Below are 72,089 nucleotides of genomic sequence, written 5' to 3' on the forward strand. Positions count from 1 at the left end.
TGGGAATCGATAAGAAATCCACCCGCACGTTGTAAAACAAATTTTGTGTTTAAAATTTGTTTGGGGTGGGCAGCAATCGATCTTTCCATCGGGATTGCTCGAACTTTCCATTGGTTTTGTTTAGGCCCATTAGTTCAATTGGGTTGACGTAATCTAAACTTGGATTTCCTTCGTTCGCATAACTTACGTCATACACGCACTTTGAGGCGTCCTTCCACCCTCTTATACGTCACCCATGGTTGGAATTGAGTGTTTTATAGATCATTGGTTTGGAAATTCTCTACTGATCATTTCCATAACTCATTCAAAAAATCGGACCCGAACGGCGGAAATTTAGTTTGAAGTCGCGCTAAAAATCGACAAAAGTCGAAAAATTGAATTGGGCTTGCGCCCAACTCGCGCGCACTTACAGCGCGCCCGCACCTCCCTTTCCACAAACACAATCGCGACTTCATCTTCTCAAACCGCTTTTCACAAATTTAAATTAAACCCTAGCAACCAAAATAAAAAATAAAAAATAAATAGAATATATCAAAATAGAAACACCACCCACGCCCATTGTGTAACACCAACACCAATCTCCCACACAATCTCCAACCGTTTACATCAAGCAAACACCCAACAATTCAAGTCTCCAACCTCCACCATACCCACCACCATCATTTTTTAGGAAGTTTTCATCAAACTCGTCTCCTCCACCTTATACAAACCTAAAAACAGAAACTTCATGGCGCTACGACGTAGAATTTTGCCGGAAAACGCGTTTGCTCCCGACAGTTTCGCGCCATTTTATGACGCGGAGATGTTCAAGAGACATTGGAACGGCCTGTGGTACTCAACTGAGGAGTTCTATCACTATGATTTGGTAGAACAGTTTTATAAAAAGCGAGAATTGGAAGGGGATAGGATTTTCATAAAGTTAGGAGGAACGCGGAGAGAAGTAACGCGCCAATTGTTAGCTGAACTGTTAGGAATTACGGCTTTGAAAGCAACCTAGTAATTACAATTCAGGAACCCCGAAGATCTTGGGTTTCTGCTTTGATGAAGGATACCGTCGTGGAGGGTGAATACAATCCGACATCCCATTCGTCCGCTGGGACCACCATCAGAACCAATCAACCGGGTCAGCTAGCTCGGTGGATTGGTAGGAATGTCCTCGGAAAAAGACAAAGTCAATGATATCGGCCCCGCAATGTCCGATATACGCGACGTTCTCGATATTTGCAAACAAAGAAGTATAATTTCTGTATCCTCGATTTAATGTTTAATGTGATTCGAGGAGGGGGAAGAGTTTAGCGCCTCTTCCCGTATTGATCACTAAGATCATGCTCTCCTTTAGAGTGTCATAAAGATCTACTCCTATTAAGATCAAATTGCATTCTAATGCAAGTATCTATCTGGGATTGCATCCAAGAGACTTGGCCGTTGTCCGAAGAAAAATGGATGAGTCGGAGGATGAAAGGGAAGATATGACATGGATGGATGAAGATGCATTAGAGAAGTGTAATTCTAATGTAGAAACGCATGCAAAGTGTTGCAAACTGCCTTGCGTGCATTTATGGTATTTGTGGAGATATCCGACATAGGCGGATAGTAGTTCAAAAGAAGCAAGGGAACCTTCGAGGAGGATTTGAAATGCTCGAAGGGGTTACGGGCGATATCTTGTCTAACATGGAGACTATCCACCAGCAACAACAAAAACCCAAGATGCGTACTTTCGATGAGATGGAAGCCGGTGCTTGTTCGAATAGAGATGCTTCTGACGCATGCCACCCGTGGAGGACTCTGTTTCAGCCGAGTCCGACCGAGGGCATGAGCGTCGTCGTTAAGAAGACAGATGGTTCAAGCCAATCTCTATCTCGTGGTCCATCATCATCATCAAAACTAGGTGCTCACCCGGTTGGAGTTCGGTTGTTATTTCATAATTTCGTTTTATTAGAAGGATTTTAATTCAAGAGTTAAATTTAAATACTAATGTGTTTATTTAATTGTTGTTTGGATTTATATTTTATTTTATTTTTAATATAATTGGTTATTTTCGAGTCTTTGCTTGTTTTATCATTTATCCCACCTTCCCGACTTGTTTGGGGGTGGAAATATTTAGACCAAGCATAAGTCGTTATATGATCATATATATGTTAAGTTGTCTTGGAGGAAAGATTGATAATTTGGCCGATATCGGCATATCTATGTCTTGTGTGGTGGTAGCATGAAATCTAGGAGAATTTAGAAGTTACTATCCTAAATCCAGTATGAAAGATACCAGGATTTTTAGGAAATCATGAAAATGGCTTGTTTCCGTTTTCGGTTTTGGGAATTTTCCTATTTCCGTCAAACAAATAGGGAACTTCCCGATTCGTTTTGGAAGCTCATAACCTATTTAAACTCCCTTCTTTCTACACTAACAAACCACAATACATTCCACCATCATCCCGCACCATCCACTCCAAGTTTTACTTTCTTTTTCATCTAAACTCCGGTTTCAGCCCTTCAGAGCGCGCCTGCGCCCCGTCAGAGCGCGCCTGCGCCCTTCACATTTTCGGAAAATTTTGTCAGAGCGCGACCGCCCTCATACTTGAAGCGACCATACCTCGAGCCATTGGACCTAGAGCACGACCCGCCCTCATACCAAAGCGACCAGCGCCATAACATCAGAATCGCATTTACACAAAGAGCTGCCGACCGCCAGCCTACACCTAGAAGCAGCATCTCGGTTTAGGGCTTAACGCGGAAATTTCCAATTTTCAGACGGTCATTCCAAGATTTTTGTGAAACTGTTCAAAGAGTTATTGTGATGACATCTCCTATAGTCATACCTGAACAGTCTTTCAAAGATGTGTTGGGCACCGGACCTATGGACATTGGTTCCGGCTAAAGAATCCTGCTTGATTAGGATGGCGTCATCTATCGTAAGTGATGACGATTCATATTCACCACACTTCGCTTATTTCTATGACCACGCCAAATTTTATTGTAATCAGGATGGAGATCAAGAATTCTCCATCGTGATCGATGACACGACACATGAATTCAATAAAAATTTGGTTGCCTTAGTTTTAGGAATACCAATACCTGATCCTATTCACACATGGGCATATATGACTGATAATGCATATCTTTATGATTATACATATTTCCATGATTTTTATGGAGGAGGGGTCTTTCGAGTAATGGACCAAGGGCGATATAGCATTGCCCTTGGTAGCCTTTCCTTAAACGTAGGCACCACCATGTTATTCATCCTAATGAATATTTTGGGGGAATGGCAGTTCACTTCTGCAAACAGTACTGCTGGTGACATTTTCCTCGCTTTAGGCGGACGGGCGTCGCCCGCTATGACATTCCCCGAGTTTTGGTCACTAGCCTTAAGAGAGCCCAAACCATGAGGCGTAAGTATCTTCTTATGCCTGTGTTGGTAAGCCGCATCATGCGTAGTTGTTTACCTGTATTCTGTGCATAATTCACAGATTGGAAAAGGGTTGAAGTCATGAGACCCACCAATAGGGTGGTGGTTATTTCATTCGCGAACAATGACTTGGTTGGGATGGCAGTGCGCCTCATTTGGTCGCCTGCACATCCCATCCCATTACACTAACACTTAACGGGTTAGCATTAGTGGATGATAAATGGCCAAAGCTTGGCAAGTTATAATGGACTGGCAGGATGCGAAGGAACCTCATATCTTTAATGAGGAGGAGGATGCTTAAAAGGGAGATAAGGTAAGTTTTTAGTTTTGTTAGTGTCTGCTTATGTCCCAAGCAATTTAATTCGGTTAACCCCATAATGGGTGGAACTCTTATAGAGTTGCGTCAGTTTTATTTCCTATATTAGTAAGTTCTAACCTTGTTTTACAGATGTTCCTGAATTTCACGCGCTTCAATGGTATTTTTCCTACCCTCTTTATTTAAATGCTTTGAGAACAAAGCATGTTTTTGTTTAGGGCATAGAAACACGTGTAATTAAGGCATCTGTTAGGATATAGATAGATATAATATGCATTTGTTTTCTAGTTAAAATTTTAAAAATTCAAAAATATAAATAAATAAGTTATGTTATACACTTAGGAATATTGGTATTGTTTTCTTTCTCTATGCTCTTAACAATCTAGAAGTCTCAATGAGCTTTTGCATCGAGAATAATTGTTAGAAACTTAGGTTAATATATAGGTAATAATCTTTGCATCTATCTATAAATATATTACATGAGTATCTATGATTGTTAGCGATAAGTTTCTCAATCTAGGCTAGAGTACTTATTCTACAAATCCTGTGAGAATATAGCCTAAAAGCCTTATATGAGAAAACATTTGAGAAATGACACAAGGGAGAAGTACAATCCGGATAGAGAAATCACACGCCCACTTGCTTGATCACTATGCCATATCCTAAAAGCGAGAATTTAGGCCCTCTTTGGATCGATATAGCCAGAATTCAAACCTATGAATTATTTTCCGCTAGTAAGCCCCTCGAGCCTTTCTTTAGCCTTCCATGAACCACAATTCCTTTACCCTGTTACAAAAACAAAACAAAATAAAAAATAAATAAATAAATAAATAAATCAACCTACCCAATTTAGAATAAGTCTGAGAATAGAATGAGGAAGAAAGAAGAAGAGAAAAACCTGTGTAAACAAAAGTTAGTTAATTGCTTCAGAAAATAAAGGAAAGAAGTTTCCATCCAAGGAAAAGAAAAATAAAAATAGAAATAAAATAAAAACTCCAAAAATAGAATAAAAGGGAGTCAAAAGCCAAAGAAAAAAAAAAGGCTAAGGATGGAAACAAAGTGTAGAAGCAGAAGTAAATAACAAGGTTTTCTCTAGTTACATAATATGAAGACTCTATTATCTCAGACTTGTCCTTTTTGAATATCTATTTCCTTCCTTCTTAAACCATCTCCTAATCCCCGAAACACCTAATAAAGACCTCTAGCTCAATTAGGAATATGTTAGTGTGATAGTAAGTGGCAGATGTGTTTGATCGACTCTGACTTCCTTGTGTGTCATTGAGATTGTGAGGTAAAGTGTGCCCACTGCGCACTAGAGTAGCTAAACTTGAGTGGAAAAATCAGAGTGTTGTATCTTGACTATTATTGTGAGAACCTACTTAAGGACGCTTATTCCGAGGGTTCGAAAACGGATCTGCTAGACATTTCATAGTATTACTCATTGTATATATGTTTATTATAGATGATTGAGTATTATGCATATATTAGCTTAGGTTTGTGACTTGGTTATTCTTGTTCATAGCTAGTGAGATGTATAGATAGTTTGGAGCATGAATAAGGAAACAATAGTTTTATTTCTTAGTCGTTGTAGTATAGATGAAGTTTGTGAGTACCTTCACTGGAAAACTCTCACGAGGCTATAACTCGCCCACTAGGGAATTCCTAGTGGTTTAAGGCCTTGTTGCATATGGTCAATGCAATCGCACTCAGCGAAACGAGAGTAGTTAGAACTCTATTTTTTGGTCACTTATTCTAATTCTCATCTTTGCTTGAGGACAAGCAAAATGCTGTTTGGGGGTGGTTTGATAAGAGCCCAAAACTGTAGTTTTAACCCCAGAATGTACATACTTTTAGACCAATTATGTGAGTAATAATTAAGAGTTAGCACCGATTCACGTGTTTTATGCATTTCGGGTTGCAAAGTCCATTATGTGCAGAAATGTGCCACTTTAGCGAGATAAAGGAGCAATGGTTGGTTGCTAAGGAGTTCTATGATTAAAGGCCAAGATTCAAGAAGACAAAGCCTTTCTAAAGCCCGGTCAAAGCTGAAAAGTCAAAGTCAACGCGGGCGAAAACAAAGACTCATAGTCGTGAGAACTTCCGGGCGTATCTTTGGACTCAGACCTCGGAATGGGGCCTACTTTATGTCAAAACGACCGACTCGGAAAAAGATTTCCAATGGTCCAAGCCTTGACCCAATCAGAGGAGCAGAAGTGGACGAAAAGTCTGTGGAAGCCAACTACACAAACAAGAGGCCTTTTGGATTTGAAGAATTGGGTTTTGGGCCTGATTCTCTGGCCCAAAACATGGCTCCAAGCCCATGCACGATTTTTGGATCTGAATGTATAAAAACAAAAGCTTAGCTTTTTGTTAATGGTAGCTAGTTAGACCTAAATTAATATATAGAATTCTAGATCTAGTTTTATTAATTAAATTAAGTTTTAGTTCCATTTTCAATTCTTGTTTTAGATTAAATCTTTGAATCATTGTTCTTGATTGATTTAGATAGATAAAATAGTTATTTTATCAATTTCGAATTGTGTATTTCAATCTATTAGATCTATTTTAATTATTGTTGGTTACCATTTCTTAGTTGTTAATTTGATTTTAATCATTATTGTTTAAGTAAGTAAATTTCAATTTCTTACATTATGTTTAGTTTAGATTCAATGGGAAATGTTAGTTTGATGACTCAAGGCTAAAACCTCCATTAGAGGGGTTGATGAAGCCTTGATGAAAACTTAGTGGTTAGTATAGAATTGGTTGTAGAATCTATTCCACTCTAGAAGGTCGTGTTTCGCCATGAGAATGGGTAGACGACCTCACATGCTAGTTAGTATTCGGTAGAAATGCCACGAATACTAGGGATTAGAACTCAAAATTCTCGCCGTGAGAACGTGAGAATTGAGATACAACATTCTACGCTAGGTTGTTAAGTTAGATTCGAGGCGGATTCAATTCCCCTCTAATTTCTTTATCTAGATTCAAACAATCGTATTTCCATAGCATTCGTAGTTAAATTCAAGTAATCAAATTCAGTAAGTATCGTAGTAATCACCTTCGTAAAGCTCTCATTGACTTAAGACCGACTAATTAGATTAGAAAACAATCCATGCTAGAGCACTAGGAGTGGAACAAATTTGTTACTCCACTCTATTTCGATAGAATTGAGAGTTGAAACTTTGATAAAATAGACACGTAAATAGTTTTAGTTTACTTACGTTTTGAGTTTCATTGTTCATTTCGTAGGTAAATTATTCATTTTACAGTTATCACGTATCAACCATGCATGTATATATGGTGTTCATGTTTTGCATTTGTATTTTCCCGCGATATAAACTAAATATACGGATAGCTTTTGTGTGGAAAATGAGTTTGCGAAATTTGGGTAGCGGGGGATTAATTTCTTGTGTTAAAAGAGCAAAAACTGGTTTTGGGAAAGGCTCTCATCTCTTGTCTCAGTAAGGAGACAGAGAGATGGATTTTGTATTGTGGGTAAGGATTACTCGGTTGTTTGTAAATATGTGTGAGGTTCTGGATTGTTCCATGGATATAATTTGTTGTTATTTACGATGATTCGCCGTTTGGGAATCATCGATTGTCATTTACTATGACTGGCCCGTTTGGGAGTCATAGGTTGCATTTATTCGATTGTTGGAAATCCAGGAACTCACACATACAAAACCAACAGTTTTAAAAGAAAAACTAAATATGTATATAGTATTTGGAAATGACCGGTAATACGAGTATATATATATTTACTATGCTTATCATGAGGGGATTTAGAAAAGGAATTGTGAATTCCTATAAAGAAGGAACTGTTGTCGCATTTTTGAGACGGAGTTAAGCTCTAGGATTCCAACCGGTGGTGTACACCTTCGAGGTGGTGGGCCACCTTTAAAGGGATGCATCACCGGATGTAGTCCGGGAATTCCTTTTCTACTTTTCTAGATAACCATGTTTGTATGCGGTCACGCCCTGTATGGTGATTAGCTTGTGTGAGGTTACATGCTACCTCGATGAGGTTTAGGCGTGAGAGTGAAAGTTTAGTCCACTCGGATGTGTGTCGATCCCGAAAGCGATCTGCGGTCGTCGAACGGTTGACCACCGTAAGTTAGGTGACAGCCGTGTATGGGGTCGTGGTTACAGGGCCCACCTGAGCCATAAAATCTTTGGGGATTTTGTGTGTACGAACACAACAATGGCATTTCAGCTCCCTACCGGTAAAATCAGGAAAACAACGGTGTATGGTTCAAACTGGAAAGTACTGAACCGAGATATGTCTGTGACTGGGGCTGAGTACCAGTCGTACTCTCACCATTCTAATAGGATGCAGCGGCCACAATAGTTGTATGATGATTATGAAAACTATATTTTGAATATTAACGAAGCATGTCGAAATGATTTCTACTAGTTAGTGATGTATTATATAGTCACGATATTTGGATATTATTATGGAAACCCTGCATGTTTTAAATGTTTTCTATAAGTAGACTATTTATTGGTTATGTGCGTTTCTACTGGGCATAGTTGTTTGCTCATGCTACATTAACATTTCAGCCGAGCCAGTTGCGGAGGAGGCATTCCCTAACCCTAGTGATGATGGTTATGGGGATTTGGGCAGATTTCCTTATGCTTGACGAGTGACAGGGTCAAGTATTTTGTGGTATAGGGTGAAATTAGTTCCTTTTGTTGTTTATAGAGAGTATTAGCTCCTTTTGGTTGTATAGAGAGAGCTTCGCTCATTTTGATGTAATACTTGATGTAATTGATTAGTTGTTACACTTAAACATTTGGTGGATGTATATACTGTTGTGTATAAGGTTGGTTGTATATATATGGTTGTTGGAAGGATGAATTATGCGATGTCCAGGTATTATGACAGGTTTTTGGTATACGAAATATCGATTAAAAAAAGGAAACTCTGCCGAAATTTCGTTAGAATTGGGATGGTGTCGGCCTCGAGATTCACTCCTCGTCCTCGGGATGTGTGTTGGGTCTTGGGGCGTGACATGATTTTATCCAAGTCTGCCTCATGTATGGAAAGCCCGAAAACTATTTCTATAATGCTATGAATAATATAAACAGATGCAATATTATACACTTCCAACATTTCATGGTTTATTACAATACCCTCTAGAATCCCCAAACCCTAAGAAGCAAAACTGATTTTCTTATCATGCAATCATCCTCCCCAGATTTAGTCTCATTGGACGTGTGACCCTACCCGTAAACAGAGTAGCAATGGAAAGATTACAGATACTTCGCTTATAGTTTAGACATTTTTGCTAGGTCTGCAAATCAATCTTATATGCGTTCATTTAAGGATGATACGGAGGGATTAAAGCAAAATAAAACAATTAGCCACTCCTCATATTCAAGTGGAACTTAACCGACTGCGAAAATTTCTTAAGTAAATAGTCAACTCAAGCAAAAGGTATCAAGTGAACTTTCCATTACCAATCGTTAACAAAAGAAACAATTTCCCTCTTAAAATACATAAATCAACGAATGAGCGACCACAGGTTGTTCTAAGAAGAGAGGAAGATGAAGAAAAAAGCTTATAAGACTTGAAAATAACCTCCATCTGATTTTATCCAAGTCTGCCTCATGTATGGAAAGCCCGGAAACTATTTCTATAATGCTATGAATAATATAAACAGATGCAATATTATACACTTCCAACATTTCATGGTCTATTACAACACCCTCTAGAATCCCCAGACCATAAGAAGCAAAACTGATTTTCTTAGGAGAATGGTGGACATATCAAAGACAAATATTATTAAACCAAACTCTTGTCTACTTATTAACTACTCCTCCTACACTCCCTTTCATCTCTTCTATATTCTCTTCGTTGTAACTTGTTCGCATGGATTCCGTGCCACTTCTCCCTTCTTTTCATTGTTCTCTAGGTATAGTTACACATGTGCAAGCTATGCTTGAAAAGCCGGGTTTAATCCCTATGTGTAATGCTACCTCAAAGAAGTCTCCATTCGCCCAAGGCGTTGGAGTAGCTGGAAGGCTTTCCTTTTCTCTAGTAACCAGAAAAGGGACTCTTTTACCATGTTTTAAGGCTGCAGAAACAACAACGATGCTTTACTCTCCTGATGTAGCCGCTTTGGATAGCAATTCAAATGGGCCAGTGGCAAAGAAAAGTGTAAATGGTGCAATTTTCCCTAAGGGATTTTAGGAATTAGTCATTGAAGTTTGTGATGAGATAGATGTGGCAGAACTAAAGCTAAAGATCGGAGACTTTGAGATGAATCTGAAACGTAACATTGGAGCAACAAGTACTTCAATACATGTTATTTCACCTTCGCCGACCGCTAGTTCAAAGTAAGCCAAGATGGCGAATCAGCTCCCACATCATCACCACCCTCACCACCAAAAGAGACCGTCAATCCATTTAAATATGTCTCTCCAGAGAATTCATCAAAGTCAGCATCCTTAGAAGCTTCTGGATCAAATGGATATGTCTAGTCTCATCACCAACAATTGGGTCCATTCGAACAGGAAGAACGGTGAAAGGAAAGAAGCAACCTCCCGTATGTAAAGTGGGTGATGTTATTAAAGAAGGGCAGATAATTGGCTATTTGGATCAGTTCGGCACCGAACTTCTTGTGAAGTCGGATGTTCTTTGGAGAAGTCCTAAAGTCCGCTGCTCGTTGATGGGGAAGCAATTGGCTATGGAGACCCTTTTCTTGCTATCTTGCCATCATTTCATGGAATTAAGGACTAGGGATGGAGGTCTAAAGATGATAGTACTCTGAAACTCTGATACTCAACTACTGTTTGTGAGAATAATGGAACTGCGGCTTTTTACTTCATAAAAAAAAAAACTGATTTTCTTATCATGCAACCATCCTCTCCAGATTTAGTCTACTAGAACGTGTGACCCTACCAGAAACAGAGTAGCAATGGAAATATTACAGATACTTCGCTTATAGTTTAGACATTATTCTCACTGAAGCGCATACAGTTACAAAACAAGCATCAACAGCTCTAAGTTATATCCATTCATGGAGCAAAATACAAGGCTAGATCAGAGCTCGTCGACAATTTATGGTAGCCGAGGGCCGGATTAGGCAGAAGAAACTAGAGAACCAATTGAAACTTGAAGCAAAGCTTCGCGAGCTTGAGGTAATGACTTTTATTCATGTCCGTTGGTTAGTTCTTAGAATCTCTATTCACTCGAACTTTGAACGCATCGGTTAAGGGGACCAGTGACGTGGTGTGCATTGTGTGGACTGGTGGTGCAGTGTGTGAACTGGTGGTGTGCAGTGTATGGTGGTTTGCATTGTGTGAACTGGTGGTGCAGTGTGTATGTGGATTGTTGGTGTGCAATGTAGGGTGGTGGACTGGTGATGCAGTGGTGTCAAAACGCAGATTTAGCAGTTTTAGAAATATAAAAAAGCTAAGCATATGGAGTGTTGCCTCCCTCCAACACCCAGACTACAAGATGCATGCATCATTGTGCTCTTGCGGCGATGGCTGTCACAAATCACAATGCCACACCGTTGCGATGATGAATATCATCACCAAAAAGAAAGGAAAATAGAAGAAGACGCTTTGGATTGCAATTGTCAGGATGGTGTCAATGTGTCATTAATGTAATTTTGCAAATACTGACTTAGATCAAATGTAAGGAAAATGACCTTGAACAATAGTAATGGTCCAATTTAGATCCGACAACACACCCAAGAGAGAAAAAGGGAAAGAAAAAAAGAAACCCTCATTTAAAACTTCCAGTCAACATAAAATATGAATTAACCGATAGAATTTTAGCCTATAATGAGTCTAGAAATAATTCCCACGAATCAAACACGCCCTACATATACTTTCAAATATTATCATTTATAGGCTTATACCTAAACCTCTAAACATTGAAACCCCTGTGGTAGTCTACAAATGTGCATGGGAGACAAAATTAGGCCTGAGGCAAAGTCTAAAAATAGGCATTTTGTAGTTTTGTACATTAGTTGCCAGAAAACATTTTATGAGGCCTTTTTGCCGCAGACATCAAAGCATCATAAAGTCGACAGACCTTCAATTGCAGAAGAGGGGAGTATCAGTTGGACCAAAGTTTCTTTGATGCATCCTTTGACAAGACAATTAACAACGGAGCAACTGGAGCAATTCTGAAGGACTCAGAAGGGGGAATTCTAGCAGAAGCATACAAAGAAGTCAGAGCCCAAAGACCTAAAGATGTAGAATACTTGGCAGCAGAGGTTGGGGCAATGCTAGCAACCAGGGAAGGGAGAACTTTTGTCCACCTAGTAGAAGATAACCAAGGAGTCATCACAACACTCAGGAAGCCAGAAGAAGCAAACTAGAGGATGACCAATGTGGTCGTAGCCATTTTGTAGACTCTGGAGAGAAGTAGTGCTAGGATTTGATTTTTGTAGACTCTATTATTCATTTACTTTAACTAAGTAATGAGATTTTGGGTGAAAGGATTGGTAACTAATAACTTTCTTGAACCTCAACTTTACATTATTACAGATTTCAAAGACATGGACAATGCAGACAATTCAGAATACCCTAACTTCTAGAGTTGATCAAGGTGTTGCCAAAATGTTAAGGCACTTTTTGTACTTAATATGGCCGTCTTCTTGGGTGTTACAAGTGACAATGTGACTGGCACATGTAAACTATACCCATATTTTAAAGAAAATAGTACACATGCCTCTTGAGTTTTCATTCTAAGGCTGAAATTGTCGATATGCTTCACAAACACACATACAATGATGAGCTTGATACTTACAATCTTTTGAACTACCTCCTTAATTTGTGGCATCATCAGCATATTCACCACTTTTGTCTTGTCGAGCTAAACACAACAAAAGAGATCTATCATCTTCATCAATAGGTATCCCAACTTCTATCTATTATCAATTACAAATAACCAAACCAACCAAGTAATATTAGATTACCTTCGTTGGTTTTATCTAACAAACTTAAATATAATATCTACTTACCATCTTATCGACAAGGCCATCATAATCTAATTTGCTTAGTCGATGGTTATACTTGTTCAAGTTTCTTCTTTCCAATTGAATCTTGTTTAGTTCCTAACAACCCAAATGAAAATAATATATTAGTTTATCACACCTTAACAAAATTATAAATTTATTAGAAATGAAAATTCAAAGGAAATGACAGATATATACCTGGAACTCTCCCGATAACCTTATTTTTACAAATTTCTCCCAATCTTGCTTCTTAACATCTGGATAGATTTTTGGTGGATTCATTAGATCGGGGTCATCTATGTAAGGTATGACAAAATATTTTGTGCAATAATTCTTAAATTTCCGCCATATATTACCACATTGCTGCAATCTTTTTTTCTTAAACTTAGGATCTGCCTCAAATTTTTCCTACAAATAACCAAGGCAGAGATGAGTCTGCACTTCTAGAAAGACAACAATAATAATTCAAAATCAATATAATAGGCAAAACAACCGCTTACCAACATTGAATCCCACACATCATCTTTTATTTGTTTGTCAACTTTCGTCCAGTTTGGGTACTCAGCTAGTGGAACCATATTTTTAACTAGTGTGCCAACCCAATTACTAAACTCACTTCGAATAAATGCACCTTTGATCTTTCTTTTCGCATTAAACTCCACCACAAGCTTACCTTTAAAATGCTTAGTGAGCTTTTTAGCTTGAGTCCTAACACTTGTAATATTGTCACCTTCCTCGATTGGATGCTTCCTTTTTTTCTGAGATGATTTGGCACTTGTTTTTGGATCCATATCTAACTAAACCTTAAAAAAAAAACTATAGAATAGGAAAATCATTAGAAGATGACATGATCAATAGCAATAAGCATGTCTATGGAAAAAACCTGAAATCATAATTTGAACAGAACCAAAATAATCGTAAGGCCAATACATAAAAGACAAAAGTTGGTCACAATCTCTTATTAACAAACCAAATTTCGATTCCACCACAAAAAGCAATGAAAACTAATAAATCAAGAAGTTTTTTTTATGTTCAACCCAAGTGCCCTCACAATCTTCACGGACGTAAACTGACTGAGATTCGTCATTAACATCCAATGAGTCAACATTTGGCAATTCAACAAAATTGTCATCTCCTACATGAGCATCAACGAGCTCATCATCGTTATCGTCGTCGTATTCATGAAAGCATCTTTGAGGAGATTCTATAACAACTTACCATGTTGGGTCAAGTTGATCAGGTACATAGAAAGCTTGCTCGGCTTGAGAAGCTAGGATGAAGGAATCAGATATATGGCCAACTCTACCAAGATCCACTAAAGTGAAACCCATGTCATCCTTCCTAATTGCATTCTTGCCATCAACCCAGTCACACTTGAACATTGGAATCTTGAAATTTGTATAATCGAGCAACCATATTTCAACAATAACACCGTAGAAAGACATGTTCGAAAAAATCGGGTTTTAATCCTTTGCGCTTGAAACCTATGGTGTTGTTGCCACTGTTTTGATTTACTCATAAAGCGTCTTGCTGTTTCATGGCAAAACGATAACCATTAGTGACATAGGTAGAATATTTGTAAACATGTGCCAAAGGCCCCTTCGATACCCACTTCAAGGTGTTTGACACCTTGTTGTCAGGATTTCCCCTCTCGAGCAAAACCTGTGCATTGTTGTGTAAACATTTTAGTCCTAATCTAAGTTAAATTAACATACAAAAATAACAAAAACAAAAAAATACCAATTTATAATATACCTTGTCTCTAAGCCAATCACTAAATGAGCGATTGTGTTCAGCATGCAACCATGTGGGTTTTTTTTACTTACGAGGTTGTTGTTCCTTCAGATAGTTCATATGTTCTCTATCATGTTAGGCCACAAAATAAAATAGTTAGCTATCGGAATCCGAAACCAATGAACTAAAATAGACTTTTAAAGTGAACAACTAAAGAAACCTTACTCGATGTAAGGCTGAACATCTCTTGTGTTTTGCAACACATTGAAATGTGCCTGGTCCAACGTTTTTCTATCTACTTGACTATGGGTACTTCCTCGGGGAAGATTACCAGATGATATCAAATCTGTGGTAGTGTTATCTTTACGGAGAGGAATCCCAATTGCATCTAAATCAGGTAAGAATTCGCTACAAAATTCAATTGCTTCCTCTGCAATGTAATTCTCAGCAATACAAGCTTCCGGTCGATTTCGATGCGTATAAAGCCCTTTAACACGGTCATGTACCTAAGAGATTGCACAATAGTAATGTTTATAAAGAAAAACGCATTAAGAAATATTAAAGGGTAATATATAATTCATTGTACCTCTCAAATGTATACATCCATCGGTAGAATACAGGACCACAAAGATCAACTTCTCTGACAAGGTGCACTGTTAGATGAATCATAACGTCGAAAAATGATGGCAGAAAATACTTTTCCAATAAACATACCGTGAGCACAATGTCTTCCTGAATTTGAGGCAATTTTTCCTTATCTATTACTTTCAAGCAAATAGCCTTAAAAAAAGAACATAACCTAATAATTGCACATCTCACATTCTTTGGCAAAATTGTTCTTATTGTAACTGGAAGAAGTTGCTACATCAAAACATGACAGTCGTGCGACTTCATATTTTGTAGTTTTAGATCTTGCATCGAGACAAGAGGCCTAAAATTCGAAGAGTATCCACTTGGGACTTTTAACTCATGCAAAGTTTTGAATAGTCTTTTTTTCTCATCTCTAGATAGTGTGTGACAAGTCGGAGGCAAGAACGATCGCTTTTCCCCAATTGTTGGAGCCAATTCTGTCCTTAGACCCATTTATTGGAGGTCAAGACGAGACTTAATGGTATCTTTATTTTTACGTGGAATGTTAAGTAGGGTCCCAACAATACTGTCTCCGTGTGCATAAAATCCACATTATGTCAGAGTTCTAGATATCTCCAGTATGGAAGCTAAAAAAAAACTGATTTCTTCTTAAAACAATTGGTAGCACCCTTAATGGTTCCCTTTGTTCCCCATATGACTTTGATACCTTCAACTTCTTCCAGTACTTTCAAACCAGTTAAGGGTTCAGGTGCCTCCCGCAACTCTGTTTTACCATTGAAGGCTTTTTTTTTGTCTTTGATATGGATGATAGTGCGGAAGAAATCTTCTATTGACTGTGTACACATTCTTCCTAGAGTGTTTAAGCCTGGTTGAGGACGTGCCCTCGCAGCAAATAGGACAAGCAAAATAACCTTTCACAGTGCACCTAGAAAGATTGCTATACGCAGGAAGATCATTAATTGTCCATAACAAAACAGCTTTAAGTATAAATGATTCATGACGGTACACATCATAAGCCTCCACCCCTATCTCCCACAGAACATGTAAGTCGTCAACCAAGGGTGCCAAGTAGACGTCGATATTGTTTCCAGGTTGATTTGGACCTGATATCAACATCGTAAGCATCATATACTTTCTTTTCATGCATAGCCATGGTGGGAGGTTGTATGTGACCAGCATAACATGCCATAAACTGTACTTAGTACTAAGAGTACGGTGTGGATTGACTCCATCGGCTAAAAGTGCTAGACGAAGATTTCTGGATTCTGCTGCAAATTCTGGCCATTTTTCGTCAACCAACTTCCATGCTGGAGAGTTTGCTGGGTGGCGCATCTTACCATCAACCACCCTTTCATCGGCATGCCATGTCATTGACTTTGATGCTTGGGCAAATTGAAACATCTTCTTGAATCTTGGAATTGGTGGAAAATACCACAAAACTTTTGCTAGTACTCCACCTGATTTGTTGGTCGCTCTCTTGTTCTCTTTATATCTTTAGACTCCACAAATAGGGCACATAGTTTCATCTTTGTATTTAACACCCCTAATGAGTATACAATCATTTGGATATGCATGTATTTTCTCGTACTTTATCCCATAAACAGACAATGTCTTCTTGACTCCATTCAAGGATTTCGGCAAGAGATTTGGTTGAGGAAGCATCTGTCCCAGTAGCTTCAACAACTTCGAAAAACTTGTGTCAAACCACCCACTATTTGCTTTCAGATTAAATAAAATAATAACTATTGATAGCTTTGTGAATTTTGAGCAACCTGTAGGAACCGTTATTTCAGAATGACTATTTCTGCAAACCGCGAACACCACGCGTAGCGGAATTAATGGGTGTCCACGATTTGTGATTGGAAAACATACCTTTGAATCCGATTTAGATAACTCTGAGAATCCAAGCTTTATCAAATCCGAAATCAACCCCTTGATCTTCTGTTGTATTCTTTTAGAACATATTGGATGTTATGTGGGCAACGATCTACCAATCCCTTTCTTTCTCACAAAGCTAGATCCAATTTTGGATCTATCTTTCCTTGCCTCTTTTCTAATCCAGTGAATAGTCAATTTCGGCCAGAGATAGATTATTCTATTTATAGGCTACAACAGGGACCATGAGGAGAAATTAGGGTTGGGCCTCCTGACGGGCTTGGGCTTCCCATGTTCACCCCGAACACACGGCCCAAGTCCGTCAACAAATGGCTTATTCCACTAAAGGCCATTGTTGCACTACCACCCTAATCCCAAATTACGTGTCAGCGTTTATGGGCTCCATATTATATGCTCGTTGATCTCCCCGTGTTTAAGATATCGAATGTCCGTTGATTAAGTCAAGTTACTGACAACTACATTAATCAACTTCTTATGTCCTTGAGTAGTACCACTCGACCTCATTGTCATGTCAGAATAAATCCACCTGTAGGGTTTACATGACAATCTTTTTAAGCTCCTCAAGGGAACATCATCAACCCGACTTCTTGCGGGACACGGATTCCTTCTATAATCAACAGCATACCTTACATACAATGTCATTACCCAATCCATCGAGTTTGTTGATTCACAAATGAATCTCACTCATTGATGATTTAAAGCAATGTACAATGCATGTAAGTGCCCGTTATTATATCCGGATTAGGAGGACAAGCATCCATAATAACAGAGGCGTTTGTTCTCTTATATAGTCAGTATAAGAAGAAACAACCTCACTTGGTCCTGTTCAATACACACAAAGTGTACTAGTGTAATCCTATAGTCAAGATAGACTAATACCAAATTATACTACAACCGTACTAATGGTTTGTCCAAATCCATCTAGGTTGTGAATGATTACTTATACTTTATAAGGTACTGATGATATGATCTTCTGTGTGTTCACACCATATCATCTACAACATAAAGTATTAGACACATGCATATAACTAATAGCATATATAATATGCATAACATTTGCCTATATGATTCTCATTCAAAATATAAAGAATTAGAGTTAATAAAAAAGTAATGCTTTTAGTGTATAACCCTATCACCCTATCACCTCGTACAAAGGCGTTTCGGCATCTTCAAGCAATTCCTTAAATTTCTCGGGATCAGTCGTATAATGGTCCTCTACAGCCTTCGCCATTTTTCTCATGTGTTCAACATCTTCAGGAGTCTCAATCTCATCATAATATCCAACATCTTCAGGAGTCTCAATCTCATCATAATGTCCAACATCTTCAGAAGTCTCAACCTCATCATAATGTCCAAAAGTGTCTTGTTCTGTAAAACTAGTCGGGGTCTCAGAAAATAGAGAGCTTTCGCCATGAAACTGCCAAATAGTGTAACCTTGGCTAATACCACGTTCGAAAAGATGATTTCTGACCTCACTCTTAGTTAACTCGTTGATATTTGAACAATCTCTACATGGACAACGTATGAAACTTCCTTCTTCCTTTCCAACACTAATTAACCTTTCAACTCCTTGAATATATTCGCTTGTTAACCCGTCCTTGGACATCCAAGACTTATCAATATCGTAGCAAAATGCAACAAACCGATCTCTTTCCTACAAACCGTAGCAAAATGAGCATGTGTATGTAATCTTGTAATTCATATAATCTTACAAACCATAAAATAGTAATGAAATCAATGGTGTGCAACAAATACAGAGTGATATAATAGCAGTGACAGAAACGAAACGTAAACTTTAATCAAAATCATTCGAGATTAATTTTCCTATATAGACTCAAAAACGAAATGTAAACTTTCGACAACAACAAATAATGAGTTATAATGAGATATAATGAGATATCAACAAATAATGAGATATAATGAGTTATATATAATGTGGAGAACTTGTTCTTTTGTTCTACTGACCCCAGGCATATAAAACTATAAGCGATACATATATTTCCAAAAAACAGGACCACCAGCATTAATGTAAGTGAGGTGAGATTAATATGGTTCATGTGTTCCAGTGAAGCAAACAACATATGCATTACGAGTTTCAGGTTAACTCAGGATTCATGTAGTAGTAATTCTCTTCAACGTATTCAACAACTGCAAGTGTCATATTAATAAGGTTTATACCTATTTATCCTACATTTAGACCTTCTACAAGAAATACACAATTAAAATGAGTTTGTGTGTGGATATCAACCATTCACAAGTTTGTGTGTTTTGAGAACATCCGATAAACAGGCAAATTTGTAGCTGCCTCCTTCCAATGTCTCTCACAGCACAACCTTCCAATTCCCTTTCATGTCTCTCACATGTCTCTCACAGCACAACCTTCCAATTCCCTTTCATTCAATCTCGAATGTTATTGATCAAAGTTTACGTTTCATTTTTTTATCGAAGTTTACGTTTTGTTTCCTGTATAGACTCAAACATTTCGTTTTTTATCAAAGTTTACGTTTTGTTTCCTGTATATACTCAAACATTTGACAGCAACAAATACAGAGTGCTATAATAGACTCAAAAACAAAACTTTGATCGGATTAATTTTCAATAGCATCCAAAACATCAGACAATTAAATAAAAATGAAAAAAAAATATTACCTTTATTTTCTTCTTGCTCGCGAGAGAGAGAGAGAGAGAGAGCTAGAAAGCGAACCGGAGAACGAGTGATGGACAAGAGATGGGTGAGGAGTGCGCGTGGTGCAATAAAACGCCGGTGAGAAGTTGGGAGGAAGAACGGTTGCGAGACAAAGTTTTTCTTTTTTGTTTTTCTTCTTCTGGTTTTTTTCTTTTTTAACCCTAAGTGATGAGTACGAAGTGATTTAAACGACCTTCAGTTTCTATTTCTATTCCCTTTCTATTCCTTTTCCTTTTAGGTTTAGTAAGTTAGTTGTTTTTGGGAGGGAACCTAGAAATATAGCCGCGCGCCCAAATCATGACTTTTAGTTTCATGGCATACGAAGCAATTACTCGTACTCGTGTCGCTTATTTTTTTTTATAGTGAACTCGTGTCGCTTATTTATTTCAATAATTTGTTAATTTTGTTTTCGATATTTTTACACCCAGAAGTGACACAACAAGGCAAACCACTAGTGTCACTTTCAAATAATATGACACAAAAAATAAAATTACTTGTGTCACTTTTCCTAGAAGCAACACATCAGCCCTCGTTCTATAAAAAAGTGACACATCAAAACTCTGTGTGTCACTTTTTTCTAGTAAGTGACACAAGACAAAAAAAATAAGTGACACAAAAAGCCCTTCTTTTAGCGAACCCAACGGTCCTTCCACACTCGACAAGCATATCATTCCACACTCTTATTTTTTAATTTTTCTGGACAATTTCTGGGGTTGTGCTTAGCAATCTTATTACAACTTTTACACATTCTTCCTGAATTCTCTAAGGCTTTCTCCCTGAGGCCTTTCATTCTCTCCGCTTTCTTCTTCCTCCCCTTCATTTGAGAAATGTTAGGATTTAAAACCAAGAGCTAAAAAGAAGATTTAAGAGTTAAAATAAAATAAGATTTTTATCATTGCAAAGATAAACAACAAACTAAATAAATTACCTGTGAGATATCAACTATAGACTCTTCAACTGGAGGTGCTTCATTATTCATTGTATCTGTTTTACTAATAGTTTCCTTGAGTTCCGAAACTGCAATAAACATTTCACTCATCTTCTGAATAAAATATGCATATGTCTCAACACTAGTCGATGCATCATAAGCCAATTGAGTAGCAACCTTGATACAATGGGCAACTCTTAAAGGCTCATGGTCTTCATGACCGGCCACTAGTCCACCATCAAACACCGCTCTATATGTGTTTGTCTTTTGCGTCCACCGTTTCAAAATAAAATGATCTGGAATCTCTTCGATGTTATAACACTGAAAAAGCTTTAAAATGCGAGCACAAAGTAATCCTTCGAACTGAAAATTCTTACATTCACAGTCACCCTCCAAGGTTCCTCTATTAAAAGTCACTTTCCAAATTGAAGTTTGCTTGATGTCTCTTGTCTTCACCGTATAAATTCCAGTTCCATGTATGTCTATCTCTTCTCTAACAATTCTATATTTCATCTTAGCCTTTTCTAAATGTTTCTTGAATTTATTGAAATCACTAATGGTATAAACTTTACTTGCATGCTTGAGGAGGAAAGCATCATTAGCCACAATGCGAGAAGTATGTTCGGTGCGGTAATCAGATTCCCTTTCATTCCTGGCTATCGATTCCAAAGACCTCTCGTTACCATGGACAAATTCCATAAGTGTAGTCGTCAAACTAAAGAATTGATCATAATGAGAATTCATTAATTCACTTCGCCCAGTCGTATGCATACCAGCAAAAAAAATGTCATTGTGATAAGCCGGAACCCAAGACGTACGGTTTTTATATATTTCTGTCAACCAAGTATTTTCAGTCAAGTCATATTTCAACAGTAGTGCATACCACCTTCTTTCAAAATCAGCAATCCTATATGACTTCCAAATAATATATGTAAGCTCTGAACACAATGTATCGAGCTTATGGTAGACAAAGGACAACTTCTTTGAATTTTTTTGTATAATGTGCCAAAGACAAAATCGATGTCGAGTAGTAAGGAAAACTCTTCTAATTGTTGCAGTCATCACTAAATCTTGGTCAGTAAGTATTGAAGTTGGTGGACGACCACCTATGGCTACAAGTCATGTCTGAAACAACCACACAAATGTCTCTTCTGTCTCATCAAGTAGCAGGGCACAACCAAACTGAATAGACTGCATGTGGTGATTGACTCCAGTAAAAAGGGCAAAAGGCATACTGTAAATATTAGTTATATATGTTGTATCAAAAGATACGACATCCCCAAAGTGCTCATATTGGACACGGGACCTTCCATCAACCCAAAAGAAATTTATTGCAACCCCTTTTGTATCTAATTGAACGGCATTGTAGAACTGAGGATTTTCAACACTCTTTTGCCTAAAATAGTGAAGTACGGCAGTAGCATCATTGTCTTTAGGCATTTTTCTCGTCAAACCATAATGGTGGTTCCAACATTGCTTTCTCCTAAACCCAATCTCATCCCCATGGAAAACGTCTGCTACTTTCCCTACAGGTATATCGTTGTCATGAAAAACCTCTGTCAAACACTTCGCAGCTTCAGGCATATTTTTGTTACCTTTCATATATATTACCTTTCATATACTGCCTTTTTGTTACCTTTCATAATGGTTGTTTCCAGCGAAGCTCACATCCTATATATTTTCAATTTTTCTTTTTGTAACTTGCATTATAGCTTGGCAACCACACCTAACAGTCGAAGTATTTCTTGAAACTACACCTTTACTTTCTTCTTTCTTGTTATGGGCCCCTTCACATGAGCAAACCAATAGACAACTAGAATGGAATTCCACACCCGTTTGTTTTTTATCTGTAGTCCGAACACGAATCTCAAATCCCTCCTATTTACCAAACTCTCTATAGTAAGTCTTTGCTTCATCAACACTATGTGGAGCAACTAATATCTCGACATCTTTACTTTGGGAATCAGTACAACGAGAAGAAGACCCGTCAACAGCTCCAACATTCCCTTCCATTTATAGAAAATTCAAAAAGCGAGAAAAATATCAAACGGAATAAATGCAGAACCATAACGAAATAAATATCACGCGACTCCCATATTAAATTTCCAATTTTAACTCTTAAAAAAATTAGACATTAATTAAATGTGGGTGTGCGCCTATTAGTTGTGCTCTATCTATAGGCGTGTGCCTATTAAACTAACCACGCACAAATACTAGAAAAAATGAAAAACGTGAAAGGTGGGTGGTTGGGTTTCTTCCAAACATTTGATACACTAAAACAAAATAGAAATAACTCACCAAAAAGGTAAAAAGTTTCAAACTTGAATTGTTTTCTTTAGGCGAGGAGAGCGGTCGGAGATTTTATGTAGAAGGAGAGAGAGTTCATCAAGCTCTCAGCTGGGATTTGTTAGGAGAGATCAATTTTGTTGGGTGGAAGGGGAGGAGCTGGGATTTGTTGGGAGAGATCGGTTTTGCTGGATGGAAGGGGAAGAAGAGTCGGGTGGTTTGTTCGTGGGTTTTTTTTAGAATAGAAAATCAAATGACTAAGTTACCATCCTTAATTCCTTAGTTAAATGAGATCAAGATCTGGGCGTTGGATGGACTATAATCCAATGGATGTAGTGAGCTGTCAAGGTAGCCATCCCTTATAAATATATATATATATATATATAAATATATATATATATATATATATATATATAAGATATCAAAATAAAGAATATAAAAACTCAAAATGTTTATTTATATATTACTAAATTTTATTTATTAGTGTAATATGTAGTTTTCATAGTATTTAATGTTATAAATAATATAAAAATAAAACCTATAACCTTAAATATATAGTTTATTTAACTTATTATTGAATGATATAATTATTTATATCAATATTTAAAAAGTGAGTTGTTGGTGCGGTACTTTTGTGTGTTTAGTACATATATTTTTAATAAAATCAATAAAAAATGTGTAAATAGTGAATATCTTAAGAACTAAAATAAAAAATCGGAACCGAAAATACCCGCTAGGAACCGATAGTTATGGGATGGTTCTACAATTTATAAAAATAAAACCTATAACCTTAAATATATAGTTTATTTAAGTTTTCTTATTGAATGATATAATTATTTTATATCAATATTTTTAGAACCGCAAAAAAAAATCAGAACCGTAAAATTAAATGGTTCTTGGTTCTTACAACACTAAAAATCGGACCAAAACCGTTGACACCCCTACTAGCTATAAGTGAACTATAAGCCTAGAAACACAACCTTGAAATACCAAAAATATAATATCACTAACCGTCTAACTGATTATGTGGAGCCCATCATGCCTCTGTTTAACTAATTATTTTCTTTTATGCATTTTCATAAATAACAAGTTGCACTATGGTTAAAACATTCCCAATGCAAATTAGTATTTTTCACCTCCACGTAGACTCAATTTTCCCTTTTTGATACCGTTTTAGTAAAAAACAAGATGAGGGTCCCCAATGCATAAGTAACTTTGAATCTCGAATGGAATGTTAACATTCCGTCTGAATGTAAAAATAAAAATATAAAATCGAAAAAACAGCTAGACAGACAGAAACATTCTATCTGGAAAGAAAAAAAATCAAAAAAATCAAAAAAATTCAAAAAAAAACACTGAAAAAATATAAAAAAAACACACGAGATGGAATAAAAGATTCCATCCGAAACTCACAACTCAGCAACTATCTCGATAGCAACTACTACTCTCGTTTTGACTTAGTGACAAGTGACCGACTTTGTCACTCTTGCATTGGGCAAAGATTTTTTGATAAAAAACGGTGAAAATTCTCAATTTCCCTCAATACTGACTTGCATTGGGAATGCTCTTAATAAGTGTTGATTTTCTTTTTCTCCCCTTGGGCATCCAGTTCACCAAGTAGAAGAATTTAGGACCTATTTAGCATAGATTAAGATTCCTCAAAATAACCGGAAGAAAATTTCGCAGAAGTCTTCTTTTACTCAAAATTTCCTATACCGTGCTAGAAATAACTATGATTGATTACTTGTTTTACCCTTCTGCAACTTTCAACAATTCCCCCCATCTAACAATTTTTTCTCTGGGTTTGTTTCTTAAACTACCCATGCATTTCTCTTTCGAATCAATCTTATCCCAGCCACTGAATGGCACAATTTTTACATCCCTGCTGTCCAATAACTGCTGTAGTCCCTCTCGGCCAGGCTTTTGCAAAGTAGAAGTCAGTACCCCTTGATCCAGGTCTTCGGAGATACTTGCTACCTACATGTTATCAATTTGATTAGCAAGTATAGCATTTGCATCAAACTGCATATAACCCAATAACAAAGTAACATGTGTTCCATCTTTTTATACCAAAGGGGGCAAGCTTACCGTCTCTTCAGCACAATAGAGGTTTGTAGCAACTATACCAGTCGGTCCTCTCTTTAACCAACCCACCACATACAAGCCATTCTCAAGGATCACTGGCTCCATAGATGTATTACTCAAAACCCTGCCTCTAATGTTTGGTACCACACCTAGTATAACCATGTGCAACAATACTTCAATTCTACATGAAATATCTAAAGAAAAAACAACTAAAAAGGGTAACGAACTTTGCCCAAAAATTCAATTGGAGTAACAATTTTTTTTTTACGTCGATTGGGGTAACGAACTTAGTAAATTGGTCAATAAGAGAAATCCGTTAACAAGCCGTTAGCAAAGCACATACGTGGCAGTCAAATTTCACCATATATTTTGAAGAAAATTATTGACACCCCCTCAAAATTAATTAATTTAGAATTTCCCCCACTATCACATTTGATCTAACGGCTCATATCAAAAATATTTTGATGACTACCAAATTAAAATTGGATGGTCTAAAGTCATGCCACATGTAACACTGTTTAGCTAGTTCATCGGTTTTGACTTTTAAGTTTAACTCAAAGTCTGTATCTTTCTCACGTCCAATTAATTACCAGTAAGAAATTTTAAAAGAACCACCATCAAGGGTCCTCCACCGGCGGTCATTAATTGCAAGTATAAAAATTGTCGACTCGAAGGCCAAAGAAGAAACTATATGGACTTCCTTGTACCTAATTGCTACTTATAGAAATTTCAATCACTACTTAGAATTCTCATGATATGGCATCCCCACTAGTGTTTCAAAGAAGCCAAATTGGGAAGCTAGCCCATAGTATTGTTAATTTCTTTGAATTGGTTGAAAATTTTATGGATATTAAATTTGGGGAAGAGTGGTGGTGTGCCGGCGGCGGGAATGGTGGGTGGAGATGGCGGTGGGTGACTGATGATGTGAGGAAGAAGATGACCTTAACACCATTGATTTAACACATTTAAAGGGATGGTCCAGATTAAACCATGTTTCATTCTAAGTTAAAGGTTTTCTTCAATCTCATCCATTGGTTTTCATTTTATGGGTTGTAGAGATGTCACCATCTATCAATTAAACTTAAAAGGATCCAAAATGAGAAAGTGGAGGTATTTTGAATTAATTAATTTTGTAGAGAGTATCAATGTTTGTCCCAAAAAAGAAAAGGTAAAAACAAACTGCCACCTAAGCACATTTCAAACGGTAGGGTAACAGATTATCCTGATTGACAAACTTACTAAGTTCGTTACCTCAATTGACGGAAAAAAAAGTTTGTTATCCTAATTGAATTTTCAGGCAAAGTTCATTACCTTTTCTGGATACTTTTTCAATATCTAAACAATAAATAGGTTGCAAATAAGTCATGGCAGTTCGGTTGCAACCTTGCACACAATATATGCTTACTGAGAAGTCATACACATGAAAATTACATAAATCCATGAGACAGACACAGAAATTACAGAAAAATCAACCGTTACCTTTATGGTTATCAAATGGCAACCCATCTACTGGCACTGATTTGTAACCAATACTTTTCAACACCAGACTGCATATGTAAAACAAAATGTAAACAATGACATTTACGCTAGTAAAAATTACTTTAAACGACTGAAATGTTGTAATAGATAATGTAGCTGCCCACAGATTTCTTTTGATATGTTACCCGCATTCAAGGTCTTCAAATTGCCCAGTACCGACAGCGGACTGTCTTCCAGACCCACCATTTTCTGTAAAATTGGAAAAACCAAAACATACTTTGTTAATTAGAGTCGGAACAGAACATACATACAATGCATAACGAAGCTAGAAAATTTTGACCAATCAAAAAGTGACAGTAAAGGTTGCCTGCTACATGTAATCTGTCAGAGACAACCATAAAGCAAAAGAGCTTACCTTTAAGAACCGTTTTCTCTAAGCGTAATCCTGTGACCTTGCCACCATTGTCATCTGACTGCAAAAACTTAACCGGTCTGCGGAAAAACACAAAATGAAGTTCTCGCTGACCAGAAATGGGATGTGATGACTGGGAAGTGGCTGCTTTAGAGAGCAATTCATAAACCCGTCTGTGGATGCGACTCTTACTCAGTTCTTCCTTGATCAAGTGGAAATGTAAAATGGTCAAGTGGGAAACAAAAGATCGAGCAGAGTAAAATTATACTGTAATAATTGTCAGATAGGACTACATCAGGATTCACTTTAAGACTGAAATAACATACCTCGTCGAAAGTTGATTTTGATAGATCATCTTCCAGAATGTGAACATACAGATCTTTGATACCTGCAGCGGCATGCACATTTCCACCGTATGAGATGCAACAGTAGAACGCATTGTCACAGCATCATTCTCAAGGTTCAATTGTTACAAAATCAGCTTGTAGTGACATGACAAATAGTCTAAGATGGTTAAATCAGAAACTACCATGCGAGAGATGCATGGGAGACAATATGAGGCAATCGACCATAGTCTACAATTGATTAACTTCTTGAGCCCATTTTAAAACTGATCAACCTCCAGTCGAACCTAAAGCCATAAATAAAAACTGGGATGTTTTCCATGAAAATAAGAACATCACTAGATACATTCCACCCGAAGTTTGGAGAATTACCAAGAACCTCTCGCAGTTCCTTTGCAGTACAAGCAGCCTGCACTGGACCGCGCCTCCCAACCAAATACACCTTCCTATAATCATATAATTGAACAACAGCTTGAGTCCAAAGAAGGTAAGTTTAAAAACCACTGTAGTTGCTATTAACAGTAAGAAGAGTTACCTGATAGAGCTCGTCTGCAAAGAAGCCAAAGCATGATATGCAATATCTGTTTTTGCTAGTTCTGTGGTTGGTCGTAGAAGAATGCGAGCAACATCAAGAGCTACATTACCCTGAAAGTTGAAACAATTTATACATGAACGAGGCACACATACTATATGAGTTAGTTGCTCATTTAAACTATAGCGCTTATTTAAGACCACCAAAACAGTGCCACTTTAAGCACAAGGACAAAAAAATGAATTTCATTCACAGACTAAACTGAACAGATATATAAAGCATGCTAATACTTCAAAGCATTTTTAAGGTGGGAAGAAATAACAACACATTCCTTGCGAAGGATATACTTGTATCAGCATGAAAACTAAACATTAGTTCAAAGGTTTAGAACTTATATAGTTATACTCCATTGCTCAAAAACATAAAGACTCATGGCTCACCAAAGGACCAACACAAAAAATGATGTGGCTGCCAGGGACGAAATATTCTAACTGATTTCAACTTATACACACATCCCCAACAATAACTATAAATAGTCTCTCATATAATACTACTTCTATGCTTCCTTTACTGTTTGAGTAAAATTGAAAATAGAATAAAACTAGACAATACCTGACCAAGAATGACTGCTGTATCAGTGTTCTTCAAGTCAGGGTCCAAATTGCTAAAGTCTGGGTGTCCATTATACCACCAAACAAACTCTCTAGCAGAGTAAATTCCCTCCAAATCCTGTAACCATACATGCCGAGACAATAAGAATAGACAGAACATAAATTTCTCCCGACGTTGATATTTAGCATGTAGGGAGCATACTTCTCCAGGAATGCCCACAACCCGGTCACTTTCTGCACCATAAGCAAGCACCACCTGCTCTCAATTATGTATCATATCAGTCATACAGAATAGTTAAGATATAAAAACTCTCTTGTATATAGAAATTCTTACCACGTGGTACATATCGTGAAGCTCAGAGAGTGATACAGATGACCCAAGAGACACATTTCCGAAAAAGGAGCACCTCTCGTTTAATGCAACTCGAGAAAACTGGTTAACCACAATCTGTTGCAAGTTTCTGGTAAACATAAGCTCAATTAAAGTATTTTTATTTTTATTTTTTTGAACAAAATGCTACTACTCTAAACTCGATTAGATAAACAAAAAAATAGTCACCTTTGTTTCTGGGTGATCAGGTGCTACTCCAGACCGAACTAATCCAAATGGTGTCGGTAACCGGTCAATAATATCGACTTCAGCTTCTTTATGTGCTTTTAACATCTAAAATAATTAATTAAGATTAAACGAGGAGTGGTTAAAAAAAAGGGTAAAAATAAAAACGTACCTTTTCCGCTGTGTAAAAACCAGCAGGTCCACTTCCTACTACACAGACACGGAGAGGTTTAGAAGATAGCGAAGAAAAACATCTTCTTACGTGGAAGTTGGCCAATTTGCTTCATCTTTGTGTTTGTTTTTTTTTCTATTTCACTCTCGTTTAGGCTGAAGGGGTTATTGTGAATCAAACAGATGAAACGCGAAAAACCAAAAGATGCGGACCTAAGTCTAAACAACCAGGCCCGGGTCAGCCCAAGTTCAGGGCTTAGGGCGTGACCAAAATGGCACTTTTACTGAAGGAGAAAACAAAATTTAGGCCTGAAAAGTTAAAAACGGAGGCCTCTTCTATTATAATACTTTTGAAGGGGTTAGGGGGATGATTAGAGCAAGTCCAATGGAGAGATGCTAAAAGCACTTTTAGTTGTAACACAAAAACAGTTCCAATAGTTGTTTCTTACTTTGAAGTGCTAAAAAGATACGACTGTCCGTTAGTTGTAAATATAAGTCGAAATTTAATGCACGGGCGGCAAAATTTGGATCATCCGTCTCCCGAAACTTAATTATGGTAGCTGCTAGACAAGGCCACAAATTTAACTGAATTTTTAAGACCCTTCTAGCAGTCCCATTAGAATGACATTTTGGTGTTTGTATGTCATATAACACTCCATTGGGCTTGTTCTTATATGAACTCCATCTCAAGTGACTAATAAAATAAAAATCCACTGCCTAAAAACCAATGAAATAGAAAGATGATCTTTTTTATAGAGATGTTCTCCACACAATAGAAAATATTAGCTCATTTGAAATGTGTAACCTTTTTCAAAAATTGTTTCAAATGTTTTGGATTATTCAACAGTCTAGATTTTTTAAATTCAAAACAACTTTTAATAAGGTTTGTGTTGATTTTTTTAAGTTAAATTTTTGAATTTCAACAACATTCTAGATTTTATCGGTAGGTCTATGCAACCTTATGTAGCACTTGGAAAAGTGCTATGATGACTTAATAATTTGAATAAACTAAGATTTCACCATTGTATCACTCGCTTAAACTAAATTCTCGACTAAGAAAAAAACTTTGTACTTTAAGTCTACTTTCGATTTACCTGTTTTCATTGATTCCAATCCAATTCGATCACCATAACACATGATGACATCATCCTATATTTTTATATGGGCTAGTACACAACAAATTGACACCTAATCATTTATGTGATATGTACATCATTTATGTGGTGCTACACGTAACCTGAAAGAACTCCATGTGTGTTTCATAGTGCCTAAATTGCAACGGAGTAGATGAGAAAGGATAAATAAAACAAAAGTAGGTGCAAAATACAAAGTATTTTCAGTCTAGACTTTAATACAAATAAGTGTATAGTACACGCAATGCCGCCCTGAGTTTCTGGTGGCCCGAAGCCAACTTTTAAAATGTGGCCCTATATGTATAAATTCACATGTCAAAAATAAAAATTGATGTATTTTTTGCCTAGCGTTATTATTTGTTATCTCTTCTTTTTAGTCGAATTCTTTTTTGTTTTATGTAACAAATAAAATTTTATGCATCTTTTTACTTCGTAATCTATGAAATAACAAATAGATTTAATAATTTCATTAGCCATATATAAGCTACAATTAAACTTATAATTATATTATTCTTATTAGTAAGTGTATATTGCAAGATGTGCTAAACTGTTTGAGGTGACTCTAATGGTGGACTGGTGGCCCTTTATTTTGCCAAAAATAATAGGGGCCCAAAGCTGCGTTTGTTTGTGTAGCTTTGCCTAAGGGCCGGCACTGAGTAGGAAACCATAGTCCACCTTTTTAAGTTCTTTTGTCAAAAATAATTTTGAACGAAAGCTCGAGAGAGCTATTGCTTTATCAAAAAGAAAAAGTGACGCAAACTATCATGGCCACATAAAAAAAAGGGTCCTGTTAAATACACGCTCCGGTTTCTAAGAGGGCACTCTCCGACCCAGGAACCGGTTTGAGTTAAGAAAAAACCATCTGGTCCACAAGAAAATTAGAGGGCACGCTCTATCTAACCGGGTGACTGGTTATATTGGTTTTTCTTATATCGATCAAGGGTTAGCAAAAAGCAGTTGTTTCACTAAAAAAACCCTTCGCACAGCACGTAAAACAATTGTTTCACTTAAATCACGATCTAATTAACAAAATCCCTCAATCAATTCTTCACAAGTAAATGATGCGGGTACTCCATAAAAGAAGAAGAAAAATAGGAGGAGAATTTGATTGCAACAAAGACACGTGGAAGAAAAAGAGAGAATGTATTGTTGAAAGTGAAAGCTAAAGCAATGGATGATTTTGATAGTGTTGTAATTAGTCCTGATAATAAAGCTCCTCCTGCTGAAGATGAAGGAAGCACTGTGCCCGTACTAGAAAAGGTTCAGTCTTTTTACTTAATGTGTTTCATGTCGGTTTAGAATTTTGAGTCTGCCCCTTTTACCTGTGCTTATAGAAGAACATGAAATGCTTGTAGGAACAATTGTAAATAGATCAAGGACCAAGGACCGTTTAAACTAGATCATCCCATTGTGGAGAAGTAGGTTGTCAGAATGGAGGGCCCTATGTATGATATGTGTTGCTCTCTCTAGCTCACAAGTTTGTGGTAGAATTATGTTTGCCTTTTCTAGTTGAGTCAAAATTAGCTATTGATTTAACAATGTGGTATTATCTAGTACTGGGCACGCTCCAGTACGTAACTCTTTTTTTATTTCATTTTCATGATAATTGTTTTAGTGTGATTGTATATGTGAGAATTTCTGCATATGGACTGTTTGGTTTTAGTTTGCTGTGAAATGAGACTGGAGTTCTTAAATTTCCTCATCATCTTGTTGGTTTTGGAGTGGGTTAGTTCTGTTGTTATTTGTTGTATAGCTCATTGGTTGCTCAAGGTTGAGGTAGGTGTTTCCTCCTCTTTACTTCCACAGTTCCACGTGTTAGAGCATGATAGGGATTTAACTCAATACTTGAATCATGCTTTCTTTGTGTTATATTACATTTGATTTTGTTGGACTTTAGTTCATGCATAGTGCTGATTTTTGTAACCATGTATAATAAATGAGTCTAAGCTAATAGAGTTTATGATCCATTTAGAATTGTGTAGAACTATTTTTGTGGCTTGTGGTAGATTATTTATGCTTTGCTATGGTTATTTCAACAACAATATTAGGACTGCAACTATGTTGGAAGATCTGAATATGTATCTTGAAACAAATCATAGAGGCGAAAGTGGAGTGGAATGGTATCATTTCAAATGTCATATAGACTAAATTTTGTTTTGGCCATATCTTTGTCGTTTCAAATCCGTTTTACGAACCGTTTTCACTGCTGTCTTTGTGATTTCAGTGAGCATCCTATGAAACTACTGAAATGTTCAGAACTAGTGCTTTAGTACTATCAATTGGTCGTCATTTGTTGTGTGGGTGGATTAATGCGTCGAGACTTAAGGTCTTGACATTTTTGGCATACTAAGGTGTAGTCCCCTTGAGTTAATGGTTTAGCATTTGTAATGGGATTTCAGAAGTTGGTTATGGATGTGGTTTTAGGTGCTGGGTTGGCCATAGTTGACAACACGTTGACTTTTTTTTTCCATTTTTTCTTCTTTCAGATTAATGGAGTTTTGTAGAAACGAGCGACTTTGTTTGGTATTGTTCCTGATAAAGTTCTCCAAGGCAAGTTCTTTCATTCTCGTTGAAGCATTTTTGTTAAATTGTCATTCTTGCTAGCTCTAACCAAGTTTGGCCTTATACTTCCTGTATACATCTATGAAAGGATGAATGTGTACCTTTGTTTCTATCAATGCATGCTTTAAGGGCATTTCTGATTTTTTTCGTTCCCAGTCATTTAGTCAATAATATTGTAATTCACCGACCATGCGACTTTAGACCTATATATTTTCATGCGTTGTCCATTTTGTTGGAGACTCCAGAGAAGTTAATGTACTTAGAGTATGTATACTTCAAGTATAGGTGTCCTCCAATCTGATGATCATCACTGCTATTTGTCTAAGGTACCGGGTTCTATATAATTAAATCATATGTATTCATCCATGCCTTCATTGACCTTCATTTGTTAGAACTTAGAAGGGTGTCAAATGTTGCATTTTCTTTGTAAGCTTGCTTGTTAAATAGTCCATAGGGCTAAGTTCCTTGAATGAATGCATGCCACCCATTCTTAATTGTTTTGATATAAGTTTCATTTTCTATTATATATATATATTTTTTGAAACGGTAATGCTAGCTATAAGAATTAAGGAGCTGAGTAACTTTATTCCATATTGAGAGGTTTATTTTTTCTCACCAAAGTCTATTTAGCTTGAATCAAGCTACCAGGTGGAATATTGGTGGCAGTGTACTTAAAACATTTCAAGTGTGATTGAATGTCTACTTGTAGTTGTATTGAGGATTGGCAATTGTCATGTTTGATCTTATCTATCCGTTCTTGAGGTTCTTGAGCTTCCGGGTTTTTTCTTTGGATTAGTGCATGTTGAGTTTGGAATTACTGCAATATTTTTTCGTTTGTGTATATTCACTTACTTCAATACCTTGGAATTTATTTGAGGTTCTACCATTTGAACTAGTAGCCCTTTATGTACCGTACTTGTATTCTATTCTGTACTATATTGGATTTTGTCGCTTTACGATCTATTGAACCTAACTACTTTATCCTTCTGTTTAATTTTTTTTCTTTTTTGTAGATTGAACTTAATAGAATGAGGCTATGATGGCTGGCTGGATGGATAAGCTAGACATGAAATGATTTTCTCGCATGGTGTTAGTCTAGACTGATTAGGTTTTATTTTGTTGGTTTTGTAAATGTTTGAAGTTGTATCTTGGTTGGTTGGTTGGTTGAAAACTGATGTCGGATAATGAAATTATTTATTAATGAAAAGAGTTTGTTTTTTAGATTATTGTGTTATATTGATGTGGATGGTAATGCTTTCATAGAGGCCAATTGTCAATTGTTGTTCGTATATTTTCTTCGAAATAGGTGATCCACTAAAAGTGATACAAGAACGGATCCAATTGTGTGCCGTTTGCATGATAGTACCGTAATAAATTATAATAAGAAACATAAACGAGAAAATATTACAGGCTCCAACGGTCGGAGCATGTCCTGATGTCCGATATTTGCAGTACTTGGCATGCACCACACATGAACTAAATCTGCAGATGGAACCTTTGTAGGATCAATATCACCAAGAGGATTTGAATACTGTTGTCCACTGTCATTCAATCCATAACATGTACCACCACCTGATACTCAGGTATAAGCCATGGGAAACTTGAAACATTTTTGTCGCGTTTGGTTGAATATCTCTATCACTCACGCCTCGAAATAGGAAAAACACACATAATATCTCTACACAAGGTGATTGCAAACATAGTAAAGTGGTAACCAGTTACCGAAATTAAAATTCAATTTCGGTATCCAGTTGCTAATTTGATAAATCATATCTAGTTGCTGAAAATTGCTCAAACTTTTGGTGTTCAGTTGCTGAACATTGTATTTGTAAAGTGGTAACCAGTTACTAAAACTCGATTTCGGTATCTTTAATTTGATAAATGGTATCTAGTTGCTGAAAATTGCTCAAAATTTTGGTGTTTAGTTGCTGAAAATTGTAATAGTAAAGTGGTAATCAGTTACCGAAATTAAAACTCAATTTCGATATCCAGTTGCTAATTTAATAAATGGTATCTAGTTGTTGAAAATTGCTCAAAATTTTAGTGTTCAGTTGCTGAAAATTGTATTTGTAAAACTCAATTTCAGTATCCTTAATTTGATAAATGGTATATAGTTGCTGAAAATTGCTCAAAATGTTGGTGTTCAGTTGCTGAAAATTGTATTTGTAAAACAGTAACCAGTTACCGAAATTAACATAAGATTGAGAAGATTACAACATTCTATAATTCCTCTTTTCTTCCCTTCCCTTTCACAATAACTTTTGTCCCAAACCCATGACATATGTTGTCAACTTCCACTTCCAATTCCAATATAAGCTTTCAATGTGCTGAAATTAAACTTAAATTCAACAAAAAGAAAATAGTTAGACATATACCCAACTTAAAGAAAACAATTGAAGTGGAGAAAATAAGTCAAACAAATTACCTTGCAAGTGTGTGGATTAGGTGAGTTTTCATGCTCATCACCTCCCATAGTTTTGAGTTTTTGTAAGTTTCTATATTAGGAATGGAGAAGAAGTGTTTAAAGAGAAGTAGATTTGAGGGTGGGGAAAGAAAAAAAGTAGAAAAAGGGCTAAAATTTGGGTTTGAATTTCAGTTTGAATTTGAGGGGGAAGCAAAAAAGTTGAAAATGAGTTTTGAGTTTGATTTTGAGAGGGAAATTCAAATCAACCTAAAAAGAATAAATTGATTTCAAATTTCATAAAAATAATAGGGCAAAATATTGAAATAGTATTGAATTATTGAATAATTGGTCGAAATATCAAAAGTGTTTTGAAATATTGTAATAATTGGTCGAAATGAAAACTCAATTTTGGATGTCGAGATATCAAAATAATTGAAATATTGAAATATCGAGATGTCTAACCCTAAATTGAAATATTGATAAATGGTATCTAGTTGCTCAAAATTTTGGTGTTTAGTGGCTGAAAAATTGTATTTGTAAAACTCAATTTCGGTATTCTAATTTGATAAATGGTATCTAGTTGCTGAAACTTGCTCACAATGTTGGTGTTCAGTTGCTGAAAATTGTATTTATAAAGCGATAACCAGTTACCGAAATTAAAACTCAATTTCGGTATCCAGTTACTAATTTGATAAATGGTATCTAGTTGCTGAAAATTGTTCAAAATTTTGGTGTTCAGTTGCTTAAAATTGTATTTGTAAAACGGTAACCGGTTACTAAAACTTAATTTCGGTCTCTCTAATTTGAGAAAATTGTTCAAAATTTTGGTGTTCAATTGCTGAAAATTCTAATAGTAAAGTGGTAACCGTTACCGAAATTAAAACTCAATTTCGCTATCCAGTTGCTAATTTGATAAATGGTATCTAGTTCTTTGAATTTCTCAAAATTTTGGTGTTCAGTTGTTGAAAATTGTATTTGTAAAACGGTAACTAGTTACTAAAACACAATTTCGGTCTCCCTAATTTGAGAAAATTGCTCAAAATTTTGGTGTTCAATTCTTTGAAACTTGTAATAGTAAAGTGGTAACCAGTTACCGAAATGAAAACTCAATTTCGGTATCGAGTTGCTAATTTGATAAATGGTATCTAGTTGCTGAAAATTGCTCAAACTTTTGGTGTTCAGTTGTTGAAAATTGTATTTATAAAGTAGTAACCAGTTACCGAAATTAACATAAGATTGGGAAGATTACAACATTCTACATTCTACAATTCCTCTTTTTTCCCTTCCCTTTCACAATAACTTTTGTCCCAAACCCATGACATATGTTGTTAACTTCCACTTTCAATTCCAATGTAAGCTTTCAATGTGCTTAAATTAGACTTAAATTCAACAAAAATGAAATAGTTAGACATATACCCAACTTAAAGAAAATAATTGAAGTGGATAAGAGAAGTCAAACAAATTACCTTGTAAGTGTGTGGATTGGGTGAGTTTTCTCCTATAGTTTTGAGTTTTTGTAAGTTTCTATATTAGGAATGGAGAAGAAGTGTTTAAAGAGAAGTAGATTTGAGGGTGAGGAAAGAAAGAGAGTAGAAAAAAGGCTAAAATTTGGGTTTGAATTTGAGGGGGAAGCAAAAAAGTTGAAAATGAGTTTTGAGTTTGATTTTGAGAGGGAAATTCAAATCAACCTAAAAAGAGAATAAATTGATTTCAAAATTTCATAAAAACAATTGGGCAAAATATTGAAATTGTATTGAATTATTGAATAATGGGTCGAAATATCAAAATTGTTTTGAAATATTGAAATAATTGGTCGAAATGAAAACTCAATTTCAGATGTCGAGATATCAAAATAATTGAAATATTAAAATATCGAGATGTCTAACCTTAAACCCTAAACCCTAAACCCTAAACTCTAAATTGGGAATATTGAGGAATCTCAAATTTTGATACCATTACAAATTGAAAAAATAATAATAAAATAGGTATTAGATTAGATAATGAATATTAACTTCAAAATGTATTAGATGTTAGATACTAGATTCAAAATATAGTTAGAACTGTATTGATATTATTTTTTTTTCGAAATATAGTTATATTATTGTTAGAGCTGTATTGGCTAAACTACAAACATATGTACAGGTTGGGTTAGTTGCTACATATCAATTAAAATCATAAATAATAATCAAAATGTTTTATTATGGAATGGAAAATGGGTTTAATTATATCATTTAATCAAACTTTAATTTGTTAGTAAAAATTTAGATGTTAAATCGATTCAAATAAAGTCTAGTTAGAACTAGGGGTGGCAGTTTTGTACACGACCCGCTAACCCGACACGAATCCAACATGAAATTAGCGGGTTTGGATTAGGAAAAAAGGCTTTTGGGTCATTTAAGGGTTGACCCGCCGAACCCGTCAAATAAATGGGTTGGGTTAGGGTCACATATGTTAACCCGAGTTACCTATTGGTAGACCCAATTAGTTCTCGAGTCTAATGGGTCGGGTCATCAACCCATGATATGTATAACCCGTTTTTAAGATAAGTGAATTATTTTTAAAAATCTCACTATCCCAACAACTTAAAATAAACGACTAAAATGAGAAGGATTAGCCGTCATATTGATTCATTCGATAAATATATGTTTAGTTATTCAATTTTCATTGATATGTAATTGAATTATAAATGATTTTTATAATATATATATATATATATATATATATATATATATATATATATATATATATATATATATATGAAAATAAAATCGTGAAATACTAAATATTTTGCATATAGGTTGTCTGTGAATCCGATCCAAACTGATTTGAAATTGACCCGTTGGCTTAGCGGGTCACCCGTTGGGTAACCCGTTATATAGGCGGGTTGGGTTTGGGTTTAACAAACTCGACACGATTAATAGTTAGGTCGGATTTGGGTTTGCTCTCCCTAACACGTGACTTCGATATGACACAACACGAACCCGACCTAACACGCATCGACCCATTGCCACCTTTAGTTAGAACTGCATCTTGTTTCAAACCTTAAATCCTAAACATAAGTAAAGTTGCTACTAATTACGAAATAAAAATTACAACCCAAACGTTTTATTATAGATTGGATAACGGGTTAATTTAAATAGTTATATCGTCTAATCCAATTTTAATATGTAAGTAAAAATTTATATATTAGATTTAAAGTATAGTTAGAACTGTACTAATTCAAACTTTTTCCGAAATAAAAAAATTATAACTTAAACGTTTTATTATAGATTGGAGAATGGGTTTAAATTATATTATATAATTCAATTTTAATTTGTTGGTAAAAATTTAGATGTTAGATTCAAAGTCTAGTTAGAACTATATTTGTTCAAACCCTAGAGACATGTACAATTGCTACCAATTCAAAAATAAAAAATTATAACCTAAATGTTTTCTACTTGTGGGAACTAAGTTATCACCTAAAACAACTACAAATAAGTTAAAATATGCTAATTAATAATCAAATTATTATCAAATAGATGATGAAATATATAAATATTGGAATTTGACAACACAACAACAAGATACCGAATGGTTTAAGAATTTTTGGTGTCTATTTGTTGTATCTTTACTTGGTAAATGGTAACCCGACACTGTAATTTATGGTTATGTTTCAGCAACCCGTTACCGTAATTTATGGTATTTTACGACAATGTGTTACCGTTCATCAAAATAGCACATACATCAAGATTACACAAAATTTATTTTGAAATCTAACATTCAAACTATCATAATTCATTTAGTTTCAATTCCATTAGGCAATTTCAATTACATTAATCTCCAATTTATTTATTTTTCATGTTCAAGTGATTCTTCTAACATCATATAATCTTCAATTTATTCGACATTGAGATGTGGGTATTTGTATTGCGATAAATCGTTCATTTGAGAGTTGGATAATGATACATACTTCATTTGAGAGTTAAAATATAGAGGTATTGAGAGTTGAGAAGTAGAGGAAAATTGAGTTGAGTTGAGTCAAAGAAAATTGAGTTGAGTTGAGTCAAGAAAAATTGAATTGGATGTAAATAATTGGAGAAAAAGAGTGTATTTTGATAATGTATAGAGTTGCACAGTGCAAATTAGTTAGTTAAGGGCAATAGGAGGTTACCACTATTTTTGATGGAGAGTGCCCTCTTAGAAAACATGGGTTTTAAGTTGGGACACAAATGTAATAACAAATTCCGGGTTGGAGAGTGCCCTCTTAGAAATGGAGAGTGTATTTAAGATTACCCAAAAAAAAATGTCTCGAAATGGGCCTGCATAGATGCAACGCCATAAGTTGAGTGTGACTCACTACCATTCTCCACACCAAATATATTGCAATACCACTATACCATCACGCATCCCCACAATCTTTGTTGCAAAAAAATGGAGGCGTCAAATTATAGTCACCCGTACGTACCACGAGAGCTAGTAGGCCTAGTACTACCTGACTTCACACCCGGCTTTCTCTCTCAGTCGACTATTCTTGGCGTCTTTGGTATTGCTTCATTCCTCGTAATCACTTCCAGCTGGATCGTTTCAGGTAATATAATTATCATAATGTGGGACATTTTTTATTTTTTTAGATATTATAATTTAATTATTATGTCTGTTTATGCATAGGCCGTTTTCCGAAACTATCCAAGATTGAAAGATTGTTGATGTGATGGTGGGCATTTACTGGTTTGACACATGTTATCCTTGAATGCTATTTTGCTTTCTCACCACAGTTTTATAAGGATAAGTCTGCACATTTCCTGGCAGAAGTTTGTGAGTTCTTTTATTTTAATGTCTCATTTTTGTAGAGTATGTGAATTTTAGTGAAGAATGATTTGGAGTGACTTTATAGGGAAAGGGTATAGGAAAGGTGATTCAAGATACGCTGGAAGGGACTCTGGAGTTGTTAGTGTTGAAGGGATCACTGCTGTTATTGAAGGTCCAACTTGTCTTCTTACAGTGTAAAATTTATGTTAAGAGGTCTATTAATATTATCGCGTGACATAAATACTTAAAACTTGTGGACTGGGTTTATTTATTTATTTATTTATTTATGAGAATGGAATTAAGAGTATTACATTTTTCATAACATAGTTTTAAAAGTGAGGGAGAAGCTCACTGAAGAAAAGAAAAAAGTGATATGAAAAAGTAACTAATACGAAAGAAAACTACTCCCTAATGAGTAGTTGTGCCAAACTGAAAACGTTTTCTTCAAAACGATGATCTCTTCTTTAAGTCCTAAGTGAATACCATAAAGTCGCCTTGATGAGTAACAACATAGACTTCCTGCTGCAATCTGATTTCCGTTTATTGCTTTCCACAGTGCCTGGCATACAGCCACATGTATTAGATACCTAAACCATTACCCCTTCCTTTAGGTTTCTTATCACATTGTAAACTGTGCTGCTTGCAAAGACAGCGTGCATTTCACCCCTTCTTGCCTTGGTCGCCTGATTAGATGATTCTAAAGCGCAATCACTTTTGACCTCGCCAGGATCAAGTTTTGACTCTGTAAGTTTGAGTTTGTAGTCCGAAATTCCATAGTAAAGTAGAATTCGCAGTCCAAACTCCCACTGTAAAGTGGAGTTTGCACTTAACGGTGATTTTCCTAATGTAAAATCAATCTTCACAGTGACTTTTTACTTTGTATGAAAGCATGTAAAATGACCCAAAACCTCCTTAATATCTGTAAAGAGGCTGCAATGTGGTAACGCCTGTTTTCAAGTTGCACGAGACATTGTGAAATGGCCAATGAAACCCTCCCTTGGTCAAAATGGCCAAACATGCTTCCTTTATTAAAAAAGAGGTTTCCTTGTCTATCATTATTTAATTGACAGGGAAATTGGTGAGCCTTCAGCCCAGTTTTCTTTTAGATTTAGTGATGCCTTCTTGATTACAGTAGTTCAATAGTCATAATCTCACTAATATTTGCATCTAAATAGTTATTAGGTGATGCACTTCTTTTTCTATAGATTTAGGCATTTAGCTTCGCTCTTTTGTCTATAAGATGTTATAAACATAACTGTTGTCTCATTCTTATGTCATCCTAAATTATATTCTTGTATTACATTGGTGTAATGGTGTTGCATCACAACCCTCTTTATTTTGACATCTAATGTGATACTAAATATTCATAGCCAAATTGTAATTTCAAAATCAAAATTCAATCTATTTATTGTCATTGTTGGTTCTCTTTGATTGGCAGAATGGCAGGTATGCTAAAACTTCATACAGGGATGTCCTTCAGATTTTGGCCAGTTGTATGGAACTGCAGTATACTTCATTACATCCTTCTTGGAGGGCGATAACTTTGCTAAGGAGCTGGAAGAGGAGGATATGCACATCATTCCAAGCCGAAGCCCAAAGTAAGCAAAAGCGCAAGACTTTCTAAGGTAATACTGCAAGAAACCAACCCCCGTGTCTGGAGAAATCGGATTTTGATGTGCAACTCTTTCTTGATATTTATGGTGGTTATAACTTTTGAACTGTGATGTGTCTGAACAACAAATATTAACGTGCTGCAATGATTTCATTATACATGTTCAAGTTGCACATCTTCCTTCAAGGAGATTTGAGCATTATTTCAAAAAGTGATCATTTGTGATTAGCTAGTGAGAGCCCTGTGGATTGTTGCTCTATTCACCTCGCCATGCACATTTAGTTTTGAAAAGGTGCTAGTTGCCTCTCATCAGACGAATGCAAGCAATTTTTTTTCACCTCCATGTAGGACTATTTTCTCTTTTTGCTACCTGTGGTGAAAAACAAGAAAATGTTGTCCAATGTAGAGACGATTTTAAACCTCGGATGGAATGTTAGATTCCGTCTAAATGTAAAAATCGAAAAAATGCGTCGGGTGGAATGGAACATCCCGTCCGAAATTAAAAAGAAAACTGAATAAAAGTTGAAAAAACAAGTAGGAATATTCTGTTCAGAAAATAAAAACCGATTTTTAAAAAAAAAAACACACTAGACGGAATAAAACATTTTGTTCGAAACTCACAACTCACTGAAAATCTCAGTAGCAAGTGCTACTCTTGTTGTGACTTAGTTACAAGTCACCGACTTTGTTATTCTTGTATTGGATAAGGATTTTTAGGTAGTCAAAAGTGAAAATTCTCAATTTCTCCTTACAGTGATTTGCATTGGAAATGTTCTAAACATCGTATTGGGAATTCTCACAGTTATTATTAAGGTTGCTTGTAACTTGAGAAAGTGAAACAATTGAGTGGTTACTTGAAAGCTAGTTGAAGACTGTAACAGTGTACTGGTTCCTCTCTGACTCTGAGAATAGTCTCAAATATTAACAACGAGTAGCACCCATTTCTATCTCGTATGATCTCCCAAGAAATTATTTTTGTCCTCTCAAGTGTATGTGTAAACACGAATTGTTCTTCTATTGAGCCTTATTCTTTTAAACCTTACGGTTGTTGAATGGCATACCTTGGATGAAGAAGCCATCCATCTAGCGGCTCCATGTTTCTCACTTTCAGTAATAGGCTAACAAGTAAACCTGCGTCTCTTGCTTTTGATCCCAGAATACGCCTCCAAGGCACAAAAAAAAAATAAAATAAATAAATTATCTGTATCCTTCATTAATGCTTAATGCCATTTTAGATACCATTTGGCTGAACAAAACAGGAAATTTGATTAAAGGGTATTAACGTCAACAACGATTTGCAGCTGCAGCAATATGTTATATTCGGCTGTTAGCCTATTACTGAATGTGAGAGACATGGAGTCGCTATATGGATGGCTTCTCCATGTGCGTTTGAGGCTGGTGTGTTTGATTTGTAGGAATTATTCTCACACCCATTTTAGAAAATATAGCGCAAATCCTATTGGTTAATTGATCTTGGTAGCTCTAATTAACTAATTTTATCCACTCTTCTACCACCCCCACCCCACCAAAATCTTCTGTTGGTCATCAGTTTGTCTTACATTTGGATTCCCAATTGAGTTTGTGTTACACTAATCCAGAAAATCAGTTATTTTACATTTGGATTATGGTTGAGACTAGGGAGAACAAAGGGAAGATTCACATCTCAGGCTTGATCAGTTAAATCCATTCTTTTTTGTTTGGATATATTAGGTCCATATTTAGGGGATACCTGTTGCATTTCATTTGTACACGTGTAAAGTGTGTTACTCCTCTCTTCCTGTAAACCAACTCCGCTTGGCTGTGCTTGTTTGCCTCTGAAATTCTTCAGAGAAGATTCAAATAACAGTAAGAAATAAGAACCTTTCAGCTTTGAAATGGTAGCAAAGCGTTCACTAAATTTGCATCTGTTTTCATAGTTTTTTCAGTTCTGCGAACACACATAAACTACACGAATTCAAAAAAATTCTGTTCTAGTTCGGGTTTACATTGAAACCATTTCATGCAAACGCGAACAGCCCAAACCCTTTGTAAGACTCTTCAAAGTCTTGGGCCTTCTTCCTATGGTCCCATGAGAATGCTCACTTATCTCTAGGCTCAGCCACCCTACGCCAGCAATTTGGGGTAGGTAGATGGATACGTATATAAATGAAACAGATAGAGTGATTCTCATGAATCAAACTGTTGTACAGCAATTCTTACAATCGGTGACTGGAAATGTTATGTCAAACCCACCTCCTTGATCAGCCTAAAGATAATATCAGTCGAACTTGACTGTATGAAATTCTAGTTTTAGAAGTTACAATACAAGCTTTCAATTCAATGCCAAGTGAGTTCATTTATCCGGTTCAGAAAGTCAACCTGCAACAGAGAATGAAAACTTTAAATATGTCTAATCAGGCATTTTTTTCTCCTATGATGCTCTATACGCATGTGTTGGTTGTGTAGAACAAGTCACCTAGACCTTGAAGTTCATTTCTGAATTTGTATTCCTGTATATGTGACTCGTGATGCAAGCGGCCCGCCATATGCTCGATTTCTTCACCGGACTACTTACATTACATGCACCTAAACTGACTTGAAAGTTTTATCTCATAATTATAATTAGGGTTAACTAGTATTATCCCCCACTAGATGAGCCAATTAGGATTTTCCCCACTAGATGGGAAATTAGAGTCTCCCCCTAAATACACAATCAATTTAGTTTGATCATTAACTTTCAAGTCAAACAACTGAAAATAACACAAATGCCCCCACCTAATTAAAATTGAATATTTTCTTTTTGAAAATAATAAAGACATTTTTGTCATTTTCAATTGTTTGATTTGAAAGTTAACAGTCAAACCAAATTGACCGTGTATTTAGGAGGGCGATCCTAATTTCTTGGCTCATCTAGTGGGGGTAACACTAGTTCACCCTTATAATTATCTTCAATTTGCAGGCCAGATGTTTTGCCTTCTTTTACAAAACCATATTTTATACTTGTGCGATACAAATCAAGTGGGAAAATGGTTGAACTGTGTAGTATGAGGGACTCACCCCAACTTGAGAGATGTATCGGAACTGTCATAATCCTGAGGAGGACCGCCAGAGCTGGATACATTAGTAGTGACAGAATCAGATGACTGGCCTTCTTCATAATGAACAACATTGTCTGAGTCAACAGCAACATATTTCTGGCCTTTAGACATACCCAACATCTGGAGAACCAAATATATCATGTGCCAATGAAGGATGCAACAAACACAGACAAGATGCATAAAGGGTAATAAATATAGATCTCACTTGCTGTCTCAGTCTCTCGTTCTCTTCCATCAACTGCATTCCCTGCAATTTAATTGAAAATGAGCAAGAACTACTTTTACATAGCTCCTTCAAAAAGTGAAACTTCACCAGGATTAAAAAAAAAAGACCTCCGTCGCTTACCTTCAATATAAGAAAATAGTACTTTTTTTAAGACAAAGTTAATTTGTTTTACAATGAAATCAACTGTTAAATTGCTAATTAATACTAATTTGCTGAGTCAATAATGTTGGAACCACCTATGATGCACGGATACATATACTAGTACCGATACGATACAGTGACACTGGTACATGACACGATACGACTTATACGACTTCTCTAAAATATTAAGATACGGGTACGGATTCTTTTTTTCTTTTTTAGGCGAGGGACACGTATCCTAACAATATCCGTATCTTTATCAGACCCAACCGATACGGGTGCAATGACATTTTAGGAGTGTATCCTAGGAAACCACATACTGTTAAATAATATGGGAAATTACTTGAAACAAAGAACAACTTGTTTGATAACAATATATAATTAAGAATAGATAGTTATCATACTAATATAATCAAAGTAATGGATATACACTTATCGATTGAAGATTGCAGAGCAATGTCCTAAATAAGAATGCTAACAGTTTTTCAAGCGTTGTATGTCTAACCATGATACAACAATCGGTAACTTAGAATTATAGCACTATAAATTCAGAGTCCTAGCGAACCTATTTAAAAAAACTTGTATTCTCAGTTGAAAACTTCTAAATTTCAAGAAAACAACAAAAGATGATGATTTTCAAGTTGTTTTTGGATGATGCAGATATTAATGGTTTAAATACTTAAATACACAATGAAACTTGTGAATTTCAAAAAAATCAATGAAGAGGACGACAAAAGATGGTGATTTTCAAGTTGTTTTTGGATGCAGTCAATGGTTTAATTACTTAAATACACAATGAAGTGTTTATCTCTTCGAGCAGGTACCATATTTGTTGAAAGACGCAATATGTCTCTTCAAAAACTTGACTGTTCAAAGACAATGTTTGCAGAAATTTTATAACTTTTCAGAAAAGTAGACGACAATTATCCAAAAAGTATCCGTCAGTAACTTCTTTAATAATTGTAGCCAAAAACAAATTTCAAATAAAAAATTAAGTCTTTAAGAAATCAAACCCCAAATAATAATCATAGACTATTAAATATCTAATATTTAACTGTCCATTTTATTAGGAATTGGATTTGAACACAACACCTTTGATTTGGATTAAAAACTTGAACCAATAGACGAACTCTTTTAAGTTGTCAAAGTACATTACTTTTTATATATAGTTAAATCCAATAAGACCCTTTTCTACTCACAAAGATATATCCAACAAATAAAAGCAAAGTTAGAATTCTAACCTTTGATTGGAGGTTACTGATTTCACTCATAATCCGTTCACTCTGAGATCAATTCAAAATTTAAAAGTTAAGAAAGTAATCTAAATAGCCTTAGTTCATGCGAAAATGAGAGGGTGCGAGGATATACTTTAGTATTTAGAACGCGCCCCAATCCTGTTTCAAGTGTTTTCTCTAGTTGTTGCAGTTCTTCTATATTCAGTCCTTGGATCTCTTCTCCCCTCATATGCCTGTCATAAGCACCGCCCCAATCCTTCCTATCAAAACTTGATACATGAAATTAACCGTATGAATGTGTAACTTACAGGCACAGTTGTACCTCAATTGACGGCTTCTCTCAGTAACTTCCTTGCTCAACCTCGCATAATTGCCATTCTCTAGCTAGAAAATTCATAAAATATCACAAGTTAATTGTACAATTCATAAAATATCACAAGTTAATTGTACAATCGAAAAAAAGAAAATAGTAAAAACCACATGAAATGAGTTCTTATTTCCCATGCTTAATTGAACAGGGTCACGAATTGGCTCTTAAGGAACCTAAACCTTATTTATCAGCCAAAACACAGCCCCTTGCATCCTTGCCTCTCTTGGTAGTGTGTTGTATATGATTCACATACATTAATTGTTTTTGAGTGGACACTATTGATGAAAAACCCAAAAAGGCCGGCCTAATTTTGCCCGAACATAAAACACTTCCTAGTATCAGATCGAGTATCTCTACTCTCTTGAAAATGGGAAACATCGAAGTATAATAGTTTGCCTGCCCTTTACCAATTCCTAAAGCTAAGAAATTAGTACTACTCATATTTTTCCGCTGGTCAAGCCTTGCGAGGCTGGGCCTAAAGGTCTCCAGGTCAATTTTCGTCTTTATTATCTAGGAAGGTAGTGTTTTAACTTTTAAGGGTTTATGAGTAGTTTACCAAATAGAAGAAGAATAATTTGTATGTATCTTTTACACCTATGAATGGAATTATAGCTCGTGTACATAAGCATGCTTTTATAATAACTTAGCAGCTTAACCAAGTACTTATATTATTGCATGAGTGCATGACGATGTTGGAATATTTACAGCAAGAAACTACAAAACTAAACAAGGGCCGACCTCACCTGAAGCTCAAGAGATGGTTGATCCACTTTCTGGAGATTCTTTGAGTGCATATTGTGCCTTTCAAGTATTTCCTTCATACTTAAGAAGAGAAACCAAGAACAAAGTTATACAGTACCATGCATCAGCCATAAAGCTAGTTTTGGTCTATATATGTGCCATTTGTTGAATAAGAAAAATTATAGTGTCCAACGAAAAAACCCTGCGTCAAATGAACCATTCATCAAACAAAAGAAATGGAATCAAGTAGCAATATTTGGCAAGGGACGATCTTAATTGACTTGGTGGAGATCATTTCAATGAACATGTTTCCAACCTAGGCTGAAGATTTTATGAAATTTAAAGCCAAAAAAAATTGAAATGAAGTTATGAAAATTGCAAAGTAAATTCGGCAAGCTTAGAAAGTTTGAAACGAAACATTGTAGATTTGTAGAATAAAGATCTCCCTGGCATCAAAATCATCTTTGCTAAAAATCAGCCCATATTCCATGTCGTTTGTTTGTAATGAGCTCGTTGGACGTTTTTGTAAAACATCATATCAAATGCTATTGCATTTAGGAGGAACAGAAATAATCAACAATTATGATCACTTGATGATCGATCAAGGACAACCTTTCTTGATATGATCAAAAGACCATAACAAGACGTTTTTTACCATCAAATCCCACAGAAAATTAATCAAACTTGGAACCATTATATTGTTTAACCACATATGGAAATTGGGAACTAGCTAGGTATAGTATTCCGTTTTACCTAATTAGAGGTGCAATGATATGAAAATCAAAACTATGAAACCCTAGCTACTAGTATGATTATGCCTTTGTTAAAATAATAACCAAGCCCTTTAAGACATAATAAACATTTACATAAAAGTACCCGCCCAACCAATCCACACCCCAAAACAAATTTTAGAAAAATCACAAAGTTCCCCACTTAGGGACACAATGATTTATATGTTAGTTGTATTAGTGATCAGTGTCTTACTTGAAAATAATTACCTATATGAATGGTTTATTAACATTTCTTTGAGAAAAAAAAAATACAGTTTTATGTTCACAGAACTACAGAAGGCTAATAAGAAAGGGGTCTTTCGAGAGCGCCACCTATGTAAATGAAAACAAATCAGTTCAGATTATTTTCATTGATCTACTTGAAATTTGTAATACTTAGATTTCGTATTGAATATAAAGTTGAAATCATCTTGAGAGTTGGATTTAGTACTCATGTCAGAAACTCATACATGAAATATATATCCTTTAGTCACCACTAAATCAGCCCATAAATGCTTGCCAGCTGCAATACCACATCTGAGTCCTTAATTAGCTAGATTTTATACTAGGACTTCGATCTTATCAATATTTCTTGTACTAGCAACAAGATCATATTATAGATCTTATATTTTAGAAATGGATCGGAATAAACCCTTTTTTGTTTGTTCATTTTATCTGAAGATAAGTTCTAAAACCATCAGTTTTTACACTTTCACACTCTCAGCTCATGAGCTCATAAGGTCTTTAGGTAGTGCCCCAATGAGAAGCTGAAAAACATTAAGATAGAGAGTGATATACCTTGAGCTAGAGTACTCAAAGACCTTCCCAGTTGCAGAGAAAATAATGAGAGCAACATCAGCATCACAAAGAATGGAAAGTTCTTCCGCCTTCTTGATAAGCCCTCTCCTCCTCTTAGAGAAGGTAACTTGCCTAGCTGTTGTGTTGGAAATCTTCCTGATCTGAATCTTTTCCCTTGCCATTTCCCTTTTACTTTTTCTTTTAATAAAAATTCTTCACACAATCCTACAAACAAACAGCATCAAATAATCACTCCAATATGCAAGGAGGGGGGGGGAACATTTTTTATGCCTAGAAAAGACACTAACAAGAGATGGGATTGCAATAAGTAGAGAGAATCATTTCCAAATTTAGCTAAAGATCGAATGTAGCACAAACCCTAATAAATATTTATGTGACCACTTTTTTATGTGCAGGTGAAGAAAACAAAACCATCAGTTTCAGATATGAGGAGTGGTTTCTTTATTTATTTGTTTACCTCTTTTAGGGTTGTTTTGGAGTGATGGTGGGATGATTCAAATGAAAGGCCACCAATGAGTTTGTGAGAGACTGAAGAAAAGAATACTGTTTATAGCAAATCTGACACTCTTTCCTATTATGCTTCCTTTTCTTTCCACACAAAGTAAAAAACATTATTATTATTGAGTAATTAATTAACCTTTTTCTCTTTTCTCCGTTTTACTTTTTATGTGGGTCATACTTTTTTCGTACAATGGCCATGCCGCCAACAGTGGAATGGCAATTGTCATGTCCTGTCCATTTTGATGCTTGATGGGATATGTTGTTGGGTCATAAGCCTAATTAAGTAAACTAATAATGTGTCACCCACTTTAAATATAGACCTGACTCATTTGCAGTGTTTAGAAAACCGGACCGGACCGGTGGTTGAACCGGGGTCCGACCGGAACCGGTAAATTTTCGGTTCGGTTCAGTTAAAACTTGAGTTTATAGTCGGACTCTCGGTCTAAACTTAAACCGTGGTTGAACCGGCGAACCGGTTGAACCGGTTCAGTTCTAAACCGGATCATCCTTATATAATTTTTTTTTTTTTTTTTTTTTGAAAAATTGATAATGTGGGGAGTTGAACCTAACACCTAAACAAGATAAACCAAACTCCAAACCAACATACTACTATGTATTTCTTGTATAAGAAATTTATTTTGATACATAATACCAATTAATATTGAATTAAAATATGTATTTATTCATTTTATTATTGTAATTATTAAAAAATTTACTAAATAAACATAAATCGGTCCGACCGAGTCGAACCATGATTGAATCTGGTTGAACCATTTTAACAAAAAATCGGTTCGATTACCAGTTCGGTTTTCAAAACATTGCTCATTTGGTGTTAAAAATGGCATTAATGCTTTTGTTGTGGTACTGTAGAGTGTAGACTGTAGGCAAGAATTTTCGATTTTCTGACAAGTCCAACAACCGAAATCTTTTCAGAATCAGCATCACTTCGGGCTATTTCAGAGAAGCCGGAATGTGTATGTTCCATGCGTAATACATAAAAGATGTCAAACTTCTAAATATGTATGTTTGATGCGTCGAGCAGATTCCGTTTACTATATTTTTTGAATATTTGGTCGAAATACTTGTCTATATGGGACATGATTCAACCCAAAAAAAAAGGTCTAAAGCTCAAATGCTATTAGCTACTTTGGATTCAGAATATTCATTGTTATCCTAATACTATTGGACATTTGGACGTTGTCCAATTCACATCCACTAAATAATGCAAATTATATGCTTCAAATGAGAAACCCAAGCTGAAACTGCATAGAATTGGTACTTGTGCTGGATTTTGTTATCCGCGCTCAGAGTTCCAAAGAGTGAATGTTGCAATGTTTGGACGGTGGTTTGTCACTAGCAACTAGCGTCGCTTTCAACTTGTGGTTTCAAAGAACACAGTTTGAGATCCTATTCGACAGCATGTTGGGGAACACATGAAGAGTCCAGAAAATATGAGCCCTTTGAGCTTAGGTAGGTGACATACGAACACGGAGAGTCATACGAAGTATACATTCTTTGATCGATTTCCATACAATTTGTTGAGTTTCAAAGTTCAAGCATTTCCTAGGGGATGGTATTAACTATTAAGGAGAATCCAAATTTTTTCATCAATAAAAACACTAAAAGTTCAGTTATATCTCTAGCTAATTCTAGATTTTTGTCTGGTGACCGGTGACTGCGGGGATTGACTGATAAATTGTCCTGTGAGACGGACCAATGATCATATGCCCCAATAGAGTGTTTCTACCTTCCGAAATACTGTTAAGGTCCCTCGTCTGAGTAATACCCTTGCGCCAAGGGGCGGTGTTGATCATGTGCCAAGGGTGCGACCTGACAGGCCCCGAATCTTGAGGGCCCCAAATTTTAGCAGTTGTAAGGTGTTGACACGTTGGCTGTGTTTGGTTCAACAAATTTTGATTCTCAAAAAAAGAGAAAATCGAGAAACTAATTTGCCATAATCTATTTGTGAAGAATGTGTTTTCCAGTTGTTTGGTTCACAATTTTAAAAACTGGTCCACTGGATCAAACCCCACCTAAAACCTTATAACTCTATACACGAGTGACTTTCTAGTTCCTCTCGACAACGACGGAATAACTTCAGCAAATCTTGGCCGACAGACAAAAGGAAAACAACTTCTCTCGTTTTAAAAAGGATGTTGTTTTCCTCAATATTGGCCCTGAATGGAAAATATTTTCTCTATTTATCATTTTCCATGGTCTACCAAACACCTAATAGAATTTGAAATTCAGGAAAACATTCCCCCCCCCCCCCCCCCTCCCCCATTTTTCATGAACCAAACACAGCCATTATGAAAAAAAATCTAATATATCAGAAAATTTATCTAGATTGTAGATAGCTCGTAGTTCTCTTCACTTAAAAGTTACCTAGACTGATTAATCTCACTCTCCGACTCTTGCGCTCTCTCATTCCATCAAATTAATTGGGTCATACTATTGACACCCCCTAAATTAGGTCGGGGTCTACCCATACAATTTGGGGGGTGTTAATAGTAGGACCCAATTAATTTGATAGAATGAGAGAACGTGAGAGTCGGAGAGTGAGATTAATCAATCTAGGTAACTTTTAAGTGAAGAGAACTCTGAACTGTCTGTATTTATGTTGGGCACTACACAAGGCTTCGTACACCCCCCACCCAATTCACCAAAAATAAAAAAACTGGTACTAATTAGTTTCAATCTTCATGTCTTCTTTTCTCTTCGACCACTCTCTAACCGCATTCACCAAATTATCACAAAATTAGCATATATAAATCGAAACCAAATCGAAATAGAGTATATAATTTAAAAGCTAAACTTGCTTGTAATAGAGGAGTAGTTTGGGTCGTGGGGATGTGCTTGAGAAAAATAGAGGAAGAAGAACAAACACGTCGGCATCCATATATAGAGGGGATCTTTATGTTCTAAAAAATTAGGGTATTCTATTTTATTGTTTTGATTATGTTTAATTAAGTAGCAATTTAAGACCTAGGGTATAGTTTTTAGGGATTAGGGTTTAGAACTGATTTAGTTATTGCTCGTGAGTTTTAAATGTAGAGAGTAAAAGTGGGGGGAGAAGGGCTATAAAAGATTGCCAACAAGTTAACTTAATATATTTAGGGGGTGCCTAATACAAAACATGTTTTTCAGGTCAATGACAAACTTGTAATATATATATATATATATATATATATGAGCAGGTTCCATTTACCATACTTTTTATACCATAGTTTATACTATGCCCCACAATTTCATCTACAATGCAAATTATAATCTAGTTTTTTGTGGATGTGTTTAACTAACCATGAAGATTGTCTCTATAAAAAATTTACTTATTTGATCACGTTTAACTATGTCAAAAGATGATTGTAAAATCAAATAATTTGAGCCGTTAAAAAAAAAATCAAAGTTGACAATGATTTTTAATTAACTAAGTTAAAGATTTTCAAATGAGATGATTTTTTGTGTAGATGCTATCTATGATTAGTATATCATATCTACAAATTATATATATATATATATATATATATATATATATATATATATATATATATATATATATATATTCCGAGCAAGTTCCGTTTACCACACTTTTTATACCATAGTTTATACCATGCCCCACAACTTTGCATACAACATGAATTATAACCTAATTTTTTGTGGATGTGTTCAACCAACCATAAAGATCACCTCTACAAAATTTCAACTCATTTGATAATGTTTAACTATGTCAAAAGATGATTGCAAAATCGAAAAATATGAGCCGTTTAAAAAAAATCAAAATTGAGAACAATTTTTAACTAGGTTAGAAATTTCTAAATGATACGAATTTTTGTGGAGATGTCATCAATGGTTAGTAGATCATATCCACAAATTATTAGCACTTAACTCATTTTTAGAGGGGTGTGATATAAACTATGGTATAAAAAATATGGTAAACGGAACTTGCTCGATATATATATATATATATGTCCGGCTTTTAAACGGATGTATTTATACTTCTAACTTACGGACTTGACAAAAAAAGAAAATCTCATGTGAGAAACAAAAAGAAAAAAAGGTAAATAATCTTCTGCTTTCTCCATGTGTGACTTTTTCTCTCTCTCCAATTCTCTCTCTTCTGTGTCAGGCTTTTCTCTCTTTTTCCTTAGTTCTCTTTTCTTGTCTTTTTTCTATCGTATCTCCTCTTTTTCTCTCCATATTAACTAATAAAAAAGGAAAAAAAAACTTATTAAATGATCATATTCGGTATGTCTGAAGTTGATTCAAACTTCAGTGATAGGTTCTGCCTTTCACATTATCTCGAAATTGCTATGTTCTGGCTACAAAGGTTTACAGGTTGCTGATGTATTGAAGGGAACACGTTTAATTATTCAAGTTTGACAATTGCACGTTTCGTTCGTGAAATGCGATACATAGAAAATATAAAGATTTGAAACTACTGTGTTAACCCATAATCATGAATAAACTGCAGAAATATCATAGTCAATAAGCAGCTTCCTGGTAGCAAGTTTTTCATAACACGTGTTTGGACATTTGCTTAATTTTTTGACTTCAACAGAGATACGACTTTTGACTTCTGTTTTTCAGCTTAAAATGCTCCGTCTTACCAATCTTCACTTGCGTGACGAAACCATCTACAATTCAAATTTGGATTGGATAACTCTTTACAATGTTTTATAGGCAGTCGGCAATTTTGAGAAATCAAACATTCTTGATTTCCACAGTATAATCAAATTTAGGCTGAGCTACACTTATTTTCAAATGTTATTTTTTGTTGCTCAAAGAGTCGAATGTGGATTTTGGAAGAGCGCACTGTCCACAAAGATAACGAAATTAAATTATGTCCAGTACTTTCTTCTATGTTGCATCAGCAAGTTACAGACGTTTCAGTAACACTGGTGGAGGATGGTTTATATTGCATACTATTTTTCGATGAGGATACTCTTCGAATAACTGCACCAAAAACAGTGGATTTCAGGTCTATCACTTGGTTGGAAACCGTACAGTCAAAATGATCTACGTGCTAATCCAATTATCAAATCTAACAATTGTTAATATGGAGAGAAAGAGAAGAGATATCAGAGAAAAAAGACAAGAAAAGAGAACTAGAAAAGAGAGAGAAAAGTCAAAGACAAAAGAGAGAGAATTGGAGAGAGAGAGAGTCACGAATAGGGAAAATAGGAGATTATTTACTTTTTTTTTTTGTGGCGCTGGGGGTTTCCTTTTGTTTTCACAGGAGATTTTCTTTTTTTGTCAAGTCCGTAAATTAGAAGTATAAGTACATCCGTTTAAGAGCCGGGCTATATATTAGTCATTCTCTTAAAAGTAACTACTTATTATTATTATTATTTATTTTATTTTTATTTTTTGGAGTCTGTCCAACATCACGAAATGAAAGGTAACCGTAGCGAAAGCCAATTAATTTTCTACTTCTATACTCTCTATATAATCTATTTCTATAATTTTACTAGCTTCTTAGATAAATCTCAAGTGATTCTACAATAACTCTTTTTTTACAAGTATGTACGTATCGATTTGCAAGGATTTATGTTATATTTATCGTCTTGGTATAATACACTTTTGACTATGTGCTTTATAATGTATCGCAATTGACAAAATAAATCGCTTAATATATAAGGGCCCTGTTTCGATGTCCTACACAGGGCCTTGTATATCTCAGAGCTGCCTGCTTGCGCCCTCGCACACGCGGTCTATATAGTATACAAACACCACATGAACATAGTACAAAATATCTTGATATCTTGAGTATTGATAATTTGACATATCGCGATATCTATTGAGAATTCGGGAAACGATACAGATATATCACGATAAAATTGAAAACAACTAGTAACTGCAAAAGTCATTAATTTGTAGTGAAACCATAGTGCAAAACTGGCGTTGGGGAATTTCCTATGAAGAACTGTTCATAAAAACTCTTGACATGACAATTTGAGAAAGAGATTGAATTTGTGGGCATAAATCAAATGAGTTCGTCTACCACGAGGATATCCCTATAGGGACGCCAGCCGAGATCGTTGGATCCGAGATCTAACGGTCCGAAAATAAAAAACAAACCCATATTCTCTCTCTTCCTTTTTGTTTTTGATTTTCAAACACTCATCCCTATAGGGATATCCTCGTGGTAGCCCAGATCTAAATCAAAAGGTTGTCCATGGGACAACAAGTTGTGATTGGTACACTTAAGCATTTTTATCCTAGTCAGATTCTATTTTACTGGAAAAAAAGAAGAGAATAGTTATAATAAATAAAAAGAAAATAAAAAGAAATGACTGTTACTAACCTTCTTCTTCACCGGAGAAAAGATGCATGAGTTCACCAAACCCATCTTCTTCTGCTTAGATACTATACCGAACAAATTCTAGCATGAATACCAGCTCTCTACACAAAATGCGATGAAGTGGAGGTTGTAACTTCGTATTATTTCAGATGAAGTCTTTTGTTCCACAACACATGCATTATCACGCTAAATGAAGAACAACAATGTGAGGGACTAATATACACAGCCAATGTATATTATACACGTGTCCAGCACAACTCATTACATAATATTTCTCTTGACGAGCTCACAACAACTCGTCTCATAATACAATGGAAGACCTCATCCAGAATGAACCAATAACCTCTAAGGGAAACCGCCAAACAATTCAATCGAATACTTATTCTCGAACTGCCAACTTGATGTAATACCATATATAATGGTCAGTAATGTATGTGACAGTTATCTCCATCAAGACCAGAGCTTCAACCACACTCATCAATGCTCCTCCGATCCTTTACCCTCCATCAAAGCTTCATAAAGTCTCCCATCAATGAAACTTGACCTGATGGAAATAAAGAGGATAGATCGCCAAGCAAACTACAAAAACAAACTCAATCCTCTCCATCTGCTCTAGGTTTTGCACCCCATCCTCCATGCTCACTCCCCCCCCCCCCTGCTAGATTTGCTCCACTCTCCATCTCACATAAGCAGACATCTAGTGTTTTTAATTACGTCATGCTAAAAAACAAATAAGTCCTGTGTTGGGCACTCACACAATTGTATTAGGCAGACCCCAAAAAAATATGGATCTGTATTTGTGTTAGGACATACGGTCCAGCACACCCCCCAAACCCAAAACCCAGCTTGCAAAAAAATCAACTTGGGTCATTTAGATTTTGGTCTTCCTAAATAATAAGTATTTGGGGCAGCTAGTGTAGTGGTAGGATAAGAGCCCAAGGAGATCAGCGGGCGGATGCGCCCAGGTCAGTGTAAGGTACATAACCGCGGTGCACAGGATCTACGCAAGGACAGTGGGTCGCGGTACGGAAACCCTATACGTGGAAAGATGAGGGCCGCGAGATGAAGGGACAGATGGAAGGCTAGAATGAAGGGAGAGAATGATATAAAGGAAAATGAGAGAGAGAGAAAAGGGAGGAGGATTCACTAGTCTAAGGAGAGCAGACCTAAAAGGAGGAAGAGGCGGCCAAGATAGGAGAGAGTGAATAGTGCTGTGACTGGTAGTAGTGTTGGAGAGATAGTGAACAGTGTTTGTACCAGTGTTAGGGGTGAAACATTTGGCGTCGTCTGTGGGGAGCGAATAGCATAGAAATGGCACCAAAGAAGGCAGTGGGTAGACCCAAGAAGGTGAGGGTTCAGGAACCGATGCTGAAAGAAGTAATTGAGGAAGGGGAAGAACGAGAGGAGGGCCTAGCAACGGAAGAAACGTGATTGATGCGAGAAGAGATTAAGAGGCTGAGAGAGGAAAATGAGGAGTTGAGAAGAGAAAGAGAGAGGGCGGAGGAAGAAATTGGGGAAGAGCTAAGTGAAAGTCGGAGAGTGAGAAAGCGGAGGACGAGGAAGAGCATGGACTGATTCTGGTGGAAAACCCAATGGCTGGGTTAACAGTGGAGCAAGTCCAGGAAATGATAAACAATGACTGGGAGGCGAATCTTCAGCAGACGAAGACTCAGATGGGCGCGGCCAGCCAGGTGGTGGTTGGATTGAATCGCAACCCATTGGCGGATGCGATATGGACTTCAGAGGTACCAAAGTGGTTCAATCAGCCAATGTTTGAAAGATACGATGGAACAGGGGACCCATTAGATCACATTCATCACTTTAGACAATATATGTCACTTTGGCAAGAGCCGCGGTACGATGGGTTGCGGTGTATGATGTTCCCAGCTAGCTTGAAGGGGGGAGCTTCGAACTGGTATTATCAGCTGCCTTCAAAGAGTATAACTAATTTCCAGGAGTTGGAGCAGGCGTTTATAGATCATTTTATACATCAGAAGAGGCGGGTTGTGGACATCACGACCTTATTTAATGTAAGACAAAGGTTTGCGGAATCGGTCAAGGAGTATCTGTGCCGCTTCAAGGCCGAGACCTTGAAAGTGGAGAATTTGGATGAAAGGACGGCAGTGATAGCATTTGAAAGGGGTCTGCGGCCTGGGTCCATCAGTCCGTTGCAAAGAATGAGATTGCGACTTTGCACGAGTTATATCCACGGGTAGAGAAGTATATTAGATATGAGGACACCATGCAGAAGGATTCTAAGAGGGGAGCAAAGGCAGTGTCATCGGTAGAGAAAGGGGGGGATCGCAGAAAGACAGAGGCAGTGGATAAAGGTAACAAGCGGTATCGCGGACAGTCATCGCGTCCGGAAAGGAGTAGAGAGGTAGCGCAAAGAGAGCAAAGAGAAATGAAGCCATACCGCGAGCTAGAACATACGCCTTTAAATAGGCCATTGAGTGAGATATTGCCGTTGATAAAAAAACATGCAAGGGTACGAGGGACCGCGGACCATCCCTGCCGAAATGCCAAACAAGTCGTACTGTGCATACCACCAGGTATGCAATCATGAAACTAATGATTGTTACACGTTGAAATAGTTGGTCCAGAGGTTGGTATAGAAAGGAATGATGAGAGAATTTATAGCAGAGGCCCCAAATGTGGAGCCGGTGCCAGCTCTAGGGAGAATATTAAGAACCATTAATGTTATTTTTAGTGGAGAAGCTAGTGTTGAGTCACAACGCCCACCGAGACAAGGTGAGGAGGACAACAAGTATTCAGCAGGTCAATGAGTCGACCAGAGGACCGCGATACAGTGTAGAGGCAATGGGCGGGGAAGACAAGATTACATTTTCTAGTGCGGATCTATGAGCCGTCGATACCCCACATGAAGATGCATTGGTCATTACGGTGGCGATGAGCAATTACATGGTCAAAAGGGTACTGATTGATTGTGGCAGTGTGGTGGACTTGTTGTTTAGGGGAGCGTTGGAGGAAATGAGGATTGATCCGGGGCAACTAAGGCCGCTGCGGTCCAGTTTGTATGGATTTAATGGAAGCGTCACGGAGCCTATGGGAGAGCTTTTATTACCAATGATGACAGGGCCTGTGACTGTGTTTTCAAGATTTATGGTGGTCGATTCCAACTCTCAATACAATGCGATCTTAGGGAGGCGGTGGATCCACGAGATGAAAGCGGTGTCTTCGACATATTACCAAGTTATTCGATTCCCCACCCCAACGGAAATGTACGAGGTCCGCAGAGACCAGGTAGCATCGAAGAACAGTCACCAGGATACCGTTAAAAGGATGGTCCACGGGTCGGGAGGCAAACCATTCCACCCCAGGAAAAGGCAAGCATATCAATTACAGTGCAGGGCAGTGGAAGGGGATGAGGAGGCCGCGGTGGGTCCGAAAACTTTAGATGAGGTTGAGATAGTGAATCTAGGAGAGGGCGAAAAAGAGAAGTTTACATCAGTAGGGTCTAATTTGACGGAGGAGTGGAAAAGTAAGCTGGTACAGTGCTTATCGGATAATAGAGATGTATTTGCGTGGGGAATAGAGGATATCACCGGGCTGGACCCTAATTTCGCATGTCACCGACTGCATATGAGGGAGGATGCGAAACCAGTAAGACCGAAGATGAGGGGTGTGAGACCAAAGTATGCGGAAGGAATCCGAGAGGAGGTTGCCAGGTTTAAAGGAGCGGGGATCATAAGGGAGGTGGAGTTCACGAACTGGCTGTCCAATATAGTCGCGGTCCCAAAGAAAAATGGCAAGGTGCGAATGTGTGTTGACTTTACGGACGTAAACTTGGAGTGCCCCAAGGACAGTATCCTATGCCGCGAGTAGACGAGTTGGTGGACACGACAGGGTTCAGAATGTTCTCATTTATGGATGCATCTATGGGATACAATCAAGTTGCGATGTATGGACCTGATCAGGAAAAGACGTCATTCGTGGTGGAAGGGGGTACTTACTGCTATACGAGAATGTTGTTCGGGTTAAAAAACGCAGGAGCCACCTTCCAACGGTTGGGGGAGAAAATGTTCGAGACTAAAATTCGAAAGGGAATTGAGATATACATAGATGATATGGTGGAGAAAAGCATGTCAGAGTCAGAGCATTTGGAGGGGTCGAGGGAAACATTCGGGATACTGCGAGCACATAATTTGAAACTCAACCCAAAGAAGTGCACATTCGGAGTCACCACTGGGAAATTCCTGGGGTATATTGTGACACAGCGGGGAATAGAGGCAAACCCCGAACAGATAAGGTCATTGGTGGAGATGCCATCGCCTCAGACGGTGAAAGAGGTGCAGCGGTTGGCAGGCAGAGTCGCGGCCATGAACAGATTCATTTCAAAATCATCCGACAAGTGTAGGCCGCTGTACAGATTGCTGAGGAACACCATAGATTTTGCATGAACAGCAGAGTGTGAAAGAGCGTTTCAAGAGCTAAAAAGGTATCTTGGGGAAGCACCTCTGTTATCGCGGCCCGAATTAGGAGAGAAATTATATTTGTATCTGGGGGTCACGGAGTATGCTATCAGCTCGGTCCTTGTTCGCGTTGTGGATAAAATGGAAAAACCGGTGTATTTCTAGAGTAAGACTTTGTTAGGTGCGGAGACTAGATACATCCGAGTGAAGAAGTATGCTCTTGCCTTGGTATTTTCGGCCCTTAAGTTGAAACCTTATTTCGAAGCTCATGTAGTGGTCGTGGTAACGAATTTGCCCTTCAAACAAGCTCTGAGAGCGGAGAAATCAGGAAGAATGCTTAAATGGGCCGTGATGCTGAGTTCATATGAGATCCAATATCAGATCAGAACGGCGGAGAAAGCCCAGGCAGTGGCGGAGTTTTTGGCTGAGTTCCTTGCGGAAGATCCTACTTGGGGGGAAGAGATGGTCTTGGAGCCTAAGCGAGAAGAGGAACTGGATCGTTTGAATCCGTGGGACGAGAGGAATGGATGGAGGGTCTTCGCGGATGGATCGGCAACAGATGCAGGCAGCGGAATAGGTGTGGTGCTGGTCACGCCAGATAACAGTAGATTGGAACAAACAATGAAGTTGGGCTTCGCAGCTTCAAATAATGAAGCAGAATATAAGGCAGTGATTGCAGACGTGAGGATGGCTGAGAGTTTGGGCGTGAAGGAACTTACCGTTTACTCTGACTCAAATTTAGTGGTATGTCAAGCAAACGGCGGGTTTACGGCAAGGTGCCCTAGAATGGCGAAATAGTTGGGAATCTTATGAAGGTGGGCGGCGAAGTTCACATAGATCCGATTCGTACACTTAAATCGCGGGGAAAACCGCCATGCAGATGCTCTGGCCTATGTGGCTGCAGCCATGCCAGGATCCGAGGAAAGGATTATCGAAGTGAGGAAACTGGAAAGACCGAGTATCGAGGAGCCTCTGGAGATACTGAACACCGCGGAGGAGGATGAATTGAAGGTTGGATGGAGCCTTTTAAGCGATTCTTGTCTGGATTTAAGGTGATAGACCCGAGAGAAAAACGAAGACTGGAACAGGCGTCCCAGAGGTATACGCTGCTGGGAAGGGAATTATACAGAAAGAATTTCAATGGGCCTTTACTGAAATGTCTGGGACCGAGGCTGGCGCAAGAGGTGCTCGGGGAGTTACACGGGGGAGATTGTAGGAGCCATTCAGCGGGGACAACGGCCCACCGGCTGTTAATGCAAGGATACTTTTGGCCTTACATGAAGAGAGATGCTGTGGAGTTTGCCAAAAAATGTGAGAAATGTCAGAGATTTTCTCAACTGATATTTGCCCCAACAGAGCCGCTACACAATGTGTCTAATCCATGGCCATTCGTGATGTGGGCCCTCGACATAGTAGGACTGCTACCCATGGCCAGTGGTAAGAGGAGATTCATGCTGGCAGCGACCGACTACTTTACAAAATGGATTGAGGCCGTGCTGCTGCAGCAGGTAAAAGAGGTGCAAGTGGTCAAATTCTTGTGGGAAAACATAATATGTCGATTCGGGCTGCCCTACGCTATTATTGCAGATAATGGAACCTAGTTCACGAGCTCTAAGGTGAAGAACTTTTTGCAAGCCTATCATGTAAAATAGGGATTCTCGGCCCCTTATAACCACGAAGGCAATGGACAAGCTGAGTCCTCAAACAAAACCATACTTAACAATCTCAAGAGGAAATTGGAGGATAAAAAAGGGGCCTGGACCAACGAATTAAACCATGTGTTGTGGGCTTATCGAACTACACCACAGACAACCACCAAGGAGACTCCTTTTTCATTGGCGTACGACGTAGAGGTCGTGATACCGTCAGAAATGGTGGCGGCTACCACTCGAACTCGAGCTGTCGAGAATGGGTCCAACTAGAGCATCTTGTCCAGGGACCTGAATTTGGCTGAAGAAAGAAGGGACACCGCACGCATAAGACTAGAAGAGTATCATCACCGCCTCCAAAGGCAGTACAACAAGAGGGTGAGATTGAGGAGATTCAAGATAGGAGATCTGGTACTCCGCAGAGTGACCCCCAGCACAAAGAAAGCAAGCGAGGGGAAATTGGGTCCAAATTGGGAGGGACCCTATACTGTGGTTGATGTTGGAGGGACAGGAACATACAAGTTACAAACCCTGGAAGGAAAAATGGTAGAGAGACCTTGGAATGTAAGATTATTGAAAAAGTTTCATGAGTGAATGTAATGGGAGAGGCGAGCTGCATGAGCTATTTGTACATATATAAAAATCATAGCACTTTTGGGATGGGCATTGTTGCATGAACTTTGCTTGCCCTTCAGAGTAAAGGCGATGGAGGGGATGAGCCCTTCACGGATGAGAGGTCCGAGCTAAGCTGGGGCAAAATGAGTTGCCCCATGATGAGTATGAGGTCCCAACCGAACCGGGGCAAAATGAGTGACCCCGACCGGCGGATATGAGACCCTAAGCAAGTGGCGGCGAGGGAGTTTCCGCCGGCCGCAGACAAGGGGTCCGGCCTGAGTAGAAGGGGAGGGCCCCGACACAGGCAGGGGCAATCAAGTCACTGAGCTTTGAGAAGGAAAGGCAAACTGAGTTGCTTCCAGTAGGGGAAGTAAATGTGTGAACATGAGTTTCGCTACGAAGAGTGCATTACCGTGTAGTAGGGCTGGAAATGGAGCGGGTTTGGGTCGGATCAGACTATATCCATGCCCAGATCCATTTTTTTAATACAAAACCAGATCCAGATCCATGACCCGAATAGATCCAAAATGGCATACCATATCTGAACCATTTCTGTAAATGGGATAATCGGATCCGACCCGACCCAAATAGCGAACCACAAGTTCTCAATCACCCACGTGTCTACAAACAAGAGAGACCTATTATTATTTGGAAGATATATTAACAAAATTTTATATTTTGGATTCGGATCTAGGAGGATCCGAACCGTTTAGAGTAAAACCATATTTGAATCCGAATTAAAAATGGATAATCCATATCCGACCCATTTTCTTATTCGGACTCATTATTAGTTGAAATGGGTTTGGATTTGGGTCAAAACCAGCACCATTTCCAGCCCTACCGTGTAGTGAGCCCATAGTAAGATAAAGCATAGACAAAAACATATTATGCAAAGCAAATTACGCAACCATCACAAGCAAAAGGAGGCAATAAGTCCTCATCAACCATCATGAGGGGGAATAAAAGGGAATAAAGTGTAGCGAAACAAGTGTGGCAAAAAACAATGACAGGAGGAACAAATACAAGGCATAAAGAAACTATTCTCAAGACAAAGGACATCTAAACTTCTTCTTGAATCACTGCATCAGCAGCCTCCTCAATAACAGCATCCACAGCCACATCAATGGCCCCAGCTACCAATTCCGCTACCTCGGGAATGGTGACTGCAGTAGAGGAGGTAGGATCCTCGGGTGCCACCGCGACCTCGGACCCAAGGGCAGATACAGGGGCTTCGGGAAGGAGGCGGCCTTCCTTGATAAGCCTGTCATACTCCTCTTTGATCTTCTTAGCCACTCTCTTGTCTGCCTGGGCCCTGAAGTGATCCTGGAGTTCATCCATGTTGGATTCATGTTGTTTGAGGAGAGCTGCTGTATCTTCCTGATGTTTTTGGGAGAGAGATGAGATGGCGGCATTGTGCTACGATAGGAGGGTTTCACGCTGATGACTCAGGCGGTCATTAACCTTATCCATATAGGCCAGGTGGGAGGCCTCAGTGGACTTGAGTTCGTCCTGGGCTCTGAGCTTATCCAGTTCCGCGGCCTCACTAAGTTGTCCAAGATGGGCAACTTCTTTCTCCAGCTGTTCAACTTTGGACCTAGCGCCAAAGAGGTCGCAGATCATGTACGAGATATCCAGACTCATCTGAAAGAGAGAACAGGGGTCAGGCTACCAAGAAAAGAGGAGGAAAGCTATCTAGTGCAAGGAAAAGAGTACCTTTTCCCAGCTAGTATAGAACGATGTTATGTGGTGATCAAAGGAGCCCCCTTCTGCGTAAGCAAGCTCTTTGGGAAGGTGAGACCCATAGAACAGGGAGGAGGTCACTGCGGGGTTCTCCAAGGCCGAATCATTGGTATTAATGATGCGATTCCGAACCTTGAAAGTGGGGCAGAAAGCAGGGACAGGGTCAGCAGCCCCTTTGCCAGATCTGAGAGCCGGCTCCTTACCATGCCGTTGTTCTAGACCGGGGTGCAGCAGATACTGTAATAGGTAGATTGGCGGGGAGCTCATCAGATGCAGAATGCCGCAGACGCTTTGAAGCCGGGCCAGGAGATGAGCGGGCAACAGTGGAGGGGACAACCTCAGTGACATCATCTTCATCCGAGTCGCTGTCAAATAGCTTCCGTTTGTTAGTACCCATGTCGGAAGGAGGGGAAGCCGCAGATGGAGAATGAGGGGACAGGTATTGATCTTCCCAAGTGGTCAGGGATTGGTAAGAGGGATGAGCCGCGGAATGAGAGGGGGAGTTGGAGGAATGAGGTGGGGGCTGGCGTGTAGTGACTGTAAGGTGTTGGGATTTCTTGGGGTGGCGTCTTTTTCTGAAAGGCGGTGAATTACAGGGTTTTCGTTCCTTGGGTGGAGGGGGGCGAAAAAAGGGGGCAGTATACCCTCCAATGACTTTCAGTTGGGGGTCGTACAGCAGCAGAGTGGCACTGTTGGGATCAATTCCAAGGACTGCGGATTGAGAGGGTCCAAGATCACGGAGCTTCTAGAAAATGGTGGAGGAAATGTGGTCGTAGGGTCGCGACTTTGAGTCTGGGCGCCAACCTGCAAAAAAGAGTCACAAGATCAGATGAGGAACCAAGATACATACATATCGAAGGATAAATAAAAGGGGGACTCACCACTGGGAAGGAAAGCCAGATGATTAAGGTTTAGTTCAAGAGGAAGATCCGCGGATAGGAAGTTTTCTGAGATATACAACGGATAATGGTGCCACACCTTGTCCGAAGAGGTGACACGGAGGAAAAAATGTTGTTTTCTAGGGCGGACACAGAAGGAATGATAGCCCACACTGACATCCTTCGTGCTTTTTTTTAATGTAGAAGTGATCAATCATGTCGCGAACCGTTATCTTGGGAATCCCAGATCTGTTGTAATGGTTCGTGGCATACATGACCCTCCAGAAGTTGCCAATGCCTTGGCAAGGGGGGATGTTAAAATGGTTACACACCTCGATGTCCAGACGGGTGAGGGGCAAGCGAAGACTAGCAATGATTTTGCCCTACCGTGCAGTGGCCACGAGACACCCCAGTTTGTAAGGGACCAAATGGGGATAGTAAGTTAGGTCAGGCACGTGGTCTAAGATGACGTCCGCAGGAATACCGTAGGCCACCTTAACCGCCTCTAGGTTAGGTCTACAACTGTGAGGGGGAGGCGGCAGAAGGGCAAGGGGTTGTCCAGAGGTGGAGGGGGCCTCGGTCGGATAAAGGGAAAGGGGAGAGGCAACACTGCGAGAAAGGGAGTAGGAAGAGTCATCGGATCTGGAATCCGACATTTGGGGGAGGACTTCAAGGAAGAAGACACACGGTCACAACAGGTGGGAAAGGGAGGAAAGAGAAAATCGCAGTTTAAGGGGGAAATGCACAGTACAAAAAGAAAAGGGAAATAGAGAGGGAAGAAGACCAACCTAGGGAAGGAAGGAGAGTGGCTGACACAGGAGCTGGAGCACCAAGAAAACACAGGGGACAACCACGCGCTTGATCGGAGCAACCAAAAGATAAAAGGAGTAAGGGGGGGTGAGAATAAATTTAGAGGAGAGTAAAATAAGAGAGAAGGAGGAATCGAGTGGGCTTTTATAAAAGGGAAGGGTAAAACCATAATTTGAGAAGAGCTGAAATCGAGGAGACCCCAAAGGGACTAGCCATGAGATGCGCGTGGAGACACGAGAATCGAAGAGGTGCAGGCCGTAGGCACGTGGGGAGTGCGTGAATCCAACAATGCAAGGAAGGAGGAAGGCCACGGCCGATGGTTAGAATAAGCCGGACTCTCGACCCCCCGATCGCAGGAGGATCGCGGACTTGAGAGGGGGCATCTGTAGTGGTAGGATAAGATCCCAAGGAGATCAGTGGGCAGATGCGCCCAGGTCAGCGTAAGGTACATAACCGCGGTGCACATGATCTAAGCAAAGACAGTGGGTCGCGGTACGGAAACCCTATACGTGGAAAGATGAGGGCCGCGAGATGAAGGAACAGCTGAAAGGCTAGGATGAAGGGAGGGAATGATATAAAGGAAAAGGAGAGAGAGAGACAAAAGGGAGGAGGATTCACTAGTTTAAGGAGAGCAGACCTAAAAGGAGGAGGAGGTGGCCAAGATAGGAGAGAGTGAATAGTGCTGTGAGTGGTAGTAGTGTTGGAGAGATAGTGAACAATGTTTGTACCAATGTTAGGGGTGAAACAGCTAGTAAATTCGCGTTTAATACCCGTTTTATACATTTTTACGTATAATATGAATAATAAAGCGAACGTTTTAAACCTAGAGATTAATACACAAATTATATGATCCAGGCTTATAATTGGCGAATAATAAAGTCCATATTTTTTAAATGAAAAAAACGTACTATAAAAGGTATTATGCAACTTCAAAATGGAATGTTTTGAAAATCCACTTAAGTTAGAACCTTCCATACCTAAAGAATATCGAAGAACTAAAGTGTTAGCAAATAAATATAAATGAAAAATTGAGTTATGTATGTGTAGTTAATGAGCAATTCTGACATTATTACATTCTAAACTTGTAATGCAACAAAGTATATCCGTTTTTTTTTCGTATTATATGCGTATAAAAGACAAATTGTATGTTTGGTGTTTTTTTTCGTTTTTTTGGTCGAATTTTTAAACGTATTATTATTCAAAATTTCAAATTTTTGACAAATAATTTCCGTATCGAATTTTTGCCGTATGCGAATTTACTAGATATGATTTGGGGTTTGGTCCTCACTAATTGACTTATTAGAGCAAGTCCAATGGAGAGCTGCTAAATTGGGCTGCTAAAAGTGCCACATAGGCCTTTTAGCTTGCCCAGCCAAATTTGGCTCCCCAAAAGAAAAAAACCAATCCAATTGCGTTTTCTGTTTTGAAGTGCTAAATGATACAGATGATATAGTTTCTGCCGACCGTCCATTATTTTTTGAATTTTTTTTGGACGGACGGCACAATTTCTGCCGTCCGTCGAAATTTAACACACGGACAGCAGAAACTATGTCGTACGTCTCCCGAACTTATTATAGCAACTGCTAGCAAAAGTCTTAATTTTGGCTGAGTTTTTTACTCATTCCAAATTTAAGACCCTTTTAGCAACCCCATTGGAATGACATTTTTGTGGTTCGAGTGCTATATTTAGAAAATTAGTCTAGAGGAGTTAGTTATAAATATTTAGTAGTCCTAATACTCCTCTTAAACTTTTTTAGAATTTAATACCCCAATTTGACCAGAATATAGAACTGACACCTGTTACCCAATTTTACCATGAATAGCCGAAAATATCCTCACTTATAAACTAGCAGAATCGACTAACTACCCAGTAGTGGGATGCAAAACAAAAATTTGATTTTCACACAAAAAAAGAAACTGAATCAAAAATTTTAGATATGAAAAGTTACTCAATTTAAAGAACTAAATTCTCGAGAAAATTAAGTTTGTTAGAGATAAAAAATGAAGAAGACGTCAATTACGAATTGTGATCAAAGGTATGTAATAAATTTGTTTCCAATTTTAACAAATTTTAATATTATCATATATAGAAATTTATTAATTAGTGAATTCAACGTATAGCAATTAGCATCTTCCATCAATTTCTCATTTATTTCCAAAATCATAATTCATATTTTCGAAAACATTTTAAAAAACGTAGATGTTTCACTCACTTTCCTTATAAAACTTTTATTTGATTGGTTAGCATTAACTGTCATTGTGAAAAAAAAAAAAAGGAACGGAATTGTTTATAAGCATTACTTACATTGTAATTAGTAAATAAAGGTTTCAATTTGTTTTAGGAATGCGTATGCCAACTTTTTGAAATGTGAAATCTCTGGCAACATTTAAAAATGTAAAATCACTTCATTGGTCATACATTTCAAAATGCAAATTCATTTTGTATTTCATTTTAGCAATGCAGATGGAGAGAACTCTGACTCAGATTTTGAAGATGATCCAAAACATAAAGTTCAGAAGGAGATTCCAAAACCAATTGAAGAAGATACGGAAAGTAGCTCATTTGGGGAATATCGATGCAATCTCAAGGGACTATACGACTTAATCAATGGGATCCGGAACAAAATCAATGAGCACCACTTGTACTTATTTAGAGGTACACCTTTTGGGAGTTTCTTCATGTTGTTCTACGAAAAAAGATTCGATAGGGACTCTATCGTGACCAAAACAGCAAGCAGCATAATCTCTGTTATAGGAACATACTCTTATGAGGAAAATGCCTTTAGAATTGGTGATAAACTCTTGAAACTATCGGAGAAAGATATTGCATTAACGTTTGGGCTACCACGTACTAGAAGGAAAAATGGTACAAGTTTTCCCAAGGAACACATACAGAGCGCCAAAGAGTGATTTCTATTTGAGGAATTGTGAGGGGGAAGGAGTCTTACAGAAATCTGTTGTGGTGGATGCAATAAAGAACTCATTAATTAGACGCGATATGTATGCATTGGGAGATTTTGTAAAACTAGTTATAATGTACATGGCTACAACCTTCTTCTTCCCAAGTGCTGCAGGGACATTATCAAGCTCATTTATCCAACACGTTGATGATTTTGATACCATTAAGGGCATCTGCATTTTAAAATATATAAATTTATAACATGGTGCATCTGCATTTTTGTAGTCCTAAGTCTCCTCTTAAATTTTTTTAGAATTTAATTCTCCAATTTGACCAGAATATGGAATTGACCACCTATTACCCAACTTTACCAGGAATAGACGAAAATATCCTCACTTGGAAACAAGCATAACAACTATCTATCCAGTAAGTAGTGGGATGCAAAACAAAAATTTGAATTTCACACAAAAATTTCACTTATAACCACCTGCCTTTACATTTAAAAATGCATATAATGAAAAAACTAAAAATATTACGCCTCCAATATTTTGTGGAGGCATTTGACACTAGTCACCACTAGACACTAAACCCAAAATCTTTATAAACTAGACCCTAATCCCAAACCCTAAACCTTAAGACACTAAATCCTAACCCCTATAAACTAGACCCTAAGCCTAAACCCTAAACCTTAAGACACTAAACCCTAACCCCTATATCCTAAATTTCTAAACATTAAACCCTAAACCCCGTTGCATTTAATAGTAGTTAATCAAACCCACAAAATAAATAATTAAATATATTTTGTATCTATATTTTAAAATGCGTGGTGTGTATGCATTTTAAAATGTATAAGTTTATAACGTGGTGCATTTGCATTTTGAAATGTTAAATTTTTTTTGTTTTTTTCCTATGAAAAACGGTTAAAAGGTAAAAAGAGAAGACGATTTTTTTTGAAAAAAAAAGTTTCGTTGGCGATCTTGAGTCATATCCCCAAATTCGAAAACATTTTAAAAAATAACGACTTTTAGCAATGAAAATAATCAAAATGGTATTAGAACCCAAAAATAATACTTCCGGGTCTTTAAAAGTAATTTTATTTTTGAAATAGCTCTGTAGCCCAATTTCTTGGTGCTATATTTGCCTTTAGCAGCCCATATAACCTCCTATTAGACTTGCTCTTAGGCTTTGGTCCTCCTAAATCACCCTGAGTAACAGTCAACCAAATTTTTGCAATCATCTTTTACCGAAGTTAGAAACTTCCAAATGATTTAAAATTTTATAGAAATGATGTTTATGTTGAGTAGATGATATCTACACAAAATTAGGTTTGAATTCATTTTATAGGTGAAATTTTATTTACATATTTATTTTAACTTAAAATAAATATGAACGTCTAAAATCCGTACTACAATATATATATATATATATATATATATAACTGCCAGCCATACTGCAATTTTGTGCGCTATACTTCACAACAACCAAACAAGTAGTATAAGATAATGACCATCGTAAATAAAATAAAACATCAAAAGTGAGGGTGCATTTGAAATTAGTGAAAACAATACGTAATTATAAACAGATAATTGACAAAGAATACAAACATGTTCATCTATGCTTGAAGAAACCGATTGTTTAATCAGGTTCTTACTGAAATATCTCCTTTGGAATTCAACATTTTTTTCCGAAATAAAAATACAAGGCAAGTATAAATCACAGTTGCAGATACTATAAATTCTCCAACGTAGATACATAAAGTAGTGGCGCAGACATACAGGTACCTGCAGGAATAAGATATTCTGTCAGACCTGGCAAAGGAATAAAAAAACCCTTGGAACAACATTTTACTTTGAACCATTTGTTTTTCTCTTTTCCTTTTTTTTTTCTCTATAATTTTAAACAATGCCAATGGTATTAAAAGCGACAACTACGATAACAAAGCATATCCTTGAGATAACAAAGATCCACATATGTTTATATTTGGTGTAATGGCTGCCAAAAGTGTGATCCAGCATGATGTGTTCTACACAGATAACATCAAAAAGATCAGCAGTCTAACAACTTACTTTGGCGAAAATACGCTCCAAACAAACAGATGGTTCCTCATTAGCAGTAGTATAACGGTGAATGTGGTCAACATAACTGAATTTATGCTCAAGGGTACAAGAGAAGGAATCCCGAGAAAAATTTGGAGAAGATGTCCCAAGTCTGCATCTTCGCAGGCTAACAGATAGTTGAAGTCCTTCAAAGATATATACATTGTCATGCAAAGGAGACACAACAGAGGGGATGCGTAGGTAATTATAAACATTAGAATTCCAGAAAACAACGTTGAGTGACTGGACATGCCCTGTCAACCAGTAAAACAAGATTAAGCTAGCTAGAAATATCATGGCTTCAATAAAGCAGTAGCCTCAAATACAATGGAAATATGGTGTGTATCCAGGAAAAGTGAAGCAGCACAGTCAAACCCAAGGGAGCAAAAGTTTACAATGAAAGCTCCAGCAACGTCTACCGTAGCTAGTGTATTGCTGTTCCCAAGACTAAAATGGCCAGTCAATCCCAAGAAGTACAAGGCAGCAACCTACAGTATGCAGGAAAATAACAATTAGGATTATAGTGTTTGAACATGTGCCGCTCAGCACTAACGAAAAATATATGTATTAGAATTTCTTAAAACTCAGTTTCCTTTCCCAACTCATATGTTGACTGTTAATATTTGCTTACTATTTCTATCAGCACTCTGTAAACTAAATTGATAGAACTACTCCCTAAGAAAATGATGGTCCAGTCTAAATATATAATAATAAATTGACAGAAAATAAATAAGAATGAATTGGCAAAAGAGAGATATCCATCACATAATGATGCTAAAATTTACAGTGTGATTCTAAATTGTCAAGAAGCTGATATTACTTTCACCATAACTGGAAAGAGTCCAGGAATACATTCATAGTTTTCACACGCTAATAAACAACAATATTCTAGAAATACATTTATAGTGTCCACTAACATTTTGAGTCCTGAAGACGCTTTTGTAAAGGGGAATCAGAATTTTTGAAAGGGCACTCATCGCCAATAAGTGCATCCATTCTAGATTCAAAATAGGCAGTCCCAGGATCCTCTAGAGTTGATATATCCAAGGATTATGACCATGTTGCAAAGATTGGCATTAATGCACGTGTGCTGAGTTGAGAACCTAGAAATTGATTAAATTGAGCTAACACAATCAAAGTGGAAGAATGGGAGAAGATTGTGACTTGTGGCGAGACTGAACCTTTAATAGCTCCTCATACCAAACTTGGATGGAAACAAGTCCCTTAAACGTAATTCTTTGTAGAGAAGATGGCTATTTTTATAAAGCTTGTAGTATGGTT

At 37.3% G+C, this 72,089-nt stretch overlaps 5 protein-coding genes, 1 long non-coding RNA gene and 1 pseudogene across 12 annotated transcripts in view; 3 read left to right on the top strand and 4 right to left on the bottom strand.

Annotated features, from left to right (window-relative positions):
- Window positions 1-21,651: 21,651 nt before the first annotated feature.
- On the bottom strand, window positions 21,652-22,116 carry LOC147492412 (protein FAR1-RELATED SEQUENCE 3-like). The gene has a single exon (XM_086567499.1). It carries the CDS (start codon window positions 22,114-22,116, stop codon window positions 21,652-21,654), a length of 465 nt encoding a protein of 154 aa, XP_086423625.1.
- Window positions 22,117-24,496: 2,380 nt separating this feature from the next.
- Window positions 24,497-29,166, bottom strand: LOC147492413 (Pyridine nucleotide-disulfide oxidoreductase family protein). 2 transcript variants are annotated; one of them, XM_086566978.1, is made up of 13 exons: window positions 29,010-29,166; window positions 28,841-28,945; window positions 28,616-28,729; window positions 28,484-28,537; window positions 28,283-28,399; window positions 27,674-27,783; window positions 27,511-27,584; window positions 27,121-27,182; window positions 26,798-26,996; window positions 26,568-26,631; window positions 26,383-26,450; window positions 24,907-25,052; window positions 24,497-24,795 (listed from the first exon to the last, which is right to left on the bottom strand). In XM_086566978.1, exons 2-13 carry the CDS (start codon window positions 28,943-28,945, stop codon window positions 24,568-24,570), a joined length of 1,341 nt encoding a protein of 446 aa, XP_086423104.1. In that variant the 5' UTR covers window positions 29,010-29,166; the 3' UTR covers window positions 24,497-24,567. The 2 variants fall into 2 exon arrangements, with proteins under 2 accessions (XP_086423104.1, XP_086423105.1); XM_086566979.1 differs by having other exon boundaries at window positions 28,616-28,742.
- Window positions 29,167-30,962: 1,796 nt separating this feature from the next.
- On the top strand, window positions 30,963-33,924 carry LOC147492414 (uncharacterized). Its single transcript, XR_015198884.1, has 3 exons — window positions 30,963-31,401; window positions 32,628-32,691; window positions 33,717-33,924. It is a non-coding gene; the product is annotated as an uncharacterized LOC147492414 (long non-coding RNA).
- Window positions 33,925-39,386: 5,462 nt separating this feature from the next.
- LOC147492415 (putative 3-beta-hydroxysteroid-Delta(8),Delta(7)-isomerase) lies at window positions 39,387-41,718 on the top strand (annotated as a pseudogene). The gene is made up of 4 exons (XR_015199851.1): window positions 39,387-39,674; window positions 39,755-39,901; window positions 39,981-40,089; window positions 41,334-41,718. The product of XR_015199851.1 is annotated as a putative 3-beta-hydroxysteroid-Delta(8),Delta(7)-isomerase (transcript).
- A 1,657-nt stretch (window positions 41,719-43,375) lies between these two features.
- SVP (K-box region and MADS-box transcription factor family protein) lies at window positions 43,376-49,482 on the bottom strand. Of its 5 annotated transcripts, none has more exons than XM_086565954.1 (9): window positions 49,344-49,482; window positions 48,866-49,090; window positions 47,300-47,378; window positions 46,509-46,570; window positions 46,320-46,419; window positions 46,193-46,234; window positions 44,790-44,831; window positions 44,544-44,704; window positions 43,376-43,865 (listed from the first exon to the last, which is right to left on the bottom strand). In XM_086565954.1, exons 2-9 carry the CDS (start codon window positions 49,045-49,047, stop codon window positions 43,853-43,855), a joined length of 681 nt encoding a protein of 226 aa, XP_086422080.1. In that variant the 5' UTR covers window positions 49,048-49,090; window positions 49,344-49,482; the 3' UTR covers window positions 43,376-43,852. The 5 variants fall into 5 exon arrangements, with proteins under 5 accessions (XP_086422080.1, XP_086422078.1, XP_086422081.1 ...); XM_086565952.1 differs by having other exon boundaries at window positions 46,320-46,446; XM_086565955.1 differs by having other exon boundaries at window positions 49,244-49,382.
- Window positions 49,483-58,610: 9,128 nt separating this feature from the next.
- LOC147492417 (uncharacterized) lies at window positions 58,611-59,534 on the top strand. The gene has a single exon (XM_086567500.1). The coding sequence runs from the start codon at window positions 58,611-58,613 to the stop codon at window positions 59,532-59,534; it is 924 nt and encodes a 307-aa protein (XP_086423626.1).
- Window positions 59,535-70,264: 10,730 nt separating this feature from the next.
- Window positions 70,265-72,089, bottom strand: part of LOC147492418 (Alkaline-phosphatase-like family protein) — a 13,713-nt gene continuing 11,888 nt past the window's right edge. Inside the window, 3 exon segments of the mRNA XM_086565782.1 lie at window positions 70,265-70,493; window positions 70,779-71,062; window positions 71,204-71,296. Coding sequence (XP_086421908.1) covers window positions 70,352-70,493; window positions 70,779-71,062; window positions 71,204-71,296 — 519 coding nt within the window. The 3' untranslated portion in view covers window positions 70,265-70,351.

The sequence above is a fragment of the Coptis chinensis genome, chromosome 6, assembly GCF_015680905.1.
Source record: "Coptis chinensis isolate HL-2020 chromosome 6, ASM1568090v1, whole genome shotgun sequence".
Classification (NCBI taxonomy): domain Eukaryota; kingdom Viridiplantae; phylum Streptophyta; class Magnoliopsida; order Ranunculales; family Ranunculaceae; genus Coptis; species Coptis chinensis.

What these genes read in the sequence shown, in the direction of transcription:
- LOC147492412 (XM_086567499.1), bottom strand. Translation starts at nt 22,116, where the DNA reads ATGCCTGAAGCTGCGAAGTGTTTGACAGAGGTTTTTCATGACAACGAT.
- LOC147492413 (XM_086566978.1), bottom strand. Translation starts at nt 28,945, where the DNA reads ATGTTAAAAGCACATAAAGAAGCTGAAGTCGATATTATTGACCGGTTA. An exon ending in CAGCAGTCATTCTTGGTCAG is followed by an intron (nt 27,784 to 28,282) that starts GTATTGTCTAGT and finishes TTCAACTTTCAG; the next exon opens with GGTAATGTAGCTCTTGATGT. An exon ending in TTGCAGACGAGCTCTATCAG is followed by an intron (nt 27,585 to 27,673) that starts GTAACTCTTCTT and finishes ATATGATTATAG; the next exon opens with GAAGGTGTATTTGGTTGGGA.
- SVP (XM_086565952.1), bottom strand. Translation starts at nt 49,047, where the DNA reads ATGGCAAGGGAAAAGATTCAGATCAGGAAGATTTCCAACACAACAGCT. An exon ending in TTTGAGTACTCTAGCTCAAG is followed by an intron (nt 47,379 to 48,865) that starts GTATATCACTCT and finishes TCTCTTCTTAAG; the next exon opens with TATGAAGGAAATACTTGAAA. An exon ending in ACGAGAGACTGAGACAGCAA is followed by an intron (nt 44,705 to 44,789) that starts GTGAGATCTATA and finishes TTGGTTCTCCAG; the next exon opens with ATGTTGGGTATGTCTAAAGG.
- LOC147492417 (XM_086567500.1), top strand. Translation starts at nt 58,611, where the DNA reads ATGGTCAAAAGGGTACTGATTGATTGTGGCAGTGTGGTGGACTTGTTG.